The sequence below is a fragment of the Phymastichus coffea genome, unplaced genomic scaffold, assembly GCF_024137745.1.
Source record: "Phymastichus coffea isolate CEN01 unplaced genomic scaffold, Cenicafe_Pcof_1.1 PCOF00016, whole genome shotgun sequence".
NCBI classification, from domain to species: domain Eukaryota; kingdom Metazoa; phylum Arthropoda; class Insecta; order Hymenoptera; family Eulophidae; genus Phymastichus; species Phymastichus coffea.
The window spans coordinates 1,696,199-1,768,287 of NW_026706827.1; the positions used below are offsets into that span (position 1 = coordinate 1,696,199).

General features: G+C 37.4%; 1 protein-coding gene and 1 pseudogene across 1 annotated transcript; both read left to right on the forward strand.

The window, feature by feature from the left end:
- The first annotated feature begins 6,628 nt into the window (after positions 1 to 6,628).
- LOC131675108 (DNA primase small subunit-like) lies at positions 6,629 to 15,805 on the forward strand (annotated as a pseudogene).
- Positions 15,806 to 27,783: 11,978 nt separating this feature from the next.
- On the forward strand, positions 27,784 to 30,638 carry LOC131675166 (uncharacterized). Its single transcript, XM_058954038.1, has 7 exons — positions 27,784 to 28,076; positions 28,213 to 28,505; positions 28,586 to 28,692; positions 28,856 to 28,978; positions 29,108 to 29,586; positions 29,655 to 30,041; positions 30,420 to 30,638. Exons 1-5 carry the CDS (start codon positions 27,929 to 27,931, stop codon positions 29,346 to 29,348), a joined length of 912 nt encoding a protein of 303 aa, XP_058810021.1. The 5' UTR covers positions 27,784 to 27,928; the 3' UTR covers positions 29,349 to 29,586; positions 29,655 to 30,041; positions 30,420 to 30,638.
- The last annotated feature ends 41,451 nt before the right edge of the window (positions 30,639 to 72,089 follow it).

Consider the following 72,089-nt stretch of genomic DNA (forward strand, 5'->3'; position numbering starts at 1 on the left):
CAGCGCTCCCGGCGCCGGCTCAAGAGAAGAGAGCCCCGGGAGCTACTGACGCTGGACCGACGCTCACGGTCCATGTGGACGGGCGCATGGCTCCTGATACCACCATCGTGGTCAGGTCGAAGGATGGACGTGCGACCGCCACGGTGGGAGGCGTGACCATCACCGCCTCACAGGGAGTCAGTGCCCAGCAGTCCCCTCTGGCTGCTGAGCAGCCATCACAAGGACGGGAGGCTGCTCAATCTCGGTCGCAGCTGAGGGGCTGCTACATCTGTGGAGAGCCTGGGGTGACCAACTCCCAGCGGTGCCCGAAGAAGGCTACACACTGGCGCTACCCGAAACATCGCGCGCCAGGTGTAGCCAAACAATGATGTAGGCCCTGGAGGGCAAATAAATTAGCCGAAGTAAAGAAGGGAGTGTTTATTTTGTTTCCTTTCCTTCTTTATTACTTTCAGGTTCCTGATGGCAGCGAATCGCGGGTATTCGTCCTGCCCGGGTAGTCAGGACTTGGAGGGGGCTGCAACGGTAGTCGATTCAATTAATCGAACCGTTCGCGATTCTGAATTTCGCGCGTTAGTTCTAAGTATTGAGAGAGAGAGGAGGCGCGCGATCTTTCAAATTAGCAGTTACGTCTCAGCTGTTGTGACAAGTAGATATCGCCGAATTTATTTGCACTGTTTTTCTCGCCGACTAATAGTTATTGTTCCATATTAATTACGCGCGTGAGTGCATCAACGAGACCTACTGATTGCAGCGTTTTGGTAGCAGCAGATTTGCAGCTGATAGGTGGTACGAGGCAGCACAGCTGATAACCTAGGACCGGAGGCAGTTGATATTTTGCTGACATCAACAATTACGGCTGATCACCGTAATTGCACCGCAGGGTAGGTGCACCTCCCTTTATTATCGCGTGTCAAAATATATTTATTATTTTGCTCAGCCGCGTTAGCGTTGTTAATTTTGTATTCGCGCCGAACGTTAGATCGCGCCAATTTTCGTATCTTCTCTCTCTCTCTCTCTCTCTTTTTCTCACGGAAAATTATTTAATTGTAAATCCTATTCGCGTGCGTCAGTCTTTCGGCCCGACAAAGACTGTATAGATTTTTTATGAATAAACTTTGTTAAACTTATTCGCCGATTTCGTCATACGATTTTCCTAATAGTTTAAGAAATTGAAATAGGCTTAGGTGTTAATCCTATTACGACTAGGGGATTAAGCGGAGAAGGAGTAAAGTCGCTCACACTTCAAACTCTTCGTGTGTCACAAGGCACGTGACTTAAGGTGAGTTCAACTCTGCTTGATCGAAGACAACCAAGTTAAGTCAGCTGACGTTAAGGCGAATACACGTACTAACATACGTGTTAACGGAGCGGCGGTTTGCTCTGCATCGTGGGAGTTTGCTCTTATATAAATTTCCCATTTTTGCAGGATAATCCCCCCGTTACACACTACGTGACCTAAATGCGCACTTTAGCAATGCTTCTCCGTGACTTAAGTTGACCATCATTATTACGCCGTGGATTAGTAAATTTACTTGAGTCATGGCTTTGATATAACAATAAGAATAAAAATACTAAAAATATTCAATTTTATTGATTAACATGTACAGGAGAAGTGAACAATTTCTTTAAATACTCAAAAAATTAATCCATTTATAAACCAAGTGAGAGCATGACGGATTGAAAATTGAAGTTTCGCGGATGCACGAGGTATCTCAAAACACCTTGCTCCCCAGTTCAATTCTGCAGATTTGTCCAACAATAAGTTGTAATTAATTGATTTTTATTTGCTCAATTCAAATATGTAATCAAATAGAATTGCACGTAATAGTTTTTTCATAATAAGTTAATAACAATATTATGCTATCACTAAAGATTCCAAAAAACTCCAATTGGCCAATTAAATAACATAAGCAACGTTGAATATTTTTTTGTTAACATTTTTTTAACTTATATGTTCTCTAAGTGTGCCATCCCGACTCATTGATCGCATTTAACGTTTTCATTTAACAAAGCCTTAATGAATTTGCTCCGCAACATAATTCTCTATTCTGTATAGGTTTTAAAAGATAGCACTCAGATGTGCCTTTTCTAGAAAATCGATAAACTAATTATGTCACCAGATAGTTAATTAAAAAAGCAACAACTTTGTCTTCTACCATTTGTTGGTTTGCCCTCGAAAACTACCTTAAAAAATAAAATAGGTTTTACATGTTCCAGCACCCAGATTCGATGTGCGGTAAAATCTAGAAAAATTTGTTAAAAAAGAATAATTTACCACTAATCGTTAGTTCGTGAGATGAACTAACGGTATCCATAGTAAAATCGTTGATGAATTAATTATTTAAGTAATTAAAAATAAAAAATTGCTTCGATCTATGACGATCATTTTGATTTATTATAAGTATCATTTTTGTTTTATTTAACAATATTTTACATTTTAGCCGATAGTTAATTTTATGAGGTCATGTCATTTTAGAAACAAAGTTATGTATGATACCAGTGATTTACAAATCAATGTTAATAAGTACCACCTTTCTTCATGGTTTGGCCACGAATATTGATTGAACTCTGCAAACAAAATCACATGAAGTCATAGTATTTTACCTCCCCCGGTCTAGCCTGCAAATTAAACCAAAAAAAATATTTAGGTGTGTAAACTTATAGTTTTTTAATTGCCCAATTCAACTGCGTTATTTATTTTATTTGCCCACTTTCACTTTACTTACAAAAATTAATAATTATATCCGGTATCACTGCAAACTTCAAGCGTCAATATCTCGATAATTAAGTAATACTTCTTAATTCTTGAAAATGCAAAAAATTGCTTTTGCAATGATTTAATTTTCCCAGTCGATTGCAATGACAATTCATCAATTTTTCATATGAAAAATATAAAAAACTAAAGTATGTGTACGATTCGCGCATTGCGCATGCGCAATCAAATTAAATCTCATCGGATTTTATAATGCCACTATCATTACCTATAATAAAAAGTAACTAATCATAAAATATTTTTCTTTATTATATGTAAACGATTTTTAACTATTTCTTCCACTACAATAAAGGTCATTTTATTTGATTTGAAAATTATTACAGAAGTTTCATTGGACAGTGACATATGAGGTTAATTAATGTTCTTATTTTATAGAATTAGAATAATTATAATTTAATAGCTACATATTTAGGCATTGGTTTCTTTGATAAAAAATACCATCCAATATGATATAAAAAATAGAGGCGCTGTCCAATATTTCCGGTACGATACAGACTTGATTTGATTGCGCCTGCGCAATACGAGAATCGTATAAATGTTATTGCTATTTAATAATTTTCACATGAAAAATTGATGAATTGTCATTGTAATCGACTGAGCAAATTAAATTATCTCAAGAGAAATTTTTTGAATTTTCAGGAATTAAGAAGTATTACTTAGAGATATTGACGCTTGAAGTTTGCAGTGATATCGGATATTATTATTAATTTTTGTAAGTAAAGTGAAAGAGGACAAAAAAAATAAATATCGCAGTTGAATTGGGCAATTAAAAAACTATAGGTTTACATGTTTAAATATTTTTTTTGCATTAATTTACAGGCTGGATCGGGGGAGGTTAGTATTTTTACTGATAGAAGTTCTGTGAATTAATTCTGGTTCTTCCGGTTCGCTAATAAAGAATATTTATATAATTAGATATTTTAGATACAAACATTTCTCTCTCTCATCAATATCACAATTAAAATGTTGCTGTTACAAATTTTACAAAAATATGGATGAATCCAATTTTCCTGATTTGCTGCGTTTATACAAACAATAGATTGTTTTCATATATCAAGTGTAGTGTGACGTCGGGGTCACTCTCAGGTACGTCTGAGGAAGACGTGTTTCTCAGGTTGCTCTGATTTGGCTTGCGCACAGCGCATAAGCCGGGACGAGCAATATTGCTACGAGAGAAAACTCCTGTCAGGACTGTGATAACCAAGTGTTATCACGAACACATCAGACACTCGCTTAATGTGTTCTTTAGGAGGGTAGAGAAGTTCGCCAGACGCTCGCATAATGAACTTCTTAAAACGGGGAAGAGGTTCACCAGACACAAGCTTAATGAAACTCTGACTATTGGAAACGGACAGAAAGAAAGTGAGAGACAGAAACTAAAAATTTTTTACTTACTTTACTTTTATTTTTTCCTTCTTGTTTCTTTATTTTACGGTTGAGTACCACACACACACACACACTGTAAGATTCGTCCGGTTGTCCTTTGTCGATCCGTTGTCGGGTATTTTGCTCCTGGAGTTATTGGCTTGCTAACTTCTACTACTGTTGTCCTCGGATAACTGGGGTGGAACTCCTCTAATTTTCAAGGGATCCTCCTTTTATGCCCTTTCGCACCAGCATCCCACTCTTAAATTTTGATCCTTTTAGGCAGGAGGAACTTAAAATTTTCCTTACTTAATTGGCCGGAAAATTTAGGGAGTGTCCCAAGCGTGAGTGAAATTCGGGGCCTCATTTAAGCGCTTTGGGCCCTCTTCACATAGATGGCCCTCTATGTACTATTTTGACCTTTTATTATTTAACTAATTCTATTTAAAATTAATTGTGTGTGTGGTACTCTAATTTTACAAAAATATCTCTTAATCTTGTGACGAGAGCAGGCCATGTGCCGGTCTCTCGTCTGCGTTCTCCCTCCCCCACTCGGCAAGGCGTGTTGGCCAACGTTAGGCGCATTAAAGTATGCGCCTAACACTTGGCCTTTTTGTTTCAGCGCCAAGGACGAGCCAGCGCAGTTGAGCGCAAAGAAAAGTTGAAGAGCGCGGAGAGAGAGTGAGAAAGAGAGAGAGAGAGAGAGAGTATTAGGCCCATGCAGGGATTGGCAGGCGCGCAACGCGTGACCGATAAGCGGCGCGTCGCGTGCCGCCTAACTAATAGGTCAAGGTAGGGAGAGGAGCGAGCGCCGCTGAGCGGCTGCAAGACGAGCGCAAGAATTAGTGCGTGAGGGAGTCGAAGTCTAGTCCTACTAGAGTGAGGGAGTCGAAGCCCAGTCCTGCTAGAGTGCAGTAGTCCTAGAGAGAGTGCAGTTTGGGATAGCCGGAAGGAAGATCAACCCTACCGGCAACGGCTTTGTCAGCAACTGCAGCCAACCCACCTGCTAGGAGAGTCAACGTCGCCTGCGGATACCTGGATCAGCGATAGCAGCCAGCAGCTACCAGCGATCTGACCAGCGACGACGCCCGGTACTTCTTGCGGCAGCGTATCGCTCAGGATTCTCGACGTTGCGAGGAACAGGAGATAAAAGGTCAAGCCTTCCTTTTCTTCTTTCTCTCTACACTCTCTCTCTCTGTTGATGCGACGGCCGGTGCGCGTTGAAAAAGATAGCCTGGCACTCACGTGCCGGCTATCTGAAGGTTCGCGCTAAGTTTAACTTATAGTGATGTAAGTTGCGACCGGTGAATTGTCCAGACGCCCACGTGCCGGGCAGTTTACCCGGTATTAGTTCGCGTAGTTTTTAAATAAGTTTGTAATAGGTTAAGTACGCGATTAGGTATTAGGATGAAATGCGAAATGTTCATTTGTGATTATCTTAAGTAGTTTATTGTTCTATTTGTAGTTTGTTCGTCGGTAATTTAGATTATGTTATGCGCGCGTATGTTTAGTGTGAATAATTATTAATAATAATAGGTTGTAAGTGAGATTTGATTTCTGTCTTTCTATATTTTATTTATCATCCTCTCCTCGTTCTCTTCCCTCAATTGCCTTGTGCGAAAGTGCCTCACTTACCCCGCAAAGAATTGGTAACAAAGGACTGAGTTTTGTTACAATCTATAATAAAACTAAACTACAGAACAAAAGTCAAGAACTATATTCATCGGAAAACAACCAGTCTATCAATAGTTTTAACTATTAATTAACTATTAAAAACCTTAAGAAATCCTGAAAAATCAGAGTTAATTATTATCAATATAGTCATTAACCTTCGTTCAAACCACTCTTAAATTTTCTAAAACAAAGTTGAGCGCATTCGACAATTAATCATACAAAATTCGTAATAAACAGAGAATCCTAATAAATACGGAAAGATAATAAATTGTTCCCATATTTATATTTAGGTATAAAATTAAAACATATCCGAGCAATAAACAAAAACTAATAATTAAAATAGTCCTTGTTGATTATTCGAATGTTATTCACAATAGATAAATTTAGCGATTTGTTAAGAGACCTGCAAGCAAATGTGCTTCCTTTAATTTAAAAGAAATTAGCAATAATGAGAATAAATTATTTAAAATAAAATAATAATACTGTTGGCAGGATGCACATGTGCACTGCAGATCTCTACATTCTAAACATGCGCGCAATCTGGCTACTCCGGATGACGCTATCGTAAAATCGCTCTGATTGTCTTCAGCATCCGAAAATTGCCAGATGCGCGAGCCGAAAATTGCCGTTCACAGGAAAAATCGTCTTTATTCAGCCGTACGCAGTTTTTCATCTTAATTTACGAGCTAAATGTGTGGTCGGTATTTTTTTGTCTTATTCCTTTTTTTGACCCGCCGTTACAGTAGTATTGTAGTATAGTATAAAAAATATAGTAAGTATGTAGATGTAAATAGATTTTTTTAATTATTACTACAGATGGCTTGGTTATGGAGAAGGTAAGATTTATCAAATAACTTTATATAGTTGATGATAAATAACCTTTCAATTATAATTATTTCAAATTTCAGAACTTATCTTTGTTCGCAAGTAGTTTTTTTTATACTCAGGGATGATATTTATATTCAGTATTGATGATTTAAACAATTTAAGGATTTATTAAAAAATGAAATTAAAAGGCTTTGTCCTTACAATTGAAATAGATATATGGATATATGGAGCTGTCTACAATGTTCTGTAAGCATTGAAAATCAATTGATATTTAATGTTGCAAAGAAGATCATTTATTGTATTTCTCTTAATATATTTAATAGATCATCAGACAGAAGGAGAGAGTTGAAATTTGAACCAATCCAAAGAGAACTTGTTTTTGATATTGATCATATGACTGATTATGACTAGATTAGGACATGATGTAATGGAGCAGATGTTTGTAACAAATGTTGGAAATATGTAGTGATAGCTGTAAGGATTTTGGATGTTACATTGAGAGGTACATGATTTCATTTTGTATAAACAAAGTCTGAAATCAAATTTATAACTTTTGCTTAATTTTTAATAGATGACTTTCTTTTTGCGCATATATTATAGGTATTTTTCTGGAAGAAGAGTTATTCATTGGATAAGTGATAAACCAGCTTGTTTTTTAACCATTAATGGAAAAAAGAGCTATAGCATATTATTTTTAATTAATTATGGGAGGATAATTCATTAAGAAAAAAGTAAAATTTACTGAAAAGATCCATCATTCTACCAAGTATGTACTGAGAACCAATTATTCAAAAGTTATGTTAATGTTTATAACGGGGTTTTGATCCAGCGCGGGTCACTCGTTATATAAATTACGAGGGGATTAAAACAGCTCGGTGTGGGCCTCGTAATAGGCTGCGCAAAGCCTAGCCCAGCAGCAACAGGAACGTTGTGGTGCAGCGTCTGTTACCTTGGCCCGCGGAGAGCGTCGTGTAGTCCTATGGGCGCTTTGGAACAATCACGAAATTCAGGTGCGAAAGCCGGACGGAACGGGATTGTTTACGATAGGTAAAAGGAAGCGCAAAAGAAGAAAACAGATATACGAGTAACATCGAGTTTACTACGGAGAGTAATACAAAATTAATACGCAGCGTAAGCGGGAGAGAGAGCGGCGAAAGCTAGCGAGAGAGACACGTATTCGAGAAGGTACTTACAATAATGTCTCGGCGTTAGCCCTGCAGGCGATATCCTCAGCCTCGCACGTGGCTCGCGATGACGCGCAGTGTACAGCTCGGGTGCAGTCAAGAGGCGGGCGGCCTTAAAGGCTCGCACGCGTGGTCGCAGGAACTAGCCCGCCAAAGGCACTAGGGGCAATCTCGGCACCGATATCTTACACCGAGTGGACACTCGCGTATTCGCAGACAACCGAAAAGTCAGTCACAAGAGGTTAGTCACGGAAAGTCGGATAACAAAAGATCGCAAGCACGTGTATAGCCGCTCATCACACACCCACGTGCTTCGAAGTCGCCGGTACAAGAGCGAGTCCTTATCGCGCGCCTCTCCTCTACTCTCCTACTCGCGCGCGTCGCGCCGGCCTCCCGAATTCTTGTAGGGATCTACACAGTCGACCGATGCTAAGCGAGCATTTCCATTCGACTACTAACGCCGCCGCGTTGCTGCGACCGACTTGGATATTCAACCAGTACCGCTCTACCCGCCTGTTCGGCAGGTTGCTCCTTCCTACGCTCGTGTACCTGTGTTAAATAAAGTGTTAACCTTTTTCTGATCAAGTACTGGCTGTGGCTACATTCATTCCTCTCCGGAACACCTCAATCTCTATCTCTGGACGACGCTACCCAACATTGGTGACCCCGATTTAGAACAAAAAACAAAAAAAGAAGGAGCGGGAGAATCGTACATTCTCTCTGAGCGAGGCGAGCACGAACAGGTTCATGCTCGCTTTTCCGATCGCCGGCGCGCACAAAGCCACGATCGCGTGAAGAAAGCTCGAGTGTTACGGAGCAACGGTGGAAGGCCGGCGCGAAGCCACTTCCCGAAGTGGGTGTCCTGACGCGAAGTCAACACCCGAAAAAGGTATTCACGGCGCGAACCCGATACCCGAAGACATAGACGACGTAACGTCATCGACTCGTTTTCTGCAATCACTCACCGACGCAGCTACATTAGCTATTTTCGTCGAGTATCATCTACAACAAGGTGGCCATTGGAATATAATCTTCGAGGACAACGGCAGCAGCTCCGAGAAAATCACAGAAGAGCAAGCGTCAAATTACAGACAAGCGAGTGCAGTGCGCGGAATTGAGAAAGCGCGCGCAAACTTGTTCAGAGGCGCGCGTAAACAATTCGGCGAACCAAACGACGGTTACGCTCAGGTTGAATCTCTTTCAACGCGATAACTATAAAAAACTAGTGCATTCGATTTCACCACATTTTTTCTCTTACGATTTACATTTTTTCGATTAAGCGAAATCGAGGACTCATTTCTTTTTCATTTTTTTTTAATTCATACAAAAGGAGAGAATAGTTCGCGATCGCGGCGGCGTGTGTTGGATAAGATTTAGTTTTGCGCTATTGTGAGGCGTCTGTGAGCGCAGTAAGGGCAACTTGTGAGCCACACACACGCATCGGCGTCCAATAGGTCGCGGGCCCACTGACAGTCCCCGGGCTACCCCGAACCACGATTTTCTCTCTCTCCTTTTCGACATGGGCGAGACACCATCCATCGAACAATTTCGAGCTCTCGAAGCGCAACTGACCGCGGCTCAAAATGCCATCGAAGGTTTGCGTAACGTCCAACCGCAACAACCACCACCGCCAACTACGAACAATACTAACGCACCAGCGATCTACGCGAGTTACCGCCAACCGAACATTCCCGCTTTTTCGCGAGAAGATCCAAACACGTGGTTCTTGCAAGCCGAGATAACGTTACGAAACGCCGGCATCACCGCGTCTGCTACTAAGGCCGATTTTATAGCGGAAAAGCTTGACATCGAGGCTCTCCAAGTAGTCTCCGAACTCCTACAACGCGACCCACGACCAGGCGATCTTTATACGCTAATGAAAGAAAAACTCGTAGGAGCTTACAGCTCGTTCGCTGAAACGCGTTTACGACGCATGATGAAAGGCCAGGTTCCCACGACCGGCAAACCATCACTCATCATCACTCGACTAAAAGCACTAAATACGGGAGCTAACGACGATATTATTCGCTCCGTTTTTCTCGAGCAACTTCTGCCCCCTTGTCGTGCAGCGCTAGCTGTCTCTAACGTAACCGATCTTGATACTTTGGGCACCATGGCCGACAAATACGCGGAATCGGCAGAATCTGATCCGGGCTTTATCTCAGCAGTCAACAGCTCAAAAACCCCGTCGCCCACCAACAATCTCGAAAGCCAAATCGCTAAATTAAAAGAGCAATTCGCGAAACTTCAGGCTGCCTTCGATCGCTCGAATCGCAGTCGATCTCGCTCTCAGCGGAATGCGAACAATCAGAAGCCTCTGAGTTCGGAACAGGCTGCAGGAGCATGTCGTATCCATAAAAAATATGGAGCTGAAGCCCGCAAGTGCATTCAGCCGTGCTCATGGAAACCGGAAAACTAAAACGGCCTCCCCGCGCGGAAGCTGCGGGCGAGAATGTTCCTTCCAAACGCTTCCACATACAGGATCGCGCTTCACGTTTACAATTCCTTGTCGACACTGGCGCCGAGTTATCGCTCATCCCGGTCACGAATCCAGGTGCGAGACCTGCAGCATTGCAGCTGTTCGCAGCAAACAACACACCTATCAAAACCTATGGAAAAAAAAACTCACACTCGACCTTCGACTTAAACGACCCATTGTTTGGAGTTTTTGCGTCGCGGCAGTATCCACTCCCATCATCGGAGCAGGCCTGCTCGATCATTACGGTATTGTCGTCGATGTGCGTCGCCGTAGGTTGATTGACCCAGCTACAGGTTCGTCTAGTGTTGGTTACTTTAAACCATCGGACACAATAGCCTGTCTCAAGATTCTCGACCCCAATTGTAGATTTTCCAAAATTGTTGCCGAATACCCAGAAGTTTGCGGTTCCAAACCAGCGAAACCCATTACCTTACACGACGTATTCCACCACATCGAGACTTCTGGCCCACCGGTCGCCGAGCGAACCAGACGTCTCGACCCCGAAAAATACAAAATTGCCCAAGCCGAATTCGACGAGCTTGTCAAACAGGGCATCTGCCGTCAGTCTAAAAGCCCGTGGGCGAGCCCTATTCACATGGTGCGGAAGCCAGGTGGGAAATGGCGTATTTGTGGTGACTACCGCCGACTTAACACTATTACCCAGCCCGACAAATTTCCCATACCCCATTTACACGATTATTCCGTGAATCTTCATGGAAAAACAATATTCACAAAGCTCGATCTTCATCGGGCATACTACCAAATCCCCGTCGCTCCCGTTGACGTGATAAAAACAGCGGTGATTACGCCTTTCGGCTTATTCGAATTCATTTTCATGCCGTTCGGTCTTCGCAACGCCGCGCAATCGTTCCAACGATATATCAAGCAGGTACTCCAGGGTTTAGACTTCGTCTTTCCTTACATCGACGATATCCTTATCTCCTCTGTTGACGCCGAAGAACATGAGAGACACTTGCGTATCGTACTAGAGCGATTGAAGCTTGCGGGCCTAAGACTCAATCTTACCAAATGCGAATTCGGAAAGGACGAGATTATATTTCTTTCGAACTTGATCAACAGGAAAGGCTCGAAGCCTACCGATGAGATGGTTCGTGCCATCACCGAGATACCAAAACCACAAACAATAGCGTCACTTCGTTCGTTTTTGAGCCTCATCAATTTTTATCGCCGTAACCTCCCGCACGCGGCCGCCGAGCAATCGCTTTTGTACGCATATACGCACAACGCGCGTAAGAACGACCAAAGGCCCATCGCATGGACCCCTGAAGCGGAGCGTGCTTTTGAGAAAACAAAGTCTGACCTAACCACCGCCACATTGTTGAGCCACCCCTCAACAGACGCGGAAACACGCATAGTTACAGATGCATCCGATATAGCCATGGGTGCAGCCCTCGAGCAATTTCTCGACGGATCGTGGAAACCCTTAGCGTTTTTTTCGCGCAAATTTAGTAAAACCCAACTTAATTACGACACGTACGATCGCGAATTAACAGCGATATACGAAACAATTAAGTATTTCAAGGATTTCCTCGAGGGAAGAGAGTTTGAAATTGTGACAGACCACAAAGCGCTGATTTTCGCTTTCGCTCAACGCTCCGATAAAGCGTCACCGCGTCGACGACGGCAACTCGGTTATATCTCGCAATTCACAACCAAAATCAAACACCTACCAGGCTCCCAGAACGTCGTGGCCGACTGTCTCTCCCGAGTCGAATCAGTCCGTCTACCCCTCGAGATTGACATGCTCGAACTAGCAAAAGCTCAGGCTGACGATCCCGAACTTAAGGACCTGCGTCATAATGCACAGAAACACTCCCTAAAACTGGTTTTTCTGGAGTGGGGTCAAGACGACAACCGCGTCTGTGTCGACCAGACCGGTACCGCCCTTCGACCCTACATTCCCAAGCCCTTGCGTAAGCGCGTGTTCAACCTCTTTCATTCACTTGCTCACGGCGGCCCGAAGGTCACCGACCAGGTCATAAGACAACGTTACGTCTGGCCTGGTATGCACAAAGACGTAAAGCTTTGGTGCAAAACGTGCTTAGATTGCCAAGCGTCAAAAGTGTCACGTCACGTTAAAAATAACCCTTCACCGTTCGTTGCACCGGACGCTCGTTTCCAACACGTCCACCTGGACCTCGTTGGCGAGCTCAAACCATCGGAAGGCTTCGTTTACTGTCTTACGATGATCGATCGATTCTCGCGTTGGATAGAAAGCGGTACCAATCCGCGACAAAACAGCGCAAACAGTCGGTCGAGCTTTTTACGACCACTGGGTATCCAGATTCGGAGCCCCTGAACTGGTCACTACCGACCAAGGCTCCGAATTTGAGGCACAACTCACTAAAGCACTACTCTCACTAATCGGTTGTCAGCGCGTACGTACCACAGCCTGGCATCCAAAAGCGAACGGCATGATTGAACGGTGGCATCGCACCGTTAAAACGGCTATTATGTGCCACAACGATGCGAATTGGGTTCGCACACTCTCGACCGTCCTCCTTGAATTACGCACACATGTTCGCGAGGAAACAGGCGCTTCTCTCGCGGAATATGTGTACGGCACAGCACTACGCCTACCCGGCGAATTTTTCCTCGAAGGAGAATTCACACCCGATCCGCAAGTATTCCTCGAAGAATTCCGCGACCACATGCGCAAAGTAAGGCCTATACCAGTCGCTCAAAAGTACAAGCCCCGCGCGTTTTTCTTCAAAGACTTGCACACCTGTACGCATGTGTTTTTGCGTACTGCGTCAGTCAAGAAACCTCTTGAACGCCCATACACTGGTCCCTACAAAATTCTCGAGCGTATCAGCGACCTTGACTTTAAAATAGAAGTGAAGGGCGCTCCCAAAGTCGTGTCAACAGAATTACTGAAACCAGCACATTTCCTCGCTGAACCTGAAACTCCACCGACACCTGCGTTTTTACAGCGCCCGACTACTACTACGACACAACCCTCCTCCACTGACGATTCCCATATCACCCGATCACTGCTAATCCACCCGCTTCCGAGTGCTTCAAACTCACCTGCCACACAGCGTCCTGTAATAGGTCAAACAAAACCGCCTCAAAGTGAGGAACCGGCACAGAATCTCGCTACCGAACCCGCCGCCCCAGGCAGCCAACCCGCGCGAGCTCCTACGCCACCGCTACAACCAGCCCTAAAAACCTACCCTTCAAAGAAAACATCACATAAAACCGTCACCTTTAACCCCGCGGCGAACGAGATTTACTTAGTACCAAAGCGTAATTTTAGAGACTCTAGTTTTTAAGACTACTCCTAAGTTTGTTAGTAAGGTACATACATACATAAATTTCGTATTATGAAACTATCTCCTCCGTGCGATTCAATAAGGGGGGAAACGTGTAGGGATCTACACAGTCGACCGATGCTAAGCAAGCATTTCCATTCGACTACTAACGCCGCCGCGTTGCTGCGACCGACTTGGATATTCAACCAGTACCGCTCTACCCGCCTGTTCGGCAGGTTGCTCCTTCCTACGCTCGTGTACCTGTGTTAAATAAAGTGTTAACCTTTTTCTGATCAAGTACTGGCTGTGGCTACATTCATTCCTCTCCGGAACACCTCAATCTCTATCTCTGGACGACGCTACCCAACATTCTCTCTCTCTAGCTCGCCCTCTATTAGCGCTCTCTCTGACTTACCTTTGGCTGCCATACATGTGGGATAATTATAAGACAATTATATATATAAGAATAATTATAATTATGTATGGGGAGAGAGAGACATAACGAGGGTCTGGCCGCTCGTTATATGTTTTAAAAAAGTTTATCAAGTTTTGTAACTGAAAAATGAAATTATAGACGAGGAGTTAGTATCATAGAGCCAATGTTCGCCGATATGTATGTTGAAGAACAAGGAATGCTAGACATAGAAGAAAGGGAAAACAAATTTTTAGATATTATTCTTGAAGAAAATATGAGGATAGAAATTGAAGAAATATTTTATCAGTATGTAACACGTTCGTTAATAATTTTGAATTCCGTATGGGAAATAAGCACGAACAACGTCGCGTCACAAATTATTTTAAGGGAGAAGGCTCGGAAGGCACATTTGCTTCGTCGCGGAAAATTAACGAGGGCTCATGTCGTCCAGTAGTATCGACCATCGCGATTTACCTAATTACGAGAGAGACAGTTTTCACAAATAAACTCATCATTTCGAATATATTTACACTTTATTAAAAACAGCAATTACATACGGCATTTGACGTGTGCGTCGGCCAAGTCCGGGTTAGTCCGTTCTGTGCGAATTAACGCACAAGAAACAGAACATCGCCTTACAACTGTTTCGCGAATTCCCGCGAGTGCGATGCGAATTTACGCATGCAGCCACTCGTCCGTGTCCGGCCGATACGATGCTCGGAGAGAGAGAAATCGAGGCGCGCACCGAGAAACGAAAAAGGGTACCTGACCTTAGGAGGGAGCGCTGCTGTGGAAGTCCACGTCTGCTGGGCCCACTATGTAGTCCTCCAACGGTGGATCTCTAGGTGGATGCAGCTGGTCTTCCTCTTTGATGCTGGTCACTCTATGGCAATCAACTATTCACACACTTGTTTTTGTCGCGAGGCTCAACTAGCTCGGAATTCGTTGCTGGTCAAAGCCCTACTACTCCCGCAATCTCGCGCTTTCCGCGACGTCTTACGCGCCCCTCCCTATAGGTACCCAAAACGGCCGAGCGCCGCCGGCTACGCACACACATGCGACTCATGCCGGCGACACTACTTCTCTCTCTCCTCCGTTCCCGCTCTCACTCCATCCCTCCAACGCCAAGCATCTCCGCCGATCAGGAATCAAACCTGCATCAAAGCCACATCGTGCGTCGATACTCGGTTTTCATCAACCGAAACCGATGTGGCAGCGGCTCAGGGGAAGGCACGCGGAAGAGAGAGAGAGGCGAACAGGGCGATCGAACTCAATGATCGATTTGCCCGTCACAAGTATTTAATAGCTGTTAAAAAATGGAACACTTTTGTGAACTTTTTCAAAAATAAAATTTAGTTAGTATGTAATTGTTTTTCCGGGTTTGAATAAATTATTATTAATTGAAAGATATGAATAAATAAATTATGTGCTCATTACAGGGATCATAAAAGTGGTGTAATACTCCTTTTCTTATTGATGAGATAATGATTCAATATGCTTATCCTAGATCAGATATAAATGTACCAACAATAATAACAATGATAAGAAGCGGTAAGATAATCAAGTATATGGTTACAACTCTTAAAAATTATTTTTATGTAATTAATAATTGTCATAACACATTTTTTATATATAAAAATAGAGTTTTGAGCTCAGTTTTCGAAACATAAATATTTTAGAGTTTACTTAAATTTTTATATTTGTTCATTTATAACGAACTCAAATTTTTTGTCATTCTAAAATCAAGATAACAGTATTTTATAGTCGAACAATTATTTTATTATAGAAAAAGGTGATCAAGAGTATCATTGAACAACACGCTAAAATATCTTTGTTGTTTGTCTGGTAAGTTCTGTTTTGTATAAATAGTGAACTGATTCTTTGATTGAACATGAGGGTTTTTCAATTAGATTTTTTTTAATTGTAGTGTTTTTCTTAGAGAACAAAAAATAAAATACTATTTTCTTAATAATATGAAATATCTGACATTATAACACACAGTCTACACAAAATTAACAAATAATTAATTAATATCACATATTCAATAGGACATAATCGTACATTTGACCATTTTCTAATAATTGACAGAATATTAGACATATAATTCAAATATACTTTTCCTCGCTTTTAACTTTTTTACATGCCTTATGGTTTGAAATTCTTTTTGCTGATTTTCTCAACTTACCTTATTATCTAAATTCGAATCTTTCTCGTCATTCTGCAAGCTGCTCTTAGTTGTTCCAGAAATATCTGAAATATTGCTTTTGAAGTGAATTCTTTTGGATGCTACTTTGATTTTCAACTCCTCCTCAGTATCTATAACAAAAATTAAACATATTATATTTTTTCAATTAGAATATGTTATATGTAAAAATTTTTCAATGCTATTTTCTGTGTTAAAAAACATTTAACAATGGATACTTACAACCAAGATGTAAAATGACTGCTGGGTAGAAATCATAGTGCTCGTGCTTCACTTGACAGTTGTCAGTACAATACCACTTGACTCGATACATGGTATATAGATCAAAGTCACTGAGATTTTTTGGTTGAAATCTAATACGGAATGGTTGTCCATTATCATCAAGCACTTTTTGTCTAATGTCATTTATAGGTACTTGATAGATTTTTTCTTTCCTATCTTCACCTAACATTGGCAAAGCATGGCTGACCTGGTGAGTCAGGAACATTAATACTTAATGGTGTTACTTCATCAAAATTCTCAATATCAACATCACTTAATGAATCACTCATTATTTTTAAATTAACACACTAATGAATGAATGAATGAATTAATTAATTAATTTAAATTAATATTTTTTAATTTTCAAACTAATCTCGCCAAACTACCGTAGTACGACAAACGACGTTTGTGAACTAAGACAAAGGCCGCGATTGTTTCTTTGTTTTTGCTATGGTATCATTTGTTTAACATTTAAAAAAGTTACTAAAAAATTATTACTAAACACAAACTTTTATGAAAATTTATTCAAGTTTTGAGAATAATCACACAAACTCGACAAATTGTCGTTCTTGAACAAAAGCCCCGAGTGTACAAGTTTTGACAACTTTAATTTATAATTTCAAAAAATTTAAAATAGATGACGTCATGTGGGATTTTATTGTGCTGGCTACATGCCGTCCCACATGAAGTATACTGACTGTTGTCAGTAAGAGTGTATTTACCACTATTAGCAGTGTACATATGAATATTTTTTTTTTAATTTTTTATTGATATTAATATTTGTAGTAATGGATAACGTGTTTCTCACTAAATACAAGAGATACTTGGTAACGAGAAGTTCAAAAGATTTTTCCGATTATGCTAAAGGGCAAATGAAAAAAGCGAAAGTGTGCGAGACTGATGATGCGTAAATTGTTGAACAAAAGGTGAGTTAATTTACAATAATAAAAATACTTTTCTTAATGTTCCAGTCTCAAACAATTATATACGTGTAATTAATGTTATTTTATTTATAACTTTTAATATTGAATTGAGGTTAACAGAAACTGTTATAACGAGTGTGTTATCACTCCTCTCTCTCTCCTACATAACAATAAATGTATCATTTAGTTACATAATTTATCTCATTATTGTGTGACCCTACTTTCAGCAGCCAGGAGCAGGTAAGTGGGACAGAGAACGCGAGCTAAGAAGTCCGCGAGGAAGAAAGAGAGAGAGAGAGAGCTACGCGCCCTTCGCGCGTCATTAGCCAATCACGCGTCGCGACATATCGTGGCACGCGTGAAGGCGCGAGAAAGCGCCGACCAGCCGAAAAGCCAAGAGGGGAGAGAGCGACCCTCCGGGCGAGTGCATGGGCCTGTCTCAAAAAAAAGCAGAGGACCTCGCCGACGCGCAACTGACCGCCTCGCGACCACGCCGCTACGCTCTCCCGCGTAAAAATAAAAATGATTGGCAATAGATTGCAGAGATATTGGCAAAAAGTATTGAGGATGTATTGAGAACATATTGGCAATTGCTATTGGAATACAATTGCCAACACTTGCCTTTAATACGATTAGCAGTATGTTGCCAACAGCTGCAAAGAAAAAAGAAAATTACTCGGCAATACGTTGGCAATATGTTGCTAATAGCTGGAAAGAAAACTACTCGGCATTACTTTGGCAATATGTTGCCAATAGTTGCAAATAAAACTACTAGGCAATACATTGGCAATATGTTGCCAATAGTTGCAAAGAAAACTACTCCGCAATACGTTGTCAATATGTTGCCAATAGTTGCAGATAAAAAAGAAAACTACTCGGCAATACGTTAGCAAAATGTTGTCAATAGCTGCCAAGAAATTTACTCGGCAATACGTTGGCAATATGTTGCTAACAGCTGCAAAGAAAACTACTTCGCAATACTTTGGCTATATGTTTCCAATAGTTGCAAAGAAAAAAATTACTCGGTAATACGTTGGTAATAGTTTATATCATAATTGCTCTATAAAGAATTTTCATACAACCATGATTTTAAAAGATTTTTATTATATTATAACTTATGACACACACACACACGCATATATATATATATATATATATATATACATTATATTAAATTACAACTGAGATTTTATAATTAGTGAGGTACTTGTAATATAAAAATTACTTATTCGTTTTCAAGATTATTAACCGGTTCTATAATGTAGTCGCGATTTTCGTTTTCCATTCTCACATGATAACAAACACTCCTCAAGCTTTTAATATCAATAGCATTCAATTGCGAATAAACTTTAGTTTGTAAGTACAAAAATGGTAGTGTGCCCGGTGGCAAATCTATTGAGAATGGATTAAGAACTTTTATATTCTTAATTATTGCATAATTTTCACCCTGACAATCACAAATTTTCCTACAATTGCAATTTGTAACTCGTATGAAATTTTGCGTTAAACCAAATTTTTTATGGTTATTTAATTCATATTTTATATAAGAGGAGTCTGTCTTTTTGCCTTTTCGATATTCTTCAGATGTATATAACATATTATTTATATACGCCATTGAAAATATGAAAATATTTTTTCCACACCAATAATTATTTATTATCAGTTCAGATACATAAGCAGGTCTTTTTCTTAAGGAACTACCGACAAAAAATATGTTATTTCCAATTTTCGTTAACTTTAATTTTCTCGTAGGTGATAAAATAGTGTCACAGAAATTAATTGCTTCCTCGTTACCCTCCAGCCGTTCATTTTTATATGTATATACAGCCAAATGAATACTTAAATTGGAAATAATTTGTAAGTGGGGAGCATTGCTACTTCGAACCATTCTTTTTAATTTTCCATTCAAGTCTTCAAGAGGAAAACACGTAGTGGTAAAAAGTGGACCAAACCGGCGAACCATCAAAGGTAAATGTCTTAAAATGTGAAAATTGCAAGTCATGAATTTTAAGGCATACAAATTTTCGAAATTTCCAATGAACTTATCAAAACACTTATCAGACAAGTCTATCATTTGTTCCGTCACTTTTTCTTGGCATAGTAAATAAAGCCCCAACCAAAAGTACATGTAATGATTTAAATATTCTTCCGGTAATATACCATTCAAAACGGGCAAAAAATAATACAACCCCCAATTTTTTAATTCAGATGCTTTCCAGTATGGGAAATGTGTTTTAATTGGTCTTGGTCGACGTGCAACAAAACAAGGTGGTTTTATTGAACATAGTCTATAATCTACTACATCGATCAAATAATGGAAGGAAAATTTCGCGCCAGCAAATTTTGAATCAAACAACAGAGAACCAAGACGTTTTATGACTCCTTCAAAAGCACAATGCATGACATCTATGCTTGTTGAAGTGAGATAATTATGACAAAATTTTGACAATATTGAAGGACCTTTTACCCCGCATACCGGTACATTAACTTCCAAAGCTAGTTTTGCGTTTTTTATTATATCTGCATCAGTTCGTAAACACATTTGTTTTCTATATGAATATACGCGAGTATTTTCAACAGTTTGTCCTTGTTCTAAGCAAGTGTTGCATCCAAATCTGCCGTTATACTGGTTTATGCAAAGAAAAAGAGCCTTTGCAGGTAAGTCCGCAGTACCACATATTATTCCTCGAATGTTAACAAATTTCATTATATCTTTCACGTAAATTTGTATACCTTGATAGACCCTTTGCAAAGACTTTTTCATTGGCATTAAAAACAAATTTGGGTTTGGTTTTTTTTCACCAAACCATAAACCAATCAAAAGCACATTCTCTACACGGTATCTTATTTTATACGGAAGCTCTAGAATGATTAAAATAAAACCCCAAATACTATACTTACTTGAATTAAAAATTTTAACACCGTCGGTATACCATTGAAACGATATAGAATTTTTTTGAGACAAAATTTCGTTCGGTCGACTGAGTTCTTTATATATACTCCCATCATAAATATCTCGATACGATTCGTCGTTACTCCTACGAGTACAGCTATTTTTCAGACTACTATAAAATCCTGGACGTTGATACAAATTTTCTAACTGTGGAACTAAAGGAATTTCTAAAAAATAATTTTTGTTATCTGAATCGGTACAATCGCAACATTCGTCCATATTTATAGTTTTGTCAATTTCAATCGACTCATCGTTATCAACGTTATCGTCAGTATTATTTACCGGAGCCTGACATTTTTGGCAGTAATGGTGTTTATAGAAACGTGTTTGTTCATCTGCAAAATATTGTTCAAACATATAATATGAATTAGGACAGTTATGGGGCGCAATACAGCATATTGCAACTAATTTCAAAATGTCAGCAATGCAAACTTTGCTCAAGCCATGACGTAATTTTAGGGCGGCTAGGCACGTTATGAATGCTAACAGAGTAATTGGCGATCCAGGGAATAATTTTTCATCGCGAACACATCGTTGCTGGCTATTTCGTTTGGTCTCGTCGTCACTCGAAAAGCTACTTGTATCACTAAAGTCATCACCATCGTCCTCGAAGTCACTATGGTAGTTTTCTGCATTAAAAAACGCAAATGACACTCTACCATTTAGTTCGCATAACAATAATAATTAGTTTAAGAAATAGCTTGGGCAGAAATGAACATGCAGTTTTGTCATTTAACTTGACTAATCATGCAACAAGTTTCCTGCTTTCCAATCATTTATTATGCGCTCATGTGACTTGAATAGTATAAAGAGCAAGTATAAAGTTTAAACAAAACGCTCCACACCCATTCCCGCTCCGGAAAATCAAATAAAAAGAATCTCGATCACAATTTACTTTGAAGAGTCCTTCATTGGTAATTATTGCCATCACTCACTCTTTATAATATTTCGCTGTCGTTTTTTCGTATACTTATGTAGAACAGCGTGTAAGCCTCAAGTATACGTACCATAATCAAACTTTAACAAATTCGACGAAGGCACATTGTCATCGTTAATATCCATATCACAACAATCAAAATATGTGTTGAAATCGGAACTTTCAATGTTAACAATGTTTCTGTTATTATTCTATAAAAGGTATACTGATTTATTATTTATTTGCAAAACTTATTAGTGATCAAAATCTATGGGGATTACTTCATGTAAGGTCGTTTCGCCTTCGAGTGTTCCTTCGCTTTCCGTAACACCGACATCACTTTTCAATAGTTTTTCCAAGCGATATTGCGTTTCGGAATTGTATTCTTCGAAAGAATTCCTCTGAATCGGCATTTGTTGTTATGGTATTTAGCAAAAGCAATTATCGATTCACACTCCAAACTTGAACCTTACTATTCACGATATTTCAGGTTATTGGTATTTTTCAGCTAATAACATTCTATTATCTTTATTATTAACGATGCTAAGCGGTTGTCAGGTGTTAGTTAACATAACCCACTAAGCAGTGACATTTTGCGCTATCAGTTTTTGAATGAAAAAAATATTGTAGCGGCAAAATGTACGCGCTGATCATTTGGACGAAGCATAAAACTAAGAGTGTAGTAAGCGTCGATAACTTGAAGCCTGAGAAAGATGAAGGCAAAGAGACTTTGGTTCGCTATTACGACGGTAAATTCTATAAGGCCAAAATCGTGAGAAAAAGTGGTGAGTATAGTATTAATAATCAATTAGTTTAAAACAAATTAAATATTTTTATAAAATGTAAGCAAACTTTATCGAGAAGTGGACGATTTTTATCTGTATGTATATTTGAACACTATATATAAATAAACCGTATAATTAACTTATATTTTTATATTTTATAGACGATGAAAAGTATTTAGACATGCTACATGTAACTACTGATGGAGAAATTTTGATGAAAAATGTAAATACGCATAAAAAAATGCTCAAGCAGAAAGGGACTATTTAAAAGGAAAAGACAAACTGGAAAAAAAGAAAAGAGAAGGTAAAATTAATACATTTAATAAAGTTTTATTAAATACGAAGACTATTTTTAACGATCATGGTGGGAAAGCAGCGAATGCAACTTCAGGGTTAGATAGGAATTTGAGCCAGCGAAGCTTATCAAACAAGATAAGTAAAAAATCTGCAGGTGTAAGTAAAAAGAAGCGTTGATGCTAATTACAACTGTTTGTAGTTTGTAAAAATATGTAATTTAAATTGTTTATTTATTGTAGAATATATATGATGACAACAGTTCAACAGAAAGTGAAGATTTTTCAGAAAAAGGATTCATAAGTAATGGTGAGGGCATTTAATACCGACGCCGGCGCAGCTGAAACGGTGCTACCATCAAAACGAAGGAGAACAAAGCACTGGGACAGCATGTATGAATGGAATACAAAAAAGGTAATAAATGCTATACACCTTAATATAAAATAGTAAGTCTTCTGTAAAAGCTTGGCTAGAGTCCTAAGCGTACTTGACCGTTTTTGTATAAATTTGTATATAATTTTGTATAAATAATCATCTCTTTACAGAAACAAAAAGATAATTTTGCAAAGAAAAGCAGCAGCAAATCATCAGCAAATAAAAAAACAAGTCTTATGGTCAATGAGACTACGCCTGCGACTAGCAGTACACCTTTGCATCACAGTCCAACTTTAAATAACAGTACACTTTTGCGTATCAGTCCATCTTTCTATGACAGCCCGCCAAGACAGTTTCTCAATAGCGGAAAATCAAGGAGTGCCACTGCAAATGATTTTGGGAAATCGCAAAATTATGGAGAGGAGGTTAGTGATAACAGCCAATCCCCCGGCCGTGCAGAAAATAGGAATAGTAGCCAATCCCCCGGGCGTGCAGAAAATCACGTGGAGAAAGAGAAAAGAGTGTTGGCAAGTTAAAAAAAATTATAAAAATAAAGTCATGAAGAATGAATTCATTTTGGATACTAATATTTTTTTAATAATATACGTACTCTCTATATTGTATTCTCTATTGTGGTTTTAGGAACGCAGGGAAATTCAGCAACAGGAAAGGGATTATCACAGAGAAAACTTAGTTGACGATCGATACGAGGTAAATTAACTGCAATAGGCTACCGATATTTTACGAAACTATACAAATTATAATATTAAATTTCGCAGGAAGATGAAGATCCATTAATTCAATGCCGACGACCAGCAGTTGATAAAGTTTTAATATGTGATGATTTTCCTGAAGTTTGGATTAAGAAGGCAGATTTGACGTGCGTGTATAGATGGAAAAGTAAGCCAAATGAAATGGCGCGTCGGTTGCTGAAATTGCTTGTAGGAGTTCAAAATTTAAAAAATATGTGCGCAAGAGGTCGTTCATCTAAACATATCGCAGTTCCAGAAGATATTTCAAATTGCGTCGAATGTAAGTATTCATTTTTGCATCTTAAAAAAATTGCTTTTCTTATTTTCCAATTCGATTCTTTAAATTTCAGACTATGTCAACAAAAAATGCGAAAAAGGACTCACTCCAGCTCAATTTTCCACGGTGGTTAATTTGATGTGCGGATCGTTACGTCATCCTAACTAATATTCTAATAATTTCCATTTTAACCTGAATGTTACTACTAAAATATTTCGAAATTTAATTTACATAGTTTAAAATAAAAAGTTATTAATTAATATATTCTAATGTGAATTGAGTTTCAACCAATGTATTAATGGAACATAGATGAATGATGTTCATATATGAATTATTGCCAAAATATTGCCGAGTAATTTTTTTTTCTTTGTAACTATTGGAAACATATTACCAAAGTATTGCTGAGTAGTTTTCTTTGCGACTATTGGCAAAATATTGCCAAAGTATTGCCGAATAGTTTTCTTTGTAACTGTTAGCAACATATTGTCAACGTATTGCTGAGTAAATTTCTTTGCAGCTATTGACAACATTTTGCTAAGGTATTGCCGAGTAGTTTTATTTTTTATCTGCACCCGCGTAAAAAAAGAAACTATTGGTCATACATTGCGCATATATTGGCAAAAACTATTGTGATTTTATTGCGGATATATTGGCGACTGCTATTGGGATACACTTGCCAATAGCTGTCTTGGGTGCTACCAGCAATAAGTTACCAATAGTTGCAAAATGAGCCCGGTTTTTAGCAACTATTGGCAATATGTTGTCAACGTTGATTTTTCCCATATTTCCCCCATACTTTGCCAATATGTTGGCAATTGTTGCAAAGAAAAATTTTCCGTAATGGCTTGACAATATCTTAGCAATATAAACTGAATTTATTCTTCTTCGTATTCAATTATATTTTTACAACATTTGTTTTTTAACAAAATATATTTTATTTGTATTCCAACTTTTTACAATTTTTTATTATTCTACAGGCTTACGCGTGAATCAGACAAAATACCTATACGTTCTCAAGAACGTTAACTGGCTCTATAATGTAGTCACAATTCTCATGTTCAATTCCGACGTGGTAACAAACACATTTCAATCTTTCAATATCAATAACTTTTAAACGTGACGAAACTCGAATAGTTTTATGCAAGCCTGAAAGCGTACCTTTCGGTAGGTCTACTGAAAATGGGTTTTCAACGTCGAGATTTTTTATAATTGCAAAATGTTCACCATTGCAATCACATATTTTTTTACAAGTACAGCTTGTGATCCGCATAAAATTTTGTACAATACCAAATCTGTAGTAATTATTAAATTCGTATTTAACATATGACGAGTCGGTTTTTGTTTTCTTTTGACTCTCTTCTGACGTATATAAAACATCGTTCTTGTACGCTTTTGAAAATACAAATATATTTTTTTCAGACCAATTCATTTCTACGATTATTCTATTTACATAGTTCGGTATGGCTTTTAGTAATGTACCGACTAAAAATATTTTATTCCCAATTTTTGTTAGTTTAAGCTTTCTTATAGGTGATAAAACATTATCACAGAATTTCTGAGCTCTCTCGTTATCATTTAGCCAATAATTTCTAAAAGTATACACAGCCATGTAAAGGCTTAAATTGGAGACGATTTGTAAGTGGGGTGAATTACTACTACGAACCATTGCTTTCAATTTCCCATTTAAATCTTCTAGCGGAAAGCATGAAAGTTGTAAAAAGGGGCCCAAATCGACGGACCATTAAAGGCAAATGTATCAATAGATGTAAGTTACATGTCATAAATTTCAAGTCGTAAAAATTTGGAAATTGTTTAATATACTTATCAAAACACTTTCCTGCTAGATCTATCATTTCGTTTGTGACTTTCTTCTGACACAATAAATGAAGCCCCAGCCAGAAAAGCATATAGTGATTTAAGTAATCATCTGGCATTATACCATGCATTACTGGTATAAAATAATAAATCGACCAATTTAATAACTCTGATGCTTTCCAGTAGCTTAAATGGGTTTTTATCGGTCTGGGTCGACGAGCGACAGAACAAGGAGGTTTAATTGAGCATAATCTATAATCCGCTACTTCAACGAAATTCTGGAGCGAAAATTTCTGGCCAGCAAATTTTGCGTCAAAATGTAATTGAGTGATCCTTTTCGCAATACCTTCAAAAGCACCGTGAAATATATCGATACCAGTAGATGTTATGTAATTTTTGCAAACTTTACACAAGGTAGATGGGCCTTTTACACCGCAAACAGGCATTCCTGATTCCACAGCTCGTTTTACGTTTTTGAGTGTTTCTTTATCGGTTCTAAGTTGCAATTCATTTCTGTATGGATAAACACGAGTATTTTGTACCGTTTGGCCTGGTTCTAAACATGTCATGCACCCAAACCTGCCGTTGTACTGATTCATGCAAAGGAAAAGAGCTTTTGCAGGTAAATCTGCGGTACCACAACATATTAATCCTCGAATAGTAATATACTTTGCTAGATCCCGAACGTAAACCTGAATACCTTTATAGAGCTTTTCTAGAGGTTCTTTTACTGGCTTTAAAAACAAATTCGGGTTAGGTTTTTTGTCTCCGAACCATAAAGCAATTAATAAAACATTTTTTATAAGATACCTCATATTTAATGGTAGTTCTAAAATAATTAAAAAAAAACCCTATATGTTGTATTTAGATGAGTTAAAAATTTTAACTCCATCGGTGTACCATAGAAAAGATATATTGTTTTTATCAGATAAAATACCGTTTGGCTGATTGTGTTGTTTATATATTTCACCATTGTAAATATCCTGATAACCGTCATTGTTCATACGAGCCGAATTATTTTTTATGCTATAATAAAAATCTTGACGTTGGTATAAATTTTCTAACTGCGGGAGCAATGGAATTTCCAAGAAATAACTTTGTTCGTTAGGATCATAACAATCACAATATTCACCCACGTCATTAACCTCGTCATTTTCGATGGATTCGTCGTTATCAATATTGTGATCGGTGTTATTAAAAGGAGCTTGACATTTTTTACAATAATGGTGCTTTATAAAATGTGTTTGTTGATCAGTGAAAAATTTTTCAAATTTGTAATAAGTAGTGGGGCATTTGTGTGGTATAACGCAGCACAATGCAATTAATTTCAAAATGTCAGAAATGCAAACTTTGGTCAAACCATGACGTAATTTGAGAGTAGCTACGCATATTAAGAATGCTAATACAGTAATGGATGATCCTGGGAACAATTTTTCATCCCGATCGCATCCTTCTTGATTTTTCTCTTCAGTCTCGTCGTTGCTCGAAACGCTGTTTGTGTCGCTGAAATCGTCGCCATCGTCGCCATCGTCGCTATCGTAGTTATCTGTATTAAAACATGAAAAATGGTGTAATATAATCTATATTAAAAAAAAAAGGCTCTATTTTTACTTCTCAAACATATAATTAAACAATCCTTACTCTAATAACACTTGTATAAAAAAAGCATTACGAATGCTTGCTTTGCGCACGCGTAAAACAACATGCAATTATGTTAGTCTTCCGAAGTCAAACTTACTATGAAATTTGTTGTACCTTCGAGCGACTATCGATTAATGCTTGCTTTTTCTACGTAAAATGGAATATGCAAACAAGCACATGTACATACATACCGTAATTGAAATTCGGCCAGCTTTTTTGAAGTACATTCACGTCAATATCCATGTCGTAGCAATCAAAATATTGATTTGAATTGGAACTTTCAATACCATCTCGGTTTTCAAGCTTATAAATAATATAATACAGGATTATTAATTATTCTTATTATTCATATCGTTGAGGGCAGTAGAAAATTTTACGGGTTACTTGATGTATTGTATTTTCGCCTGTGAGTGTACTTTCAGTTACTGTGTTATCGACATCATTTTTCAATAAATATTCCAAGCGATATTGTACTCGGGGATGGTATTGTTCAAAAGAATATCTTTGTTTCGGCATTGTCAATGATATTCGAAAGCACCATTTAAGTTGATTTTAAGCATAATTCTTACAACATTTTAGGTTACTGTTCAATAACAACAATTTTTATATTCGATTTTCGACTGTGTTGCGCAGCTAATATCAGATGTCATTAGTTGCCAAGACAAATTAGTGGCGTTTCGTGCATTTTTTAAATGTAATTCCTTATCTCTTTTAACAAAAAAAGATATTCTATCGGCAAAATGTACGCGTTAATCGTGTGGACTGGTTACAAAACCAAGAGTGTGATTGGCATCGATAAATTGGAGCCTGATAAAGACGAGGGCGAAGAGACGATGGCACGCTTTGATGATGGCCGATTATACAATGCGAAAATTGTGAGAAAAAGTGGTTAGTAAAGATTTTTACTGATTTGAAATTTATACCCTATCAAATCCATTAAATTGTGACACTTTATTTTAAGTACTTAAAAATATAATTATATAGAGTTTTGCTTACCATGATTTTGTAATTAATTGTTTTCCAGATGACGAGAAGTACTTAAATATGTTACCTATCACTACTGATGGTGAAGTGATGGTGAAAAATAAAAATACATACAAACAAATGGCCCACGCAGAAAAAGCTATATTGAAAAAGCAAGAAAAGCTTGCTAAAAAAGAGAGAGAAGCTAAAAATAATACAAAAAACAAAGCTTTGTTGGATAGCGATTCCATCTTCGATGACGGTTTTGGAAACTCAGGTGGTACTTCAAGCTCTGATTCGGAGAGTAATAAGAACCAGGAAAGCTGCAAAATCGATTTGGATCAACAAGTAATCGTAAATAAAAAAGCTCTATCTGAAATTCGAATATTTTCACGATACAAAAGTTTATGATATAAACTGTCGATATGTTGCAGGATCTAGACAACGATCCGAGGCGATTGAAAAAGATTCTGACGACATTGATGACGAGAAGAGCTCCAAAACGAAAACTTGTAAAGACGACGATAAGTTTCATGATCAAGTAAATTGAATACGTACTTTAATTATTTTTTCGATAAAAGATACGTTCTGGAAAATGGAAAATAGTCGAATTATTTATAAAAGATACGTTCTATTACAAAATCTTCGAGGCGCAGTTATATTTCCGCGAAATGTACGTGACTAATCTTCATTCATTTTTGTAGGAAATGTACCGGAGTTCTAATGAAACTGCGGTTCCGGAGGAGGTGGAACCGACAAGAAAAAGAATCAGGAAGAAGCGCAGAGACAGCAAGTTCGAGTGGGATGCCCTGGAAATTCGTCGAACGGTATATTAAAATTTTTAATTAATTATTTTCTATGCTTGCTCCAACTAACTTCCAGTTGGAGCAAATCGAATTTTATTGAGCTTTCAGTAAAAAAAAATACTAAAGAATAGTCCTTTTTTGTACTATTAGAAAAGAACAGAAACTAGTCAATCCAAGAAGAAAAATAGCAACAAGACACCAATTCGTCCTACATTTGGCTATGAAAATAACGCGGAGACATCACAAAAAAACAGCAGCAAAACATCGGCTAATACTGCAGGCACTTCTGGATTTTGCCGCAACGATAACGGAACCGATAGCGATACAGAAAATCAAGAACCTATCGGAAAAAGACAAGACTTTGGTTTACAGCAAAAGAAGAGAACAGTAGAAACTACGGCAAGTATTGTTGAAACCAATAGATGATATACAATTTCTTCAGCTTACATTTTATTTAAAAATTTTTTCATCCGGAAATTTAATTATATTTGTTGAATAAATAACTTTATTGAATCAGTTCAGCTTATTCAGCACTTAATTATATACACTTTAAGGTTCGAAATCGTGATGAGCATGCGCGGAAAAAAATACAAGAAAGGACTGCTGGCGAACTCGAAGTCTTTCCGGGGGTAATTTATTTTTCTTAAGTATATTTTCAAACTACATTCGAAACAATTTATTCAAAATTAATTTGCAGCAAAATCAGGTGAAAAATTTTTGGGGATGTGAACCACCTGACTACTCCGAAGATGATGTGAAATTATATTAAATAGGTCATAAATACCACATCATGAAAAGAGAAATATACTAAAATGAATTTTTCAGGAAAATGTTGAAGAAGATATACTTGTAGAATGCAGACGACCGGGACTTAAAAAAGTTTTGATATGTGAGGACTTTCCAGAGGTTTGGATCAAGAAGTCTGAATTGACGTGTCTGTACAGGTGGAAATCGAAACCACAAGAGATGGCTCGGCGACTGCTCAAACTCCTCGTAGGAACTAAAAAATTGAAAAACATGTGCGCGAGAGGCCGCTCATCTAGGCATGAACCAATTCCAGAAGATATTGCAAGCTGCGTTGAATGTAAATTCCAAATAGTAATTTTTATATTGCTAATCTCTTTTACAACTCTGTAACTTCCCCGCATAACAGTAACTCCATTTTCGTAATTTCGAGCTGTTTTTTTTTTCAATTCAAAGAGGGTACGTAAATTCATCTATTTTCTTGCGAAGAGTTAGTCTAAACGGTTCTAAGGACAGGTTATTTTTGCTCTACAACAAATTCGAAAATTGACTAGCCGTTTTTACGTATATTATTAAGACTTTAAAAACACATAACTCGAAGTTCCGAAAAAAGAGTTAGGCTGTTTGCCGGTAAGCTACAGAATTCATGCTTGCTAAAAATATTTTCAAGCACACGTTATTTTTCCTCATTTACTATTTATTTTTTTTAATATTTCAGACTACGTGAATAAAAAGTGCGAGAAAGGTCTTAGTCCAGCAGCATTCACGACAGTAGTGAATTTGATGTGCGGTTCGATTCGTCACCCCAAAAAATAAATTGACCTTCATTCGTTATCGAGTTTAAGTCAGAAGTTGAATGTTCCTCCAGTCATACTGAATCTTTGAAACAGCTCATTTTAATAAATTCGAATTTCACTCATAAACAATAAATATTACATTATCATACAATCTTTTTAAAAATGTTTAGTATTATATTCTTAAAGATTATTATTAATTTATGAAGAAATAAAATCTATTTAAAAAAAATAATGATGTACAAATTTAATTTACACGGAGAAAAGGAAATTTAGTTTTTATTGTCAAGATTAGCAAGCCATTGCGGAGAATTTTTTTTGGCAACAATTGCCAACATATTGGCAAAGTATGGGGGAAATATGGGAAAAATCAACGTTGACAACATATTGCCAATAGTTGCTAAAAACTAGGCTCATTTTGCAACTATTGGCAACATATTGCTGGTAGCACCCAAGACAGCTATTGGCAAGTGTATTCCAATAGCAGTCGCCAATATATCCGCAATAAAATCACAATAGTTTTTGCCAATATATGCGCAATATATTGGCAATATTTTCGATTTTTACGCGGGCAACTATTGACAATATATTGACAACGCATTGCTGAGTAGTTTTCTTTGCAGCTATTAGCAACATATTGCCAACGTATTGCCGAGTAAATTTCTTTGCAGCTATTGACAACATTTGGCTAACGTATTGCCGAGTAGTTTTCTTTTTTATCTGCAACTATTGGCAACATATTGACAACGTATTGCGGAGTAGTTTTCTTTGCAGCTATTGGCGACATATTGCCAATGTATTGCCGAGTAGTTGTCTTTGCAACTATTGGCAACATATTGCCAAAGTAATGCCGAGTAGTTTTCTTTGCAACTATTGGCAACATTCTGCCAACGTATTGCCGAGTAATTTTCTTTTTCTTTGCAGCTATTGGCAACATACTGCTAATCGTATCCAAGGCAAGTGTTGGCAATTGTATTCCAATAGCATTTGCCAATATGTTCCCAATACATCCTCAATACTTTTCGCCAATATCTCTGCAATCTATGGCCAATAATTTCTATTTTTACGCGGGCTCCTCGCGACCGAAAACCGAGCTTGTGCCGGCGCGGGTGTGTGTGTGAACGGTGACCGTGACGTGCTACCGCGGGCCAGCTTCTGCCGCCCGCTTCTCACCGGCGTCGCGCGTCCTAGAGCGAATGCCCCCGAGACTGACGAGCCGACACCCTCGTCGTCGATCGAGTCAAAGCCATCGAGCAACGCTTCGACCTGTAAGTGCTAGCTCGTACATCTCTCTCTCTCTCTCTCTCTGCAGCTCGCTGAATGCTTCTCTCTCTCTCTCTCGCTTACGCTGCGCGGCGCCTTTTGTACCCCATTTCTATTCGCTCATTAAAGCGTGTATTATTTAACGCGACAACTTTCCTTTGAGCTAAAATCTAGCCCTCAGCCTTTTCCCACGTATTCCCTCTGCGTGCGGCAGGGAACTTTCACGCTTTCAGCCCGGTCGTATCCACGACGCCGCCGCGGGCCCATCGGCCTTGACGTCGAGTAAGCCGCAGAAACTGCCCTATCGGGTCGGGCTTCGCACAGCCCTCAAGAAGCCCGCAACTTGCTGCTCGTCGCAGAAAGATTATTCGTTCGTCCTCCCTCTTCTTGGTTTAACGGGGAAACCGTGAAGGCGCATACAAACCCCCGTTATACTGTAATTAAATGGCATAAATAAAATTAACTATTTTTCAATAGTGATGTGTATTATGTGATTCATGTACATAATAGTTTGAGACTGAAAATTTATAAAAAGCATATATAGTCATAATATTTAATAATTTTACATTTGCCAGGATACTCAAATATATATTTATACATACATATGAGACATATATGTAAGGAATATAGTTTTCTTGTCCTCTCAATAATTATTAATAATGGCGTGAATTTTATTTTTCAGCATATAGATGAATCCAACAATTTTGCATCAATGAGCATCTGCAACACTGACAATGTTGCGCAAGATTTTATAATGATCTAAATGATTACAAGAATAATGATGTACCTGATCAGCGGACAGTAATAGATCAAATAGTTGAAAATAACCACCTCACTATTGTAAGTCAGTGTTGTAATATATACTAACTTTCAAATACCTTTCTTGCCGTTAAAACTTTTTATTTCTTAAAATTTGAACCAGCATTTGGTAAATTCAGAATTTCTATTTTCTAATTATTTCAATTTTCATCAAAACATACAAAAATTTGTCTATCCATACAGCTCATTCATATGTGAGATTAAAATGTTTTTCTTTCTATCAATATGTACAATTGTAAATATTTTTTGCTGTGTTAATATCTTGATAATTATTTTTGTTAACATCCATGGTTTATCTATACCAATAAGTAAAGAAAATACTTGCTAATATATAACCTGGAAAAGGATTTAATTCAAATCCATTAATTAATATATCATTTGTTTTTTTTTATGAAAAAATGATCAATTTGAATTCTTAAACCATGAAATGCTATTTTGAAAATTGCTTTTATTATAAATGAAAATATAAGATAGGTGTACTGCTTCACAAGATACGTCATATTAAATGACCAAAAATAAATGCAGTATTTAAAAGGACAAAAATTTGTCTATCCATACAGCTCATTCATATGTGGGATTAAAATGTTTTTCTTTGAAATATTCTATATTCTAAATATCTACAAATTAACGTTGTTATGTAATTGGTAATTTCATTGGAGAATGTCATTACTCGTTCAAAACATTTGTTTAATGAACCTACGTTATGGTAACTTTAACTTTCTTGTATTAAAAAAACTTTCTTTGACTATTCATTGTTGAATTGAAAATAAATTATGTAAATTTGATCGAATGTTTAATATTTTTGTTGTGGACAACAAATAGTAACGTTTGTACATATTTCATAATGTACTCTATATTTTGAAAATTATGGGAGAAAGAAAATTGCTAGATAAAGCTTTGTTTTGGATTTTGCACATCGTAGCAGAATTTTTCTGTGTGTATTCGTATTAGGTAGCTGTTTTAGTTAAGGAGAGAAATATTTAAACATTTTGTTTTATTTCACTGCAAATAAGTAAGAGAACAGAGGACTAAGTAAATAATAATTTTGTAATCATTTTTTGAGCTGAACATTTCTTAGGTAATATATTCTGAATACTCTATCGGTATTTCAATAATTATTGATATAATGTTACCAAAATTTGCTAATGTGTAATTGCCTGTTGAAAGAAATATTTCCATTGAACTTTATTTCTTTTATGTTCGTCATAGATAGTCCACTAGAAAAATTATTAGGATTATTTTTTCTTTATAGTTTTTTCTTTTTTTGTAATTTTAACTTATAAATATATTTGTATCATTCAGCCGTGATAGCTCTATTCGGATAATTGATCCAAATTTATTTTTGTTTTATAGAATATTGAGATAGATTTATAAAATTGCAATCATCCATGAAATTGAATTTTTTAATCGCTGGTTGGGTTGAAAATTTTTTTTTTAATATAAAAAACTCATTATCTTTGAAAGGATTGCGTATTTCTGAAAATATTCAGCTATACATTCATTGTGACAGATTCAGTCAAGGAATCGATTATTACTTTCGTATTATATTACATTTATTTGAGTTAAGAGCGGAAGGCAATTTATAATTATACTAAGTAAAAAATTTTCGAGTAAATTTGTAAAAAAGTGTTTATATTACAACAAATTGGATATTTAAATAAATTTTCTACCAGTTATTGTGGATCGGGTTAAGCAATTGATATATAATTTATTATTTTCAATTTTATTATATTAATATTTCAATCTGATCAATCGTTTTAATTAAACAAAAATTGTTAAAAATTAATTGTGAAGAAATACAAAAATATTAAACTTTTTCAGATTTCTCAAAATTGAAATTTTACTCAGAAAAATATTCATTAATGAAAATTAATAAATATTCATGAAAATTATTAAAATAAATTTAATCATTTTCGGTGAAACAATTAATTTTCAATCCACGATTTGATTTAAATGGAATCTTTTTTTATTAACTTTAATTGTAATCATCACAAATATGGGAATATAGAATTAATTACACAGGACCACAAAATGAACAAGAAAAATTCCCTCAGCGAAATTGATACCCTATTATTTGGTGCACTGATTACAAATCCGAGGTCCCTACAAAACCCAGCACGTAAAGGTCAGGTCATTTGAAGGTCAAATGCATTTATTACAGGAAAACATGGAATTCGAAAAGGGCGGGAAATTTTACGTTCAAATATATATTTTTTACGTTTTCCAACATGAACCTCCAAGGTCATCTAAAGGTCAAACGACTCACCGATAGATCAAATTTATGTTTCACCCATACAGGATTACACTATAGACTTTTAAGTACATTCTGGTCATGTATCTATGTATCTGATCATGTATCTATAAACCGCAAAAAACTTACGAGTGACGTGTCCGTTTATTATGAAGAAATCTACGAAGAGACTTGCATTTATGTCGAATAGTAGTGTTTCTCTTAAGAGATCAACAATAGTTTGACATCATATTATATTCCAATAACCTTGATATCTTCTGTCGATGTCTTTGAAGTCTTGTTCAGATACAAAATCAGCGCCCAAAATACCTATAGGGTATCAATTTCGCCTAGAGACTTTTTCTTGTTCATTTTGTGGTCCTGTGTTATTGAATCTTTTTTAATAGCACTAATAATAAATAGACGTGTAATTACATTTTATCTAATATTTTGTAATATACTTTAATATGTTTCGATAGAACACATTATGCAATTACATGCAATTCAATAGTTTCAAATATAATATTCCAATAGATTTTAATAAATAGAACATTCAATTACGTTCAATTCAATAAATTTGAATATATTCGAATAAATTATCAATTTGCAATTTTTGAATCATATTCTATTAGATATTTTTTAATACACCTCAAAATGATTCGATAGAATACACTATTCAATCACATTGAATTTTCAACAGATCGAATTATATTTTATCAAATATTTCTTAATAATTTTGAATACCTCTTTGTAAAAGCTTTTTTGAATTATATTTTATTGAATGGTTTGAATATATTCCTATAAATTTAAGGGAGATTTTCGAAATTCCATATTATAAAATTCTAATGAAAAAAATAAAAGCAAATGTTCATTTGAAAACCTATTTGGATGGAAAATGTTTATATTATAGTACAAATTGATTTCAATCTTATTGAATAGTATCAAATGGATTTCACACAATTAATCTGTTCTTATCATATATATACGCGGTGACCCGTTTTAATCTACGGACCGAAATATTCTCTAAAATACTCTATCTACAAAAAAATGGTTCAGACAAAAGTTGTTGAAGATAAAAGGCGATATTTGAATATACCACTAGCTTTGACCTTAAGGTCCGTTTTGAAGGTAATTTCAAGGTCAAGATCATTTAAAAAAAATAGAAATCCCTATTTTTGACTGAAGATTTGAAAAGAGCGAAAAATTTTAAGTCAAAAATGTCTTATTCAGAATAAGCTGTTGTGACCTTGAAAAGGTCAAAAATGAAGGTCAAATGTCTGAATGACGATTTGGTGACTTATCCTTCAATGATCATGGTTTTATGGTAGAAAAAAAGTGAACTTTAAAAAGTCCATAACCTGCAAAAGTATAATCGACCTTAACCATTTTGACCTTGATGTCCACTTTGAAGGTAATTTCAAGGTCAAGGTCAATTTTTCAAATGGGTATCTCAAATTTTGATTGCAGATTTGAAAAGAGGGCAACATTGGACGTTGAAAAAATCAGACATGCCTTTTTCGCCATTAGGTTCTTACGTCAGATTTTCCCGATGATTGAGAATTTTTAAATTTGTCATGATTTTTTTAAAGACTTGTCAAAGTCAATTGCCCAAAAAGGGCTTTAGAATTTTTTTAAGTAGTGAAAATGCAAAAAATAGAAGTACCTTCACCTTACTTTTAGCGTTACCCGGAAACAACGACGTCGACTATTAAGTTCTGTTTTCTTCAGGGTGCTTTTTATCGTGAGTCCTCTTGCCTCTCACGTTCGATTAGCCACGGATTAACTGTTCGAAGTTTCCTCCGTTGGCTTGAAGGCATAAACGTACGCCTCTTACAAAACCGTTCACAGTTCTGAGTAAAATTTCTCGTGGGATAGCTGCGTAAACTGCATGAATTCTTTCCATGAGATTTTTTCGTGTCGTGAGCCGTTGAGCAAATTAAACAACATTATTTATGTACCCCCCACAAAAAGAAATCAGGTGATCTAAGATATAGCGAGAGAGAGCCATTCAATTGGACCACCCCTTTCAATCCCCCTACCATTATAATAGTTATTCAGAAATTCACGTACGAATAATATAATAATATAATAATAATGATACGATAATAATATAATAATATATTAATATAATAATTGTGACGGTAAACGTCAAATTAGCGCTGATAACCTAACTTAATCGCTGCCTGGGAGGGCAGCACCTACCGGGGGGACGAAAAACGTAACGAAGGAATTCAGCGCGCGAGCAGACGGAACGCGCGCGATTGAAACCGAACCAGTGAAGCTTTGACCGCCATCACGCTCATCCGCTTTTATTGTCCCGCTACTACCGATTTGCGTACCGCCGATACCGGAAGCCTACGAGAGAAACACGTGCCAGTGATCCAGAGAAGTGACCGCCGTTGTCAAAGGTGTCGTACAACTGGGAGTACAACCGCACGAGGGAGAGGCCTGAGCAGACGGAGAAGCGTCGCCCCAGACGAAATTAAGACAGTGTGTGTGAGGTTTCGCCATCGAGGGCAAAACCGCGTGTGCGCGAATTCGCGACCCGCGATAAATCAACAAAAACAGTTCCGCGCAGTGCGACTCTTTATCGTCCGCTTCGTACACAACCAATATCAAGGTAAGCTGGCCAGCTTAATCTCGCGATCGCGGTTGCATGTTTAATAATTAATTTCCGACATTCGAAGCGTGCATGTAGCGGCTCCAATAACAAAGAGCAGCGAGCGTCCCGACAATACGTGTTTTCGATGAGCGAGCGTCGATGTAAACAAACGCGCGGGCCGACCTTATGTAGTATTTGAGTAATAATAAAAGGTTCTGTTCGTGTTACTAACAAGTGTTTTTCGATTCGCTTACTTCTTATAGCTTCCACTCACTTTATTATAGGTTAATTAGAATTACTGGTTGACTGACGCCTGTCTCCCCATGCTCTCCGGATTGCGTTTTGAGTATAGATAATTACATTCGCCCTTTCAACAAAGCCGCGCGAATAAAAGTATAATTAAACGGTCCTACCCCGTTACATAATATAATAATAATAATAATTAATATAATAATACGATTAATATAATACGTGTATGAATGACGTATTACCATAGTAGTAGTAAAATATACGTCCCGCCCGTTCCAGGGCGCAATATAAATATCAAGGACGTATTCATAATGTCCTACCCGTAACCGATATTGTTTACTTTTGACGTATTTATACGTCCCGCTCGGTTAACAGGTTAAGGAACACTCAAATTTTTTCAAACATATTTTAGGTATTTTTGAAAAATTAGAATTATTGAAATTTGTAAAACTCAAAAATTGTCTCCAAAAATTGTAAAAAAATTTGAGTATTCTTTGACTAATTTTAAGACATTTTTGTTCTTAGAAATGTTCTTTTTAAAGTCTATAGTTTTTAAGAAAACGATAGATTAATATTTTTATAAAATTTTTTCATTCTCGCCGTCATTTTGAAAAAAACGCGTTTTTCTTAAAAAAATTGCTCTTAATGTTCGAGTGCCATGATCACTTGTGATTATCGTAAAAATTTGATACCTTTGCGGCATCATTGTGAAAAAAATTCGAAAAAAAATTGTTTTTAGCAAATTTTCACGTTTTTCACGTTTCAATTGACCATATTTTGTTTTCTCCGTGTCTAATCGAAATTTTGAGCTCAGCTTCTAAAAGAGCATCAAATTTTGCGTAAGAATAGAGGTTTGCATTATTTTTTTGGTACGATAACATAATAAATAAACACGTTGAAAAGTTAGTAAAAATTCTTTTCACCTGGATGTTAATGGGTTAAGTTAATAAATTATTAGTTTCGAAAAAAGTTATAAAATATGCATGGTTATTATCCACCCACTGAAATTGTTGATATGATGTTAGTTTTTGGCGAATATCACGTCAATTACGCCGCTGCATCGAGACTTTCTGCTGAACGGCTTACAGGCAGAAGACATCCTACTGATTTCTTAATAAGAAATCTAATTAACAAAACTAAAAAGGTTGCAATGGACATTTTGGTCTTAAATAGAACTAAAATAATCCACGAGCTTTAACAATTCTAGCAGCTGTTCACATGGATCTACAAAAGTGTAACTAAAAGGTCAATATGGTCAAGATCGCTTACAGTTTTGCAGGTTATAGACTTTTTAAAATTCACTTTTAACATTTTTTCTACTGTAACGGAGAATCTCGGCTAGGCTGATTTCGTCCGTTTGGCTCTCGCAAATGTCCGTGCGCCGCGCCAGGCTGAGAGTGTGTGCGTTTGGTACACACACTCACGCTTGGACCTTTTGTTTACGAGGTGCTGAACACGGGCTAAGCTGACGACTGGAGCAATGCAGATGGCGCAAAAGAAGAGAGATAGGAAGAGAGAGAGAGAGAGAGAGAGAGAGAGAGAGAGAGAGAGAGAGAGAGAGAGAGAGAGAGAGAGAGAGAGCGCTCGAATTGCGGATCGCCGCGAAAAATTCGGGAAGTCTCTGCTAAGCTATAGGCAGAGGAAGTCGCGCGCGCGGATAAAACCGAAGGTTACGGTTTTTCCAAGTTGGCCCCGTGACCTCGTCGACAATCATTCGTTTCGGATACACGCCGTGCGCGGACGAGTATTGGAGCGTGAAGCTGGGTCGCACCCAGCCGTGTCCCGAAGTATACCCGGCACCGGTGCGTGTGGGTAACTGGCGAGGTGCGCGGGTGCGCGCGCGAGCAATCTGGACGTGCTGCTGCTCCGAACAATAAAGAGGCGGCGAAGACAACAGCAACAACAACCAACGAGCGAGTTACGGGTTGAGGCAGCAGTACTGTGGAGTGAACGAGGGGATGAGAAGGTGGAAGATAGCAACGACAAAAAGAAAATACCAGCGAGAACGGTCAACGAGGAGCACACCAGTGACGTCACGGTGCAGAGCGCTCTAGCCATCGGAGAGGCTGAAGGTCGAGGTCGGTGCCGTGTTTTTCTCTTGTCTCTCTCTCTTGCATGTTTGGGCACCAGTTTATGGCTGGTAGCACGGCAGACCTGCTGGCTATCCGTTGATAGTCTATCGGCGAAAAGTGTTTGTCGGGCATTTGTTATAGTATTTAGTTTTCGCAAGGGAGTCGGCCGGCTGACCAGCCACCGATTCACCTTCGCGTTCGCGTTTGTTATTGTACCGCTCGTAGTGTATAAGTCCGAGGTCGCCGTATTGTAATCGATTGTTGACAATTAATTGACTAGTGTGTTAATTCGCTGTTGTGTTTATTCGCCGCTGTATCATTCCTTATCCCGACTTCGAATCTGTGCGTTTAATGTGTTTATGCTCGACGCGTTATTCAGTCGTGGGAACGTCTTTTGCTTCCCGAATCCCTGAATAAATAATTTGTGCGGACGGTCGCGAGCAACCCAGACGGGTACGGCCGGAATTCTCCGTTACACTACCATAAAACTATGATAAATGAAGGATAAGTGACCGAATCGTTATTCAGACATTTGATCTTCATTTTTTGACCTTTTCAAGGTTACAACAGCTTATTCTGCTGTGGGTCACTGTGTATATAAGAAGTAGATCTAGTTTAAGAATAAACAATCTGTGTAGAAAGGGTATCATTCTTTTTTATTTAAGATTTATATTTTCAAAAATAAAAAACAAAATGTATATGGCCAATTCTCTGACAAATCGCATGACCAAAAAATTTTTTTTCCCAAACTTTGGGAAATGGTTCTTCTTTATGTCCCCGACACTGATGAATTTTTCAGATTTTTTAAAGCATCCCTCTTTTTTTTTTTTTAATCATAGCTTTATTAACTTTAATTACGTAAGTTATTTAGCATATAGTACAGAAAGAAATAAATAAAAAAAAAAAGAAAATATATATATATAATATCGAAAGATAATAAGGGTACATAACTATCTGGTAGTTATGTACACTGTGAACATAACTCTTCGCATCTACATTGTCCTTTAGCAATTTGTGAACTGTGCACCTGTGCGCTTTAATGTACAATCTATGTTATATTCGAACTTTACAATTTTTCAGGAACTTAACAACTATGCTCATAACATCAATATTTGGTTGTCTTAAAAAGCATTTGATATCTAAAGTAAGGTATAATTTTATTTTTGTGAGAGCTTTAATTTAACTTTTTCTGTGTTGGTCATACAAAGAGCATTGCCATACAATGTGATTCAGATCTTGAACAGCGCACCCGCATTCGCATTTGGTGTCCGGTACAACTTTAATTTTTGCGAGCGATTCTCTCAGGCTATTATGATTGCTGCGGCACCTACATATTGTTACAATTAGTTCTCTGGATAACGTTTGTCTAACAAACCATGGCTTTGAGTTTTTTCTGTAATACATTTCAAAATATTTTTGTCCTTTGTGAAAGCCCTCATTTACGATAGTCTTGATAGTTTTATTGTTTGCTTATTTTTTAAAGGAAGGCTTGAAGTCATTATAAGGTATTCGTTTAATGAATGGTATATGTGTTGTAGCTTTTTTTGCATACTCATCTGCAAGCTCATTTCCAGTAATTCTCGTGTGTGCCGGTATCTAATAAACAGTAATCGTAGATTTATCAAAATATCTACCCGAAAATGTTAAAAATTTGTCTCTTATTTGAAGTACGAGATAGTTGGTGTTAACATTGTTTTTTGGATTGTTCAAAGATTGCACAACGCTAAGCGAGTCAGTGAAAATATCAATATTGTGGTTACTAAATTCTAATACGAAATCCATTGCATCCGAAAGAGCCATACATTCGGCAGTGAAAATCGAGGCCTTTCTAATTATACTTTTAGTTTTGTAGTAGTTCAATTCAGGGCATATGCAGGCAGTGCCTACAAATGGTCCTAACTCATTTTTACTGCCGTCTGTGAAGACTTTGAGGGATTCAATTTTGTCAAACTTTTCATTGAAAATTTCGTTAGGAGTATTGCTTTTTTGTAATTTCAAACCGAAATCGATATTAGTGTTGATATGAATTTTCATGATGTTATAATCATAGTTGTATATGTTGGGGTATTTGTCAACGTGTATTAAATGTTCAACGCTAATTACTCTTTTTATACATTCGTTGAGGATAGTAGTTTTTTTCCTTTTATCATCAATGATATCAGTGGAATATTTTTTAATAATTGTTCTCGTCAATGAGCCGTAGACGCTAAAAGTTTTGAGTAAAAAATTTCTACATAGTAGCTCAGCTCTGTGTTGTAGCATTATCATTGTGGCCTCGTCAAGTAAGACGTTGGTTGGGGTACTCATTCTTTCGCCAAGTGCCATTCTTATAGCAGAGTACTGTATTCTTTCAATCTTATCTTTTCTGGCTTTTTGTGTGGGATAGTAAATAAAGGAGCCATAATCGATTATGGCTCTGACATAGCTTTTATAAAAAGTGATGAGTGTGGAAGGATGAGCACCCCACCATACACCGGTCAAAAACCTTATGATATTTAATGCTCTATGTGTTTTTTCGAGTACATATCTTAAGTGTTTAGCGAAGTTTAATTCATAATCAAAATATAATCCGAGAAATTTGACATGTTTTTGCGAAACTAGATTTTGATCTGCTAGAGCGATCACAGTTTCACCCGGGCAGTGACCTTCTTTATTAAAATGCATGAAGTTTGTTTTTGTCGGAGTGACGTCTAGGCCAATCGGTCTTAATCTATTAATAACAATGTTTAGTGTCTTTTCAAGGAGGGTCTTCGAGTCGTCCAGTTTATCGGTCTTTATGTATAGAACAACGTCATCAGCAAATTGCAAGTCATTGATTGTCATGCCAAGGTCGATAAAGGCTAGAGCAACATATATTATATATAAAAGTGGACTGAGCACTCCTCCTTGCTGAACTCCTTTATAGCAATGTTTAGGTAAATTGATGTCAAGTTCAGAAAATAGTAATCTATGATAAGTCAAGAATTTGATAAATTTCAATACTTTATTCGAGCATCCGTAGTTGGCTAACTTTGAGAGGAGTATATGGCTATGCACATTATTGAAGGCATCGCTAACATCTAGGAAAACAGCAAGTACGTTTTCGTTATTTTTAAGCGCATTTTCGATATCAAGTTTGAAGGCAGTGAGATTATCCATACAGGACATTCCTTTTCTAAAACCTGACTGGCTCTTGGGCAATACATTCTCGTTTTCGACCCACCACCTTAGTCTGTGTGAAATCATAAGTTCGAAAATTTTGCATATACATGAGGTCAGAGCTAATGGTCGCAAACCTTTACCGTTAGGTTTATCTACAAAATGTATATATGTGTGTAGCCATATGTCCGGATAAACATCATTTAGGTAGCATTCGTTTAATATGTCGAGTAAGAGGAGATGATATTTGATAGGAAGATTATGCAAAACTTCATAATTGATACCATCAATTCCAGGAGAGGACTTATCACCCCTTGAGTTCAAGGCTGTATTAAATTCTACAAAGCTAAAAGGTTCGTCAAGTTTGTTGAATTTGGAATTCCGAGTGGATCAGTAGGAACCCATTCGAGGCACAGTTTTTCAAGCGCAGTTTTTATTTTGTGATTTCTATTTTTATATTCGTCTAGACTCTGCGGGTTGACTTTTATCCATTTGTTTTTAAATATTTTAGCCTGATTCCACGTATATTTCAAATTAACGTTCATATTAATTATTTCTGTGAGCTTACGAAAGGATTCTTTTTTTTTTAATTTGAAAGTTTTTTTTGCTAAAGCTCTACGTCTCTTGTATTCAATCAAATCCTCTATTTTGCTTGTGTATTCCCATTTTTTATAGGCGCACTGTCTAAGCCGTTTCGCTTTTTTGCAATCTTTATCCCACCAAACTACAGGATTTCTATGGTGTTTCTTATTATAGTTTCCTTTTTTAGGGGTGCTTTTCGTAACAGCATCATAAATAATTTTAACAAACATCTCGTATTTTTCTATTGTGTTTAAATTGTCATATTCTAAGCTGAGGAAAGATTGGTACTCAAGATTGAGTATTTCATTCACTTGTATCCAATTTGTGCGTTTAGATTGAATTTTGAAAGAAAGTTTTTGATATGAAATTTTTTCCGCGTCATAGGTAATTCGGATAGGAAAGTGATCTGAGCTGAGCGTGTCGTCAGTGACTTCCACGTTAAGTAAATGTGCTATGTTTGTTGTTGAAAATACTAAGTCTATATTAGATTTAGTCTTATTATTAGTATTTACGTGTGTATAAGTGTTGGTGTTGTGAAAAAACAGGTCAAATTTTTCGGATTGAAAATACAATTTTTCTCCATTCGCGTCAGTTTTATCGCAGTTCCAACATTCATTATGGGAGTTGAAATCACCAAGTAATATACAATTGTTTTTTAATTTGGAGTAACTGCAAAGTGTACTCCACTCAGTATCGTTCAAAAAATACATCAGGTGGTTTATAACAAGCGATGATTGCTATTGGTTCTTTAAGATTGGTGATTTCAATACCGCATAATTCGGTATACAAGTTAATATTAACATTATTTTTTATTTTGGCAAAGTTGTAAGATTTACGAATCAAAAAAACTATACCTCCGCCAGTAGAATATTCCCTATCTTTACGCAGAGTGTTGAAACCTGGGTACAAAAAAGAGTTGTTGTCTGTTAGCCAGGACTCGACGCAAACGAGAACATCAACGTCTTGGATTATTTTTGATATTTCTTCTTTCTTGTTACCGACGCTGCATGGATTCCAATAAAGTATTCGTAGTTTCGTCATTTTCAGAGTTAGCATTGCCGTCAATCATTTGTTCGTCTTCGGTGTGACTTTCGTGGGAGGATAATGTTTCTACTACATCCATGTCATCTTTTTCTATGGTGGCTCGAATGTGTTTACTGATATTGGTGATTCTTCTCTTGATGGATCATCCTTGGATATTTGAATGTAAATCCTTCAGCATAATTCTTATTCCTTTTAGATTATTGGAATACTTAGTCGCGATAGTTGGAGACTCTTTATATTCTTTTCCGTAGGTATCAATCAAAAATTTACATAATTCTGTGAGGGTCAAAGGGTAAGTTTCCATAGCGTCAACTTCGAATTTTTTGGCAGCCGTGTCGATAAGCGATTGTAGGTTTGGAGGAGGTAATTTATAGTTTGTAGTTTTCAATTTTTTCTTCTCCTGTTATAAGGTCTTTGTAATTTTAGATTCTGTAGTGCTATTGGTATTAGTGGAATTTACAGTAGATGATGAAGTAGTTGAAAGTGCTCTTTTAGGTGTATGCGGCTTGTTGAATAATTGTTGTCCTATAAATTTGTTAGTACTGTTGTCAGTGTCAGCTGTGTCGTTGAACTGATCTTCTTTTTTATTTTGTGTTACGGTCTCCTGAGGCTCGAGAAGATTATTATTTTCAATAGAGAGTGATACTGTGCTATTAGTGACTTGTTCAGATTCAACTATTTCGGCGGTCTTCATGGGTGCCTTAGACCATCTAGCGGTGTGCCCTTCTTCTTTACAGTTGTAACATAATATCTTGTCTGTTGTGAGATAAATGTGGTGAATGGAGTTGTCGTAGTTGATTGTGATTTCAGCTGGTAGCTTGGTTACGTCATCTGGATCGATAAGAAGTTGTATTCGAAAGCTCAAAATGTGCGAGAACCCCAGTTCAGAGAATCCGAGCCTGATGCTACTCATACTTGACTTCGGTGAAATGCCTTTGGAATTTAATACTGACATAATCTCAACGTTAGGTATGCTGGGATGTACGTTGGAAAAGATTACGCGCCGTGTTTTCGTGACGTATGGCCTAATTTTTAATTCATGATTCTTGTACATAATAATGTTATTGTTTTCTTTTGTTAGTGTTTCAACTAGTTTTTCGTCGTTAAGATAGCAGCAGAATCTGTTCTGTGAGATCTTCGATGCGGCAATGACATTAGCCGGCGTAGTTTTAGTAGCTATGGCCAGCAGATAGTCTTTGATTTCAAGGCCATCCACTGTGTCAATAATTATGGCTTGTTCTTTTTTGGGCAACATACTATTACTAAGTACTCTCGAAAAAGTTGGGCTTGATTTACATTCATATTTGCACTGTATTCAATTGTTGGGTTTTTTAAACTTATTGGGCTTTGGCTTGCACTTGAGCTTTGACTTTTCAGACCTTGCTCATCCCTACCACTCGCACTTTGTTGTTGTGAAAGCATTGCGCCTCCTTGCAAAAAAAATCAACTAAAACTATATAAAATTATGACAGTTTTCGTACGCAGAGACCGTTATACGTATGAAACAAATTACGCCGCGGTCAAGCCGCGGCGCACGCGAATTGTAAATAGTTGTCTCTCTAAGCAGAGCTCGAAATAAACACGTCCTACTCGTACGACTGTTCGGACTGTATTGTAAAGCATCCCTCTATGAGATATAAAATGTCAAAGTCGACAATTTTAGGGTTTTTTCAAAAATTGACCATTTTTCAATGGCTTCCATCTCAGTAAGGATGCATTTTTCACTATTGCACTATATAAGCTTTTTTCTCAAATTTCCTCAGCTTTCTGAAAAAAATATCAATTTGAGTCTAGGAGTTAGTTTTCAAAATAATATTTCCAAATTAAATCTTATTTACAAAAAAATTTTGCGACCGATTACCCCAATCATCATTAAAAAATTCACAAATGTAGCTTGTTATATGCCAAAAACAGCTATGATAGTTTGGTAACGAGAGAAGTAATCAGTACCTTCATAAAAACTCAAATATTTAGCAATTTACGATAAAATTGCATATAAATGATAATTTAATACGTGCTAATTAATCAAAAATTAATTAATTTATGTAAGTATCTTTCTTGAATAAGATTGTTCGCGCTGTCTGCGCTCGCGACGTGGTCCACGTGTTCTTGCTGTTCACACGTGTTTAGTAATATCCTTCTTTTTTCATTAATGTGTGAATATTGGGGAAAACCCAGACAGTTCCCGTAACCGAAACGAGTGGCATGTGCCACTTAAACTGTCAGTGGTCATAAATCACCGACACCTGAAAAAGGGGTTCCAACACACCTTCGCCAGATGTCCATCAGTCCAAGGAGAGTCCGCGGGGTCACTCTTCCCTCGCTCGCTAATTGGACCCCCTGCAAGGGGCCCAAAGATCCAAAGAGACGCCCACTTGGCAGACTTTCCAAAATAAGACGTCGGACTCAAAGATTTTTCCATTAACGTGCGAGAGTCCGACGCGTGCGGTAGCAGCCCGAGCTCTGCAATATTGTAGCGATCCGCGAATCTTCGTGTTGTTTGTTATTGCGATACCGTGTCGGGTTCTAGTGTATGGTTGTGTTTTATCATTATTGATCTGGGCGAAGCAATTGTAGCTTCGTGGAGTGCGCTCATTGTGCGCCACAGCGCGAAACAGCAGCGACTTCAAGGTCCCATCTTTGCGACAGCGCTGCTTGCACGCAGTAAGCCGTCCAACGCGGTCCTGGTGCAAAGGCTGTACCTGTCTCCAAGACGTTGGAGTACCAGGACGCGTAAGTGTTGGCCACCTTCTGCGATCAACGTTTTTGTTTATCATTTGGTATACCAGCGTAAGTAAGAGAGCTCTATATGCGCGCGTTTTCGGATGCATCCGCTAATAAATATGTGTTTTTTCGTAAGTCTCAACTTTAGTCGGCGAAAATTTATATTAACGTCACTGTAATTTTTCATAGTTTATAATTTATTTACGGCTTTCTTTTCACATGCAATTGGGTTTTATTTTTTAGGCTACTTTCAAAAATCACTTTGAATTTTGTTAATAAATGCACCGATATTTGTTTTTTCTTCTTCTTGATTATTGTATTTGTGATTTCAGGACCTTGCCCAGCTTTATCCAGTCAATCCCCCTCTTATTGAACTCACGCATTTTATATTATCAATTTCTTGGAAATTTTAGTATCATTATAAACAAAGATTTTGTGTAGATTTCTCGAATAAGATAGTGCAATAGTGAAAAATGCATCCCTACTGAGATGGAAGCCATTGAAAAATGGTTAATTTTTGAAAAAACCCTAAAATTGTCGACTTTGACATTTTATATCTCATAGAGGGATGCTTTAAAAAATCTGAAAAAATTCATCAGTGTCGGGGACTTAAAGAAGAACAATTTCCCAAAGTTTGGGAAAAAAATTTTTTGGTCATGCGATTTGTCAAAGAATCGGCCATATATATTAATTCAAAACAAAAATTTAATTGCATTGGAACATGCGATTACTTTACTGTGTTTAATTGTCCAAAATATATTTTTCAATTTTATAATACATTTTTTAAGAGTACACAAATTTACAAAATCTGGTTTCCATATAATTATTAAATTTCAAAATTGATAGGCATTTTACATAAGTGCACAATTTTCCACTTAAATCTATTGAGGATTATTGAATTGAAATAAATATTAATTATATTAATGAACTCAATCGATTCGAATACTTTTTATTATCTTCTTGCGTAAGAAATGTCATTAAATAATTTCCGTAGGATTTCATATACAGTACATATATCTTATTCGTAACTTCATGTTGAAGCTACATTTTCACTAACAATACTAAAAACTAAGATTATTTTATTTTCAAAAATAATAAATTTTACAGGAACAATGTAAACAAGACTATTGTACAGAAAATCACGATATCCTCCAGACTTTCTTTAATTCCGACGATGAAGATGACGGCCTTTATTTTACTCAGGTCAAATCGTTCAAAGAATTACTAGAGTCTAAAGAATTTTTACAGAAAATATCAACACCAGTAGCTATAAGCTCGAGTGAAATATTACTGATGGTTTTATCTCTTTGTCAAAGTCTTCATTTGTCAACCGTAGGGATGTCTAAGATACTGACTCTTATAAATTCTATATTTGAGAAACCTATTTTACCACAATCTAGATATAAATTAGATCAAATTTTCAACGATAAAAGTAACATTGAGTTTCATGCAATTTGCCCAATATGTACTGGATATTTAGGTAAAGCAAAAGATTTAGGCACTAGAGCGAACTGTAAAATATGCAACAAAGATGTAAAGTTGTCCAATTCAGCATGTGAAAATTTATTTGCTATAATTAATCCATCCGTAGCCATAGTAGAAATATTAGAAGCCCATGGAGATTATTATGATTACGTTGTAAGTGAAAGGCAGACCGATGGAAATACCATACAAGACGTTTATGATGGGAAAAAATATTGTGAATTTGTAAATTTATTGGCAAATGAAGACAAACACAGATACTTTACGACAACTTTTAACACTGATGGAGCTTCTCCTTTCAAATCTGCCCCTTCCCAGTTATATCCAATCTATTTAATGCTGAATGAAATACCAGTTCAAGAGAGGTTCAATAATTTGATCTCATGCGGCTTAGTTTAATAAAAAAAACCAAATATGATGATTTTTTTGGATCCGTTTGTTGAAATAATAACAATAAGCCAGGGAATCATATGTACTATTAAAGGAGAACAGCGCAAAATCAAAGGCTACACATTGATCAGCTGTGTAGATACCCCTGCCAGAGCACCCTTACAAGGTATTAAGCAATTCAACGGAATATTTGGGTGCGATTGGTGTTTATATCCAGGTAAATGGAAGGAGAGTATGAGATATCCTGTATTTGGCGAAGGTATTCCCGATGATATTCCAGAGAGAACTGTTAAAAGCACAGTAGACTGTATGATCCAATTAGTTGAAGACGGTTACAAACCTATTTATGGCATCAAATATCCTTCTCCTTTTATGTATTTAGAAAAATTCGACTTGATAGATGGATTCGTGATTGATTACTTCCATAATTGCTTAGAAGGAGTAGGCAAACAAGTAACAAATATTCTACTAAAAAATCAAGATTATGATATTTTTCAACCACTGTTACAACAAATAAAATGCCCACATCAAATTTCGCGTTTAACAAGAATCATTAGATGATTCTAAATTCTGAAAAGCTATTGAATGGGAAAGTTGGATCTTGTACATTAGTACACCATTTGAACTGTCGTGGCTACTTTGGGGGCGACACCAAAGCGCCTTGTTTAAATTTTCGAAAACTTTGCTGTCTCGGTTTGAAATTCTTCTGACTGGAATGCGTCGCTTCCTTTTGTCGTCTTGAATGCTGAGTTCCGAATCCACTGTTTTCAGTTTACTGGTTCTAGGAATTTCATCCCAAATAATTAAACTCGCAGTTTAGAGAAAAAGCCGATCAACGGTATAAAAAACCCTTTTACTTAAGAAGATAAATGAATTGAAATTCGATCAATTAATAATTAGATATAGAAAAGTAAGCTAAAACTCAAAACTAAAAGAGTAGAAAGAGAATTACACGTAAGAAATTTGATAATTAAAACGAGCAAAGAAAATTGATAAGCTAAAAGGAAAAAGCGAAAGATGCCGCGATGAACAAAGATCACGCATGCTCACACACGTACACGCTCAATGAACACCCACTCACTTTCACACGTTTAACAATAGATTATTTCACTTCGACTAGTGCAAGTATACACGCCGTGCACAGAGGACGGCCCGATTTCGATGAAACGATTGGTGCAAGCATACACGCCGTGCACCGAGGACGGCAGGTCGCGAGGGAGTTCCGCACGCTGGACGAAGTAGTCGACTACTGCCGGCTCGGCCGGAAGAGAGCAACGTGCTCAGCGATAGCGTCGAAGTATCGCCGTACGGTGCTGCCACCGCGCTAGGTGTTGTGGGTCCTAGCATCCATTGCGCACAGTCACTCCCGCATACAACATGACGCGCGCAGGCGCAAATTTAAATAATTCTGCTGTAATTGCGTACAAACTGTAGCGACGCTACACCATTGTTTTCGTTGATCTTATCGCTAACATTAATTGAGTATTGGACATTATTTGTTGAAAGTCTGTACATACTGCTGCAGCCAAAAATTAATCTTGAGGAAATAGATAAAGCAGATAAAATGCTCTTCGAGCTTGTATTCAAAACCCAAGAATATTTTGGAATTACTGCGATGACGTTTAATATTCATGCTCTCATCCACCTTGCAAAAAGCGTTTTGAATTGGGGTCCACTCTGGGCTCATTCTACTTTTGCGTTTGAAACTGAAAATCATCACTTATTGCAAGCAATACACTGTGCTCGAGGAGTTAACTTACAAATTTTAAGATATATTAGTGTTAACCGAAGCGCATCAATCCTAAAAATGCAAGTATATCCTAACGTTTCAGAAACTGTTAAAATGTATATAAACAATACTCTCAAGTGTAAAGTTAAAAACGCAATCAAGATTAGTACAATAAGTTACTTTGGTAAAGCTTTTGAAATAGAAAGAGAAATGGCCCATGCATTTAATTTACCTCATACAAGTAAAATTTTTAAAAGAATGCTTAAAGATAATTGTCTATATGCATCGTGTTTAAAAGTTAATCAACGCACAGACAACTCCTTTGCTTAGTTGAAAGATGGACGTTTTATAAAAATTGATAAATTCATTGTTGATTTTAATAATAGACAGGAGTACACCACTTGCAACGTTGTTTGCACCATTCCTAATAAGTTGAGCAAAAATTATCAAGTGCTTCGTAAAATTACAGAGATTGAAGAAACCTTGACGTTTATAAAAACATCAGATATAAAGACAATTTGTATTTTTATAAAAACAGATTTAAATAGTTATATTTGTCCAATAGTGAATTTGTTATTCCATTGATCATCAAAGTTGGTGATATAGGTCTTGTAAAGAACATGTAAGTGTAAATATTTTATGGAAATAAAGGCATACGCAATTATAGGCAAATATTTTTTTTAATAAATCAATGTCAAACAATCCCTCACTCTATTTATTTAACTAGTACATCACACACATTTTAGTTTATATATTTCTATAATTTCAATTTTGGAATATTTTATAATTAAATCTATGATGAAAGTAATCAGGATTACACATATTTTATAATTATATATAATAAAAAACTTGAATCATCAATTTGAATTTTACAAATATTGTTAATAACTATAATGATAACATTAAATTTTCATGTGAATTGAAATGAAAAAATTTTTTTTTAATATAAAATAGTTGTCAAGATCTTACGCAATTTCTTATATAAGTTCTTGAACAAGTACTTATCCATCGTGGAAGCTTTGAAAAACGAAAAACACTTACCAGAACTTGCATAAGGACTTGGCTAAGTTCTTATAATATTTCTTATACAATTTCTTACTCTAGTTCTTATTCAAGATCTCGACTTCAAATTTTCACGAGGGACCTTTTATATAATGTACAATTTCCAAGCCCAAATATATTCTTTGCTTCCCCTTTGCTAGAATAAATAATACCTAATGGCCCTTGGCGAAAAGATTTATTAAATCTAATTGGATTGAATAATGCTGAACAAAATTCTGTGACTTGTTCAGAAGATGCAATTTCTCCAATATTTCCCGCCTTAAATAGTATGTACTGTAAATGTTTCCTTGAAATTTGTCTGTCCATACCTTTCGGACCATTTACATGCATTTTCAACGTATAAATGTTGTTCTCAAATGGGAAGGCTGAATTGTAACAAAGAGGTCCAGTTTTTCGTATACTAGAAACCAGGTGTCTTAGCGCATAGGTATTGAATGTCATTTTTGTCTTACCGTAATACTTCTCATAATCAAATTCGAATGATAAGAGATCTTGCTCACATTCATTTAACTCTTCATCAGATTGTGATGGTTTTAATGCCGTAAAAGCACTCTTTACCAATAAACTATAATGGTTTCAAGCATCTTCATGTAAAACATTTTTCAGACATGGTAAGCTGTAGTACAATAACCAAGATTTTAATTCAGAAGCTTTAGGTTTTGCGGTACCTTTGATGATGCCACTTCTTGGCATTCTGTGAATTTCTTGTGTAGGTGTTATTTTTAAAAATCTTTGCTCAATAAAATCGACTTGTTGCTTACTGATTTTAAATGAAGACTGTCCATTTTTCTACTCACTCCATATTCCAAGTGTTGTCCCGAGACATAAAGCATGTAGATATTCGTACGGGAACGACCAAACCGTATCAAAGTGAGCAAGTTTTGTCATAGCTGAATTCCCTCTTACTCCTTTAGTCATTTTTTTAGAGTTTTCAGCTATTATAACACCACCTTTGTGACTATGATCGGTTCTTTCTACACAGCTTTGATTTACTGGATAACAAACACCATGTACATCGGAAAAATATCCACCTAATTGGTAACACCAACTACATCCCTTGTAACCATTGAATTGTATTCGATTCTGTATTATAGGACGGCAGACCGAGTCCACAGGACAAGCATGTGTACAAAATTTAAACAACATATCTGTTCCATTAACTGATAATCGTACATCCTCTGTATACAACTCATCCATTTGCTTTACATAAACTTCATTTAGATACAGATTTAGCAATGGGCTTTTTGGTTCAACTTCTGTCAATAATAATCCGCTCAGTAATACATTTTTAAATCTCAATCGAGGAGACAAATCATTCAAGATTATTCGAGTTGGCCAAAACCCTCTTTTACCGCTTTTAGTCAGCGGCACTCCATCTGTATTCATATTAACAGTACACAAAATTTCAGATGCATTACTTGTCTTACGGAAATTTTTCATTATATTTTTATGAATTGATCCTGTTTTATCATCAGTATCGCAGTAATTGTTTTGAGACTCTATGTTCTTTAAAATATCGTCAACCACTGTAGGATCTGATAGTAAATTTTGTATTTGGTATTTAAGGTCAATACTTAAAAAATAATTGGATGAATGCGCAGTTATTTTCTGTTGAAAATTACAACTAGGACACGAAATTTTAATTTTTTTCTTTAGCGCTAATTGAGTAGATCATTGTGGCTGATTCGGTTTTGCACTTAATGCAATAATATTTGTAGGTTACGTATTCATCTTGTGATGAAAAACACTTGTCCATCTGGTATTTAGAAAGGTTTAAATTTTCGAAATTATCACCAGCAAGGACTTTTGCAAATTTTCCCAATTTCAATTTACCTTCGTCGGATGATTGTAAATCTAATGCTAATACCGTGGTCATTGATATAACATCACATACCTTCAGGTTCGACTCAGAAAACATAATTTGATGTAAAAAATCAATCTTCTAATTATTCAAACAATCATCATCATTGTCGCTACTATCACCATCTACTGCGAACTAAATATCATCAGCATCGCTTGTTTGCTCTAACATATCTGATTTGTATTCTTCTTCTGGTGTATTTGGCTCGTAGTCATGCGGCCTATCCATGGTAACCGAATTACGGTCAGAATCATTTCTTCGCTCTTCGGCCTCACTGTTCCGATGAGACGTTTGCGATGTATTTACATGTATCTTGCTATCATTTTCTGATTCAAGCGACGAACTGGAAATTCGAGAACGTCTTCTTGACATCTAAATAGGTATCCTAGACTCTGGAACATAAAATTAACAATGTTGTGAACGTGTAGTTTTACGAATAAAAATGGCATATAAAGTTTAACTGTCAGAAATTGATACCATAAAAGATTAATATTCAAAATTATTCCTGTGTATATAAAATAGCATTAGAAATTATAAAAATGTATAGAATATTATTGAATGACATTAAAATTTATAAAAAACCATTAGTAATAACGTCGAAATATTTGACGTCAACATTCTTCTTTTGTCAATACGAGTATATATGTGCATTTCAAATGAGAAATGATGAGATTTATCATACTTTTTGAAGGAAAGAAAATTTATTTCATTTAAATATTTGACATAACATTTAATTACTCTGTTATAAATACCTATATTTGAAACGATTGAATTTGGAAAATATACATATAAACTTTTATTTTAGGCATCATTTTGTGATTAAAGGAAACTTCTTAAGATTACTAGAATGTTTATTTTAATTAAAATTAATTATATAATCATAATTACATTTATAAAAACGATAATATGACTTAATTATTTTTTAATATCCTTTACTATTTTTCTTTCATAATTTTTCCCGTCAAATCTTATGCCGTGATTAATTTGAAAAAATAGTGACTTCTTCGGTAATTCGTTTAACTAACTTATTATAAACGATTTCAAAGGGCGAAAGAAAAATCACGGGTAACTTTTTTTTCGATATGCTATGAATAGCGTATATATAGTTATAAGTTTGACCTTTTTTTCTTAATGGGTTAAATACTGCAAATAAAATTATATAGGATGTATTTTACCATTTAGAGGGACAATTTTTTCTTTTACCAAGTAAATAAAAGGAATATAGTAAAAGGAATAGAAATAAAATATTACATCTTTCAAACATCGCAGTAACGACATTTTGTAAAATATAAATGAACAACTAATACGAAAGTTCTGCCTAATGAAATTGAATTTTCTAATTTTTTGTTAAAAGTTGGAGATAGAACATCATTAAGATTACATAAATATTATTTTACCTTTTATTATTTTACCTTTACCTCCAGTAAATTCGACGAGTATTTATTGAAAATATTTTTTGCAAACTCATTCATGTGAGTAAATGAACGTAGATGATATTAATGTACAAATTATCAATGTACTATAGATGCTACTATAAATAAAGAACATTTATATAAGCTGCTCTTAATTGATTATATATCGTCAAAAATAATAATAGTAAATGAAAATGACGAGTTATAACTGCAGAATATAAAACTCTCAAAGTTAACAAACTTAAAGTTATAAAACTCTTAACACATTAAATTTATAAATAAACTGAATTGTTATGTTGATAAGGAATACACGAGTATGAATATGAAGATTTATTAATAAATTATTATGCAATTGGTACCCGGCTATTACAAACAATCTGCACTATAATAAATAAATTTGAATGCAACATTTTAACGGGTGATTGAATTGAATTTAAAAAAATGTATATTTATCAAAAAAATTATTCACCATTATTTTTAGTGTTCTGTTCCCATCTCTTTTTTGTTTGTGAACTCACATTACTAGGGTTGTAATCTAAATGTGTAGGTAATTTGTATCTTTTGGGAGCTGCACAATCATCCTCATTATCGGAACTACTAGTGCTAAAGTTGCGTCTCCTACTGGACATTTTCTCTGTGTAATATATATTTTTAATAATAGTATAATTTTACAATTTTGTAATTATAACAGTCTATAGCTTGATCGATCTAATCAGTTTTTTATGTGTAGTATTAATTTTATAAGGAATACAACTGACTTACCAATATAAATTACTTTTCGAAGTTAAAATAATATACACTTGTTGATATCTATCCATTTCTGGTTTGGCTAACATAAGCTTCTCTGGTAGAGACCCCCTACCATTCAGTAAAACAGACTATCGTGCACATAGCGGGCCGGCTTAGCTTATACTAAGCCCCTAACAGAACAAGAACAGACTCGTATCGAGCCAGCTATTTCAGCTCAGTCTCGCGACGTTGAATTCCTATGTTAATTTTGCTTATATCTGCAATTCGTTGTTAAAGCGTTTGTATTAATTTATCAATAGATTATAAATCTTACACCACGATCTATGTCTGAATTAGAAACGACAAAGGATATGCCAAAGTTTATTCGAATAAAACATCTAACAGGCCAGTCGCGAAACTCTTATGAAAATATATCTTCTGATCGCATACACGGTCATAAATTTGAGGATGGCAAGTTCAATATTAACCATAAGTACAAGCAACTAGATGAAAATTATCCCACCATCTCGCCAGCTCTACTTCCTCGAGTGGTTATCCTGTGCATGGCAGGTAATTAATTCTTTAATTTTATATACTGGAATGTACTGTTTTATTTTATGAGTTTAGGGTATATGAGGTGTGTTCAAAAAGTAAGGTGACTTTGTATTTTTAAGAAAAAATATTTATTTATTTATAAATATTTATGTTGTCCCTTTCAACGTAATCCCCCTCAGATACTTATGCCAACGGTTTTTCCAATCCTCAAAGCACTTTTCCGTATAGCCTTGAGCTCTTCCAGCGATGCAGTCTTTATCTCTTCAATCGTTGCAAATCTCCGTCCTTTCATAGGTCTCTTTAGTTTTGAGAACAAGAAAAAGTCACATGGGGCCAAATCCGGTGAATATGGTGGCTGAGGCATGATTGTGGTGTTGTTTTTGGCCAAAAAATCTCTCACAAGCAAAGATAAGTGAGCAGGGGCATTATCGTGATGCAAAAGCCATGAATTGTTTTTCCACAATTCTGGGCATTTTCTTCGTATTGCTTCTCGCAAACGGCGCATAACTTCAAGATAATACTGTTTATTGACCGTACGTCCATATGGTAAGAACTCCTGATGCACCACGCCATGGTAATCGAAGAAAACAGTGAGCAAAACTTTGACATTTGATCGAACTTGGCGTGCTTTTTTCGGTCTTGGCTCATCTGGGCTCTTCCATTGGGACGATTGGACTTTGGTTTCGATATCATAACCATATACCCATGATTCGTCACCAGTTATGACCCTTTTGAGTAAATCAGGGTCGTCGTTGACGTCATTCAACAGTTCTTGAGCGATGCTCATGCGACGGTTCTTTTGGTCAAAATTTAGCAATTTCGGAACAAACTTCGCTGACACACGTCTCATGCCCAAAACGTTAGAAAAAATTCCATGGCACGAGCCAAGCGATATACCAACATCCTCAGCAACTTCTCTGATAGTGATTCGACGATTTTCCAGAACAATTTTCTTCACTGCTTGAACGTTTTCATCAGTTGTTGACGTGCTTGGGCGTCCAGAACGAGGCTCGTCATTGGCATCTTCCCGGTCATCTTGGAAGAGTTTGTACCACTTGTAAACATTTTTTTTACTCAGAACAGTTTCACCGTATGCTACTGTCAACATTTCAAGTGTTTCGGAGCACTTTATTTTATTTTTTACACAAAATTTGATGTAAATCCTTTGATTCATATTTTTCGATAGCAAGAAATCGCCGAGCACGCAAAACCCTTATAACCTTTACGCCTCTCACAACCAAACAAAAAATGCTATACACTTGAAACTTGGTACAGATGTTCGGGAAGAGTGTACCAACATAACAAAACAAAAAAATCGATAATCGAAAGTACGTTGCCCGTGAAATTTGAAAAGTCACCTTACTTTTTGAACACACCTCGTAACCTTAAAATTTTTCTTTTTTAATTAGATGGTGTCTACTACCTGTTGATATATAATAGCATTCAATTATAACATTTACTATACTATTTATCTAGCATATATAATAACAATACATATGATTATGTGTATTTGTTGAGGCTTGATTGTTGTGGACATGCTTCTACATATTAACTTATAATTAACTGAATTTCATTCAGCATTTATTTTACCAATTTATAAAAATTCTAATGCATGCATAATTTATTCATAGACTGAGAACGTACGTCGTGACCACCACTGGAGGCGCCACCTTCCACTGTCTCGGTTTTGGCGCGGCTCGGAGGGAGAGAGTAAAATGCTCTCTCTCACTCTCTGATTAACGCTCTTTGCGACAGCAACGTTTGGTTCTGAGAGGGCCTTTCTTTAAGACTTTCCCTTACTTGTTCAGATGTGACATAGCAGTGCGCAGTGTTTCCTTAATCTGATTTTACTTTTGTATTTAAGAGTTAATAAACTAGTGCTTACAAATAATACTTATAAGTGTATATATATAATAAAGCAAGTTACTACAACAGGTTGTGGGCATCCAGCCACGCTAAACTCTTTTCATTTTTTTAAGAGACGAGTGCAGAAGATTTCAGATTACACGTAAGTAAAGAGTAGTAATTAAAAAGTGAAGTGAAGTGAACGTGGTGTACTTTTAATAAATAAAAAATTGAAATAAGAATCCCACAAAAAGTGAAACAGGCTTTCGTGAACATAAAGAAAAGTTGATCGAAACGATTAACAGATATTTCTAGATTTTTCATAAAAACTCATTAATAATATAAAAGAAAGAAGTCAACATAAAAAGTCGTAACAAATTCAGAAAAATGTGTTAAAACCGGCACCACAAGGTGGGTCGAGACAAAAGCCGCTACGTGGAATTCGAAGCAAAACGCGCGCGGCAATGTTTACAGTTGCTGTGCAGTCTGTATAAGTGTAACGAAGGAGGTATGCACATGATTCTCTCTCAGTTTACGGGACGCTGTTCACTTGAGAGCCGATTTGTGTTGTACACAATCTGGTTAATGAAAATGTACAAATGCCGCTACACATAACAATTAATGCCGAGTAAATTTTTTTTTCTCTTTCTCTCTCTAGAATAAGTCTGCTTAAGAGGTAAATCTAGAAAAGCCAATTGTTTCACTTTGCGTGTGGAAAGTTTTGATCAAAGTGACATTCAAATAACAAAAGAATTACTGTTTATAAAGAAACAGTTTAGTCATTTTTTTTCAGACGAGTCATTTTTTTCAGACGAGTTATCTTTCAGACGAGTTATTTTTTTTCTTTTTCCAGACGCGTTATTCTTATTGTCACTAAAATCAAAACAAAATTTGCACGAACGTACTATTCTCACATATGCGGCCGCCTTCTTCTCCCTAAAAGTAACAACGAAACCTATATATGACTAGTTGGTTTGGGAGGGAGTACGTGTGATTAGGACACAGTGTAAATTTGAATGTTAAAATCGTAGTACCTTTTAACATTCAAAACAAACAAAATACTTATCTTATTAAAGAATGTCAGAGACATGTGAAGTGTTTGCTGAGGGCGACAACACCAACGCCTCGGGCGCACCAAAACAACTGCCGCCACCTCCACCTCTAACACCCATAGAACAGCAGGCAGGAACATCTGCGAGTGAAAGTGGCAGCAACGAATCACAACAGGTGTCAACATCAAAACCAAATTCAGAGGGTATTCAGATGAATGATGGTAAGACAATTCAGAATAATAAGATAATACTAAAAAGAGATGTAACAGAAGCTTGATCCACGTGTATGAGTCTGTTCTCAAAACGCAGAACAGACTTGTACAACGATAAAACTGGAGAGAATTTTTATAGTAAAATTAACATTTCAGAAGCACCACGTTCAAGTAATCCAGACAGGCTTCTACATGTACCAGAACGCCTAAACACCTCCATCAACCGCATGAACCAACAGCGGCAAAAGGAAGTAGCGACACAAAAACGGACCATAAGTCTAGTGAAAACGTGCCTTGCAGAGATTCGCACACTATCTGCACGAGTTTCGGAGGTACCAGATTCTGCTCTGATTCCACTACATAACTCTACCTCGGTCACACCCTCACAGAACATACAGAACGACACAAACGACGATATACAAATTAATTCAGAAGGTCAAACTTCAGACAATACTCAAACACTAACATAACTTAACAGAACAGTTGAAAATATCAACAAACAATTGACAATTCAAAGTAACCTCAATAACTCTCTGCAGAATACGTTGAACGTTTCAAAGATTCATGTAAAGAGAGAATATTTACTAACCAGCAAAGGCAGTCTAGACCTTTGGTATGACAGGCTTAAATTAGAGTTAGCGACAAATGGCTTAATAGATTATATAACAAATTCAGAACAATACAGAAATGACAATTCAGAGGCTGTTGTAAATAAAAAAAGCATAATAAGAGATATAATCATAAGCCATCTGGACGCTAACTACCATAAGAAAATCTTAAACATTTCAGAGCCAGTTGATATTTTAAATAAAATAAAAGAGATTAAGAGGATTGAAACAAATACTTCAGAAACGTTGATTCGACAACAAATCTACAATTTAAGACTGACTAATAAAGAAAAATACACAGACTTTATAGACAGGTTTGATTCATTAATCTCAAAACACGAAACATGCAATCCACTATCTCCTATTTCAGAAGAAGAAAAGAGAGCGGTATTTTACCAGGCTGTTGCCAACACATGCAAAGAACTTGCATCGGCATACCTGGTAAGATGCCAAACTAACTCCCTTATGACGATTGATGACATGAAAAAATGTCTATTGCAGATCGAACTGCAACAAAATGACAACCGTCAACCAAGGCAAGTCAAGCTCAACTTGAGAGGCAAGGCAGTAGAGACCAAGTTGACGCAGGTGCTGCAACCAACAAATGCTACCGCTGTAATGCACCAGGCCACATGCGCAAGGAGTGCCTAATGTGGTTCCACGGATTGTGGTTCTGCTACACCTGCAATACGCTCAGGGAACACGAAGGCAAAAATTGCCCGAATGCAATTCAGAGGTATGTTAATAACGATGACAATAAAAATAACACGATACACGATAAAAACACACACAGTAGAGGAAGAGGTAGAGGTAGAGGAAGGCGAGGGAAAGCACCTAGACGAGGCGGGAACAGCCGCAAAAATACGACCCCCTACACGAGAGTGTTCACAAACAAAAACAAAACAGGGGACAACCCACAAGCAAGACTAGCACAAGGTAAAGTAACAAATAAAATTGATTCAGATAACAATATTAAATTTATAGCAGATTCCGGGGCTACATATCATATAATAAATTCGGGATTATTATTGAAAGACTTTAGAAAGAGTAATTTAGGAGAAATTCAGAGCGCCAATAAAAATAAAGAAGCGAACATTAAGATAGATGGCAAAGGGAATCTGTATCTAAAATCGATACTACAAGGCAATGACATTTATTTGTCAAATGTACTGTTAGCAACAGATGCTTCAGACAATTTGTTGTCATTAAGAAAGTTCGCTGAAGCAGGTTATGATATCAACCTAAACGATTCAGAATTAACAATATATAATAAAAGACAAATGAGGTCCATTTAACAGGGTTTTACGAATCCCCCAATTGGATAGTCAGTTTAGACGTGAATGAATCGGAGAATTCAGAGTATAATTGCGGAAATTACACAATTAAGGCTTCCTTGGTGACTTGGGCGGATTTTCTGTCGCAGTCTCAAACTGACTGTCACGCAGAGGCAAGCGAGAACGAGGATTAGTCAGAGATTGGGAGGGAGAAGATAGAGAAAAACCAGCAGAGAAACCAAGCGAATTCAGAAGAAGAAATGGAAGAAAATAACGAACTAAAGAGGAAAATTTTGGACCTGAATCAAGAAGTTTCAGAAACTGAATTATAAAAACTACTCAGTTCATCAAACATGAATACAGGGATTCCAGCCCAGAAATCAAGTGATGGCATGCTCTGGCACCGACGATTAGGCCACATCTCATTAGAGTATATGCATCACCTGAAGAAAAATGAAGAAGCACTAAAAAATGTAAAGTTCAATAAAGAAGTAAAAGACTGTGAATCGTGTATTCTGGTAAAAATGGAGAAACTTCCCTTCAAAAATGATCGATCACGTGCTGACAGGCCTCTACACACTATACACGTAGATACGATGGGAAAGATTTCACCGCCCTCATTTCCAGGGCAGAATCTCCACATTATCGCATTTGTAGATGATTACACCAGATATGCAAAGGCATACAGTACAAAGACTAAACATGAATCAGGTAAATGTCTAAAAGGCTACCTTGAACATATGTCAGAAATGAACTTGGAAGGAATGAAAAAGTTTGCTTCATAAAAACAGATAACGGAACAGAGTTTACAAGTGGCGAGTTCGCAGAAATAATGAAGAATGAAAACATCACAGGAGAATTCGCACCTCCATACACTCCAGAGCTGAACGGAACTGCAGAAAGATTCAATAAGACAATTCAGAGACTGATAAGAGCAATACTGATTGACTCAGGAATACCTTCAACCATGTGGGTTTTTGCTGTAGAATCAGCAGTTCACACGTACAACAGAACACCACACAAAGCCAACAACTTCAGAACTCCGTTATCGATACTCAATCCAAACAGGAAGAGTCATATAGATGCACTAAAAAGATTTGGTTGTATCGCATACGTAAAAATTCCAAATCCAGAAACCAAGTTTTCAGAGAGAGCAATTAAGACGATTCTGGTAGGACACACACTTACAGGATACCTTCTATGGCATCCGCAAACACAGAGATTCATCAACTCCAGACATGTGAAGTTTAATGAAAAATTAACCTATAAAGAAGTAATGGGCAAGAAAGAAACCAAACCTACAGATCTAAGATTTGAAGAGTTCAGAGAAGAAAATACAGAAGTAAATGATGGCAAAGAGTCAACTAATTCAGAGTTAAACGAAAAGAACAATGAAAAAGAATCGGAAGAAAAGATCAAAAGAGGGAGAAAAAGGAAAAACGCTTCGAACCACAATGATACAGATAAATGTCCACCAGAAATAAGGAAAGGACCAAAGAGAAAAGCGAAAGAGAATCCAACAAGAAATCCAGACTTTGTACATAAAGTACAAATTAATACAGAAATTCCCAAGGTTCAAAGGGAAGATGAACAAGCATATGTGTGTCTAGCGCAAACATACAAAGATCCGTCAAGCTTTAAAGAAGCATTAAGTTTACCAGAAAAAGAAGACTGGATACAAGCCATGAATGAAGAATTAAACTCTATGATAGAAAAGGAAGTATGAGAAATAACTGATTACCCTGCCTCAACTTCAGAAGTATCCAAACTTAACTTAATAGATTCAAAATGGATATACAAATAGAAAATTTCAGATGGAAAAATTAAGGATAAAGCGAGACTGGTTATAAGAGGCTTTAAGGATAAGAATGAATACGAATTAAGAGAAACCTATGCACCAGTATCTCGCATAGCCATCATCAGATCTGCACTTGCCATAATAAATCAAGAAGACTTAGATGCAGTGCAACTTGATGTGAAAGTGGCTTTCTTAAATAGTACACTAGACGAAGAAATCTACATGGAAATTCCAGAAGGCTTAAACATTCCAGAAGAACTAAAGAAAAGAAAAATCTGCAAGCTTAAGCAAACACTGTATAGACTAAAAATCAGTCCAAAGAAATGGAATGATAAATTTACTAAAGAAGTTAAGAAATTAGGTCTAGAGAGATACATCAATGAAGCATGCCTATTTACGCGGAGAAAGGAAGGAAAAATGATTATACTTGTACTCTATGTCGATGACATAATCCTAGCAGGTAATAATCAAGAAAAGCTGCAGGAAATAAAATCCAGACTGTGTGAAGCATTTCAGATGACAGACCTGGGAGAACCAAACATGTACTTAGGAATGAAAATTCAGAGAGATAGATTAAATAAAGCCATGACCCTAACTTAGACAGATTATACAGAAAAGATATTAGAAAGATTTAACATGAAGGACTGCAAGGCACAGAATTCTCCAATGGTAACCAGACAAGCCAAAAGAAAAGAGATTGAATCTAATTCAGAAAGACACAAAGACGGAGAGATACCATGCACAGCACCATACAGAGAAGCAATAGGCAGCTTGCAATACTTGTCAGCAATGACAAGGCCAGATATTACTAATGCTGTAAACTTTATGGCCAGAAAGCAAGCTGCACCCACAGAGAATGACTGGAAAGAAGTCAAAAGGATCTTTAGATACCTGCAGAAAACTAAAGAAGTAGGGCTAACATACAGAAGAGAAGGAGACAAATTAGAGGCATTTACAGATTCAAGCTTCAGAGATCAAACAGACTCTACCTCCACAGGTGGATAAATAATCAAATTGTATGGAAATACAGTAGCGTGTAGAAGCTACAAACAAAATTATGTATCACTATCCACCTGCCAAGCAGAATATCTGACAATGAGTGAAGCATGTCAAGAAATAATATCACTTAACAAAGCCATAAGAGACATGACTGGAAAAACGTACTTTTCAGCCACCATCTGGTGTGACAACGACTCAGCTGGAAAATGCACGCAGAAGGATGGATTTCACAAGTTGAAAAACTTTGATGATGAAGTTCCAGAAATTCAGAGAAAATTGAAATTAAGAGAACAGACCGGAAGCAAGATTCACATGGCAGTAACTCATGGAGATTATGTTAAGAAGTGTGCCTTAGAAAATAGAGTAGTGGTCAAATGGGTAGAAAGTAAAGAGAACATAGCTGACATTATGACGAAACCTCTACCAGCACCACAACACATATACTTAAGAGAAAAAATAATTAATTCAGAGTCTACTCAAATAAGTTAATAAAATCTCATAAGTCTCTATTTTACAGGATCCCCTAACAAGGAAAATTCAGAGTGAGGCTTACGACGGGAGGGAGTGAGAACGTACGTCGTGACCACCACTGGAGGCGCCACCTTCCACCGTCTCGGTTTTGGCGCGGCTCGGAGGGAGAGAGTAAAATGCTCTCTCTCACTCTCTGATTAGCGCTCTTTGCGACAGCAACGTTTGGTTCTGAGAGGGCCTTTCTTTAAGACTTTCCCTTACTTGTTTAGATGTGACATAACAGTGTGCGCAGTGTTTCCTTAATCTGATTTTACTTTTGTATTTAAGAGTTAATAAACTAGTGCTTACAAATAATACTTATAAGTGTATATATATAATAAAGCAAGTTACTACAACATAGACACTCTGGAGGAATTGGAAGAACAAGTGACCAAAGGGCCTTACAGAGCACCACCGCTTAAAAACATGGAGACAGCCACAGACAGCTTTAGTTGTGAAACATTGTCCAAAGCTACCTCAAAGACTCTTGATTCAAAGAAGAGCAGTAAGCAACAGAAGTTTCAGGTATATACAGTTGTATTTGTTTTCCTCAGTGCAGTTAGTATTCTTATGACTGATCTAATTGTTCCTTTATTAATATTCTGTTGTATATATAGAAGAAAGTGCCATCGAATGCCATGAAAAATTATAAATTTATAAAAGAAGAACGCTTTCAAGAAAAAGAAGCTCAAAAAAGGCAGGCTCTGGTAATTGAATTTCGTTTATTATATCAGTAAAATAGAGTTATTGTGATTATTTTTTCATACGTATTTATTTATATTTTTAGAGAGAAAATGATGATGAAACCATGAATCTCAAACACTTGTTAAGAAGCCTAGATTTGCTAATGGAAATGAATCTATCGAAGAAGCTCAAAAAATGACTTATGTAAATTGAAACTCGAAACTACATTTTGTTTTTATTACATTGGTTAAAACAGAGTTATTGAAAACATTTTTTCATGCAAGTTTAACTAAACTAAAAAAATATAAATATATTTTTTAGGGAAAAAATGATGAATATGAATCCCCAAATCTAATTGAGACTAGATTAGCAAATGAAGGGAACAAAGCAAAGAATTATGAAAGTGAAATTGATGAGAATGTTGTTAGTTCTGTCTCACATGTACAAATCGACAAGCCATTCATCAAAGTATAAACATGATAAGCTTACATTCTGATATCGATTTACGCTTTGATGAGGAATAATTAATATTTTTTGTTAAATTTAGAGTAACACGATGGTAGATGCAGAAAACATTTTAAAACTTCAGGATAAAATAAAGAAGTTAAGTGGAGAACTCAACGTTCTTCAGAAAAAGTACAAGAACTTAAAGCAAGATTATAAAATATTAGAGACTGACTTTGCAGATATTAATAAGCGCTCTATGGTAATTCAAGATGTAATTAATGTAGATATAAAGAAAATGTTGGGTACGTAAATGAAAAAAAAATTATTCGAAATTTTAATTATTGTAAAAAAAATACTAGTAATATATGATTTCTGTACGTATACTAGTATTGCAACGTTTTAATTTTTTTATTATAAAAAAATACAATAAGTTTAAACGTATTGTTATAACGATCACAGAAATGTTGGCTTAAATTTTTTCTTTCAGTTTTAAATGTTTTTAATATTGCTAAATATTTAAAAAAAAATTTCAAAAACCAATAGTTTTAAAAATTCCAGCTGTACGTCTCCTAAGTAGGATATTCCACTATAAAACAAATATAGTAAGATATGTAATATATATATATTGCAACGGTAGTCGATTCAATTAATCGAACCGTCCGCGATTCTGATTTTCGCGCGTTAGTTCTAAGTATTGAGAGAGAGAGGGGGCGCGCGATCTTTCAAATTAGCAGTTACGTCTCAGCTGTTGTGACAAGTAGATATCGCCGAAGTTATTTGCACTGTTTTTTCTCGCCGAGTAATAGTTTTCCTGGGACAATTTCGTGCGTGAGTGTGATAGCGATATTACAGCAAGTACGGGGCTTCGGAAGCAGTTTGCAGCTGATAAGCAGAGTGAGGCAGCGCAGTCAATTATTCAAAGGACAGAGGCAGTTGATATTTTGCTGACATCAACAATTACGGCTGATCACCGTAATTGCACCGCAGGGTAGGTGTACCTCCCTTTATTATCGCGTGTCTAAATATATTTATTATTTTGTTCAGCCGCGTTAGCGTTGATAATTTAGTATTCGCGCCGAGCGTTAGATCGTGCCAATTTTCGTATCTTCTCTCTCTCTCTCTCTTTCTCACCGAAAGTTATTTAATTGTAAATCCTGTTCGCGTGCGTCAGTCTTTCGGCCCGATAAAGACTGTAGAGATTTTTATTAATAAAATCTATCAAAATTATTCGCCGATTTCGTCATATAATTTTTCCTAATAGATTAAACAATTGAAATAGGCTTAAGTTTTAATCCGATCATAGCTAGGGGATTAAGTGGATTAGGAGCAAAGTCAATTACACTTAAAACTCATCGTGTGTCACAGGGCACGTGACTTAAGGTGAGTTCAACTCCGCTTGATCGAAGACAACCAAGTTAAGTCAGCTGACGTTAAGGCGAATACACGTATTAACATACGTGTTAACGGAGCGGCGGTTTGCTCTGCATCGTGGGAGTTTGCTCTTATATAAATTTCTCATTTTGCAGGATTGCCCCCCCGTTACATGGCGCCCAACTGGTATTAAGACCCGTGTCGTGCGAATAGGATTGTGCGTCGAAGGTAATCGACGCACGAGAGAGAGAGACGATTGCGCGAGCGCTTAGGAAGGTTTGAGCGGGTGGTAGAGCGAGATCGTGAGCGGTACGCCCTCTGCTGGGGAAAAAACGAAACCACTTCGAACCTTTGGTTAAAAATTGTTAAGATTATTGTAAAAAGGGCCGAAAGCGACAATACTTGGTAGGTCGAAGTGATTTCAGATCATACGGGAGAATCAGGTGTTAACCCATTTCAACCACAGTTTGGTGTATAAAGGGGGGTTGGTAACACCTGATCAACGATAAAGCAGAGAGCGCGACCCAAGCGTGCAGTCCAAATATTAGCCAGGCGGGGCAAGCAAACAGCAGGCTCCGACCTTAGGTAGGATATTTTTATAATATTTATAGAAAGTTTGCGAAGACTGCACGCGCTCATAATCTCCTTTTAAAAGACCTCATAAAAGGAGGCATTAAAAGTAGTGACACTAAATAGTGTACACCCCGCTCATACCTTGGGTGATAGGAAGCGGTAGTGGTCGATTAGGCCGAAATTTTAAACCTCAACCGCATCCTACACCCGTGCGGAGGCAAGATGGCTCTGTTGTCAGCTCAAATCGACAATTGGGCATTAGAGCTAACCTCCGCACAGCGCGAACATTATTTAGCGGATTTGGAGCTGCGCAAGGATGGAAGTGTCATCCAACAGGCGGCTAGGCTTGGGAGATGGTTGCTGGGTGAGTACACCGCCACAGATTTTCAAGAGACCACGCACAGCAAAGAGGTAGCGGGGCGCAGGAGGCGATCCCGACAAGCGTGGCTCGACACAGTCTGTGACGAGTTGGAAAACTCCACCACGGATGATAACAGCGACCATCCCCTCAGGATCATCAATAGGGGGGGAATATCATTGACTGACATGTCAAGGACATTCACCTGCCCGGATGAGGACTCTGAGGGTGAAGCCAGCCGCCAAGAAGAGGATGAACTCATCCAGAAGGCCCTTAGTACGCAAGAGCAGGAGAAGGAGGAGAGGAGACGGAGCAATCCAGACCCCAGGTCGCAGGAATCCTGCACTCGGAAGGAACCTCAGGAAGAATAATCCTTGAGTAAAGCCTTCCGAGAGATAGAGTATCTGAAGGAGGGAATAGACCATAACCAAAAGTTGGTAGGTCGAATCCTAGAAACCCTTCAGACTCTGCAGGGATTACAGGTGTGTGCGGAGCGCGAGACGCAGGACATGCGCATACGAATTCGAGAGCTGGAAGACGCAATGCATGACATGGCCAGTGCTAACCGTTCTTCTCAGCGTGACTCGGTTCAACCGCGCTCCGGACGTAATGTGGACTTTCAGGACACATACACCTGTCACTACGACTCGGGGATTCCGGGGAGTACACCGGCTCCTCCCAGACCAATACCTAGGAGAAAGGACGTCACTACACCGGAAGTCCTCCAACGAAGAGGAGGTGAAGAGGATTCGGAAGTCTATGGGAGATCCGCACCCGTTCGACAGAGGAGTCGAAGCGGATCATCTGGCATCGGACATCAGATATTCTCAGGGCTCTCCACAACCCGAGATGTTGGGAAAATTGTCCGCGGATGGAAATTGAGGTTTGCGGGCAGTAGGGCACAGAGCGTAGATACGTTTCTGTCGAGGTTGGAGGATCTGCGCGTAGGTGCAGGACTAACTGACGACGAAGTGCTTTGTTCCGTATCAGAGATCCTCGAAGGTAACGCGAGGACCTGGTACGATAACAACAAGTACCAGTGGCTCAGTTATGACGAGTTCGTCGCGGACGCCCGGGATTGGTTTGGCACAAGTACGCAACAGCAACAAAGGCTGTTGCAGGAAGCCCAGAACCGGTTCCAGGGAGAGGACGAACTAGTGCGAGACTACGTGTCCAACCTGGTGGCTCTTGTCAATAGACTAGAACCGCCCATGCCCTTGGAGAGGTTATTAGACCTACTCCATGCAAACCTCCTTCCAACCATCCAAATCCAGCTGCGTCGGAGCGAGATGACGTCGATACGCGAATTCAACAGGAGGGCGACCGAGGTACAGAACACCTTATCTTATGGTCGCCGTCCACGTGTATTCGCTGACCCCAACTCGACGATCTTCCCTCAGCACGCCTACCAGCCGAGCAAAAGAACGGCTGGTAGTAAATCCCAAACCGCTGCAATGGCAAGCGAAGGGAAGGAGCGTGCGAAGAAGGAGGGAGATCCGCAGCGCGGACTGGGTGTGGAGAACCCCGTCAGGAGGCCTACCGAACAAGCATCGGTATCGGCTATGCAAGCTTCCACTTCTGATAAGAAGATGGAAGAACGTTTGGAGGGCATCGAGCGGATATTGCGCAAGTTGGCTGCTGACAAGCAAGCCAGCCCTCCAGAACAGCGTAAGAGCCGATGGCGTGGAGGAAGGAAAAATTCTCCTTCTTCCAGGTCTCCTGGCGAGCGGCGAGAAGGGCAGAGGCGGAAGATAGACTTTACTAAGCCTCTCCAGTGTTCCGCTTGTGGCAAACTGGGTTTTAGTCGCAAGTTCTGCCCAGATTGCAACAAGGGAAACGACAAGGAGAGCGAAGAGAAGAGGTCATCTTCGCGCCTCCAGTAAATTCGACCTCTCGCTGCGGGTCGCCGATGGGAAACAGCAAGTTGTCGGCGACCCAGGGATCCAAACGAGTCCTGGGAGGGCATCAAGATAGCCCAGGACATAGCAGTATATTAGAGCGGAAGGCAATTGAACCCGATGTCAGCCCTCGGCAGAATAGGGGAGTGGTTATCCTGAAAGGACCAGATGGCCACATACAGGTTGTGGAGGAAGGGGAAGACTCCAGGGAGAGCCCCTCCACACAAAAAGCTCCTCTGCCGAAGAGATCCACGAGTAGAAGCCAGCCCACCATCGTCGCGGCCGCGGATGGACAAAAGCCGCTGAAAAGCACGATGAAAGGAGGCGAAGATGGGACTCGTGGATATGACCCAGAGGATGAGACCAGGTGGTGGATGCGGGTAGACATAGGTGACTTTAAAATCAGAGCACTCTATGATACCAGCGCCTCATCCACGGTCATGGGTCAATTAGGGCTGAGATTGGCATCGGAGATGGGACTCGGGTTGAATGTGACCAGGGCGGGCGATGCAAGGCTTGCTGATGGACGCCCGTGCCCTATAATTGGTCACGTGATGTTCCCTTTTAAAGTAGGGGGAATCACGAAGACAATCAGAGTCGCCATTACGCCACTGCTCACAGATGACTGCTATGTAGGCGCGAACTTTATAAGAGAGTTCCGCGCAATTTTGGATCCCGATGAGGATGAATTATGGCTTAAGGACGCCCAAGTGAAAGTACCAATGGAAGTGGCTGGAATTGATGGTACGGCATTTCTCGCACCGGTAGGACTATGGGAAGCCACGGAGTCACAGCTTGAAGAAATTGAAGACCTCGTCAGAAGATTGATTCCTGACGGGCGTCAGGCTTTAGATTGTGCCGTGGGGGTTGAGCATGAAATAGATGTTGGAAATGCTCGACCCATCAAACAGAAGTACTACCCAGTCTCAGATAGAGTGCGAGAGGAAATGCACACGCTGGTCAAAGATATGCTGGAAAAGGATGTTATCGAACCAGCGACCAGCGGATGGTCAAGTCCAGTAGTAATGGTAAAGAAGGCAGATGGAAAGTATAGGTTTTGTGTGAACTATCAAAAGGTAAATGCAATTACCAAACCTGATGCCTATCCTTTACCATATATGAACGACATCCTAAGACGAATAAGGGATGCAAAGTTCATATCTACTTTGGACTTGAGCAGTGCGTACCATCAAATTCCCTTAAAGGAAGAATCGCGTCCAATATTAGCGTTTACAGTTCCTGGATTAGGGCACTTTCAATTTAAGAGAATGCCCTTCGGACTGTCATACGCAGGAGCGACCTTCCAGAGGTTGATGGACAAGGTGATAGGCCCGGATATGGATCCATTCGCTTTTGCTTACCTTGACGACGTAATTGTGGTTTCGTCGTCCTTTGAGGAGCATAAGCGGCTCCTAGAAAGGGTATTAAAAAGAATTCTAGGTGCGGGCCTAACCATCAACAAAGATAAAAGTCACTTCTGTAAGACGGAAGTCAGGTACTTGGGAGTTCTTGTGAACCAGGACGGAGTAAGACCAGATCCCGAGAAAATACGCCCGATATTAGAGTATCCAACACCCCGGACTGTCAAACAGGTGAAGCGATTCATGGGAATGACTTCGTGGTATAGACGTTTTATACCCGACTTTGCCATGATCGCTGAACCTATAAACCGCCTGACAAAGAAGAATGTACGTTTCTCTTGGGAGGAGGAGCAAGAGCGAGCTTTCACGAGATTGCAGGAGGCGATGACTTCCGCCCCAATACTGCAATCACCCGATCCGAACGGTCAGTTTGTACTGCAAACTGATACTAGTGACAGTGGGATCGGGGCAGTTCTCGCACAGGATGTCGATGGAGAGGAGCGTGTAATAGAATACGCCAGCCGATCACTCAACAGTGCTGAGAGAAATTATACGGTCTCCGAGAAAGAGTGCTTGGCAGTGGTATGGGCCATTGGAAAGTTCCGGCCGTATATTGAAGGGCATCACTTCAAGGTCATCACTGATCATAGTTGCCTGAAAT

Excerpts from the sequence above, each read along its gene's own strand:
- LOC131675166 (XM_058954038.1), top strand. The coding sequence starts at position 27,929 with ATGTACGCGTTAATCGTGTGGACTGGTTACAAAACCAAGAGTGTGATT. Across the intron at positions 28,693-28,855 it reads ACGATAAGTTTCATGATCAA|GAAATGTACCGGAGTTCTAA; the intron begins GTAAATTGAATA and ends TCATTTTTGTAG. Across the intron at positions 28,979-29,107 it reads CCCTGGAAATTCGTCGAACG|AAAAGAACAGAAACTAGTCA; the intron begins GTATATTAAAAT and ends TTGTACTATTAG.